Source organism: Cupressus sempervirens, chromosome 9, assembly GCF_028749045.1.
Source record: "Cupressus sempervirens isolate cs-2001-9-10 chromosome 9, ASM2874904v1, whole genome shotgun sequence".
NCBI lineage: Eukaryota > Viridiplantae > Streptophyta > Pinopsida > Cupressales > Cupressaceae > Cupressus > Cupressus sempervirens.
Window position 1 is genome coordinate 194,588,709 of NC_143126.1, and position 62,789 is coordinate 194,651,497.

The 62,789-nt window shown below is 34.0% G+C and overlaps 1 protein-coding gene and 1 long non-coding RNA gene across 2 annotated transcripts; both read right to left on the reverse strand.

The window, feature by feature from the left end:
• Window positions 1–28,112: 28,112 nt before the first annotated feature.
• On the reverse strand, window positions 28,113–33,393 carry LOC149538141 (uncharacterized). Its single transcript, XR_016355993.1, has 4 exons — window positions 33,186–33,393; window positions 32,914–33,006; window positions 28,671–28,785; window positions 28,113–28,523 (listed from the first exon to the last, which is right to left on the reverse strand). It is a non-coding gene; the product is annotated as an uncharacterized LOC149538141 (long non-coding RNA).
• A 17,222-nt stretch (window positions 33,394–50,615) lies between these two features.
• Window positions 50,616–54,563, reverse strand: LOC149538142 (profilin-like). The gene is made up of 3 exons (XM_089799529.1): window positions 54,273–54,563; window positions 51,858–51,995; window positions 50,616–51,017 (listed from the first exon to the last, which is right to left on the reverse strand). Exons 1-3 carry the CDS (start codon window positions 54,396–54,398, stop codon window positions 50,883–50,885), a joined length of 399 nt encoding a protein of 132 aa, XP_089655655.1. The 5' UTR covers window positions 54,399–54,563; the 3' UTR covers window positions 50,616–50,882.
• Window positions 54,564–62,789: the final 8,226 nt, after the last annotated feature.

Below are 62,789 nucleotides of genomic sequence, written 5' to 3' on the forward strand. Positions count from 1 at the left end.
AATGTCCTCATCGCCTCATGCATAAAATAAATCCAATATTAGAAAATACCCCCTAAGAAATAATATTTCAAGTGAAATAAACACATGAAAAATGAAAGAGAGAAAGAGGAATCTACTTACCAATAGGTGTTACCATTGCATCTATGGCCATGCTACCTATTGAGTGAGTTTTTTTTTTTTTTTTTTGTCAAGATCTCTATGTTTTTATATATACATACATACATATACACATATATATACATATACATATGTATATATATGTATATACAGACATATATACATATATAGAGATAACAAGGGCATGATAATGAGATGCAAAGATCACAAGGGCACGACAATGAAATGAAGTGATCACAAGGGCACATACATACATACATACATACATATATACAATCATACACACATGTATCTATGTATGTATATAGAGAGATAGATCTTTTTGAAGGTGCTAAGTGACTTACCTCAAGATCCTCCACAAAAATAATGTAGACAAGGAAAAATTGGCAAAGTTTGCAAGAAATTTTATAGAAACATATCATGGCAGATATTTTTAGAAAGAAAAAAGCCATAACCCAATAAAATGGGTCTAGTTGCTGATTAGTTGGGTTTATGTATACATATATTTAACTGGGTTATGTCTTCTACAAGGGAATGAGCCTCATGATTATGGCATTTACATAGAAGCAGAACTTGCTTCTTCAACTCCTTACACTCAACTCTTAATTGAAGTAATTCTTCTAGTAGTAAGAATAGCTACTAAAAATTCCTGGGAGCCAAGGGACCCTGAACCTATGCTTCATTTTATGGAGACATGGGATAAGTTACTACCGACTTTAGCACTTAATTACATTTTGGATCATATAGTGATGCCCAAATTAACAATGACATTAGATACTTGGGATCCTCATAGGGAGAGTGTGCCAATACATGCATGGTTACATCCTTGGCTTCCATTGTTAGGCCAATGTATGGAACCTTTATATCCAACTATTCATTATAAATTAGGGAATTTACTTCATGCTTGGCATTCAAGTGATGCATCTACATATGCAATTTTATCACCTTGGAAAACTGTATTTGATCCTGCTAACTGGGAACAACTAATTATTTGTTTTATTGTACCTAATATGATGACAGTTCTATAGGAATTTGTAATCAACCTAGCTAATTATCAACTAGACCAAATTAACAGCAATAGTAGATACTTGGGATCCTCATAGGGAGAGTGTGCCAATACAATTCAAAACCCACATAATTTAAATCAAGTTATTTATCTACAATTCTTTTAAACCTTTAATTAGATAGGCATAAAATACCAAGTCTGCTAGATTTAGAGATTCCAGTTAAATTTACTGGCAAGCATCGAACAAATAATAACATAGTCCACTAAGTTTCCCAACATGCTCTTATATTGTTAATACCTTGTCTTAGCTAACTTTCCTAAATCTAATTGAAGTCAAATTGAAATTTCAAAAAATCATATTTATTGAGCACATAGAAAACATAGTTATAATTAAGAGGTGTAGAAAAGTAAACATATTTCAAACCCCATTACAAAGGAAAGCAATCATTAAATACAAATACTCTTTAAAAAGCTGAACAAATTTGCTCTTAACAAAATTAGATATATTCTATGATTTCTATACAATATTTCAACTAGACTTTATTGTTAGAAATCATGGCATTTGGATAAAAAATATAGATTTTAAATTTAAAAAATTATTAGCCAAAACCAAATAAAAATAAACTCAATTACACATATTCTAGGATTTCTATTAAATAAAGAAATAGGTCTAATCACCTAACTAATTAGTTTGGAATTTTATTCTCACCAAAAATCATAAAATGTAAGAACAACTGTGTCAAAAAGAATGTAAAAAGATGATTATTGTGCACAATCATTTTTTTTATCTCTTTTGGCACAATCATTCTTACAATTTTTTGGCTCAATCTCCATCTAGTCAGTATGTGTTTTGAAAGATTATTCTTGGACTGTGAGTCAAGAAAAAGAGAAATATCAAACTTGGAAAAGATGAACATAGATGCAATTAATTTTTAAACTATGATTTTATAAAATTACAAAGAGAACCATAAAATTATAAGAAACTATTGTGGTTTGTACTATTTGAAAATTATAGTTACAAGTGATAAAGTTATATACCTTTGATTCAAAGAGTGCAAATAATGGAAATGAAGTATTGTCGAAGGTGCAAGCTCAATTGCACCTCACTCCCCCCCCCCCCCCCCCCCGGCCCCCCACATGTGGATGGCATTGTTTGGTAGAGAATAGTTACATACATACATATACATACGTACATGGTTAAGTGCTACCTAACTATGTCCAAGGTGTCTGCACACTAGAAACATACTCTACCTACCGAGCTACCTACATACCCATATCCACGGGATTAAGACCCTTGAGCTACTCACTCTATCAAATATGTAGTTATGGTTTCTAATTGTTTTGATGTAGTTGTATTCCTATAACCACTAGTGAGATTTACTTACCTAATACAGCTCTTCACCATCACACACCCACTCGGGTGAATCAGGCAGTTTTCTATAATTAAAATATTGTAATACTCTCGTACAACCTTTGTATTGTAGTTTACAATTAATGTAAGGTTAACCTATATACATCCTAACTCATTCCTTATATAGTTATGTTTAAAATCTTGTGAAAATACATGTGGCCATGCTACCTGTTGAGTGAGTTTTATTATTTTTTCTATTGTGCCAAAATCTCTTTGTTTATATACATACATACATATATAGACATACACATATGTATATTTATGTAAATATACATATGTATCTATGTAGATACATACATATATACCTAGATATATAGAGATCACAAGGGCATGACAACGAGATGCAAATATCACCAGGGCACAACAACAAAATGCAGTGATCACAAGGGCATGTCAATGAAATCCTAGAACTTTAGTAATCTCCACAATCCACAAGATCTCTTTATATATATATATATATATATATATATATATATATATATATATATATATATATATATATATATATATATGCAATTTTATCACCTTGAAAAACTATATTTGATCCTGCTAGCTAGGAACAACTAATTGTTCATTTTATTGTACCTAATCTAATGATAGTTTTACAAGAATTTGTAATCAACAACTAAACCAATTTAACTAGGTTATAGCTTGTTTCTTTCTAAAAATATCCACTATGATATGTTTTTCTAAAATTTCTTGCCCATTTTTCCTAGTCTTCATTATTTTTGTGTAGGATCTTGAGATAAGTTAGCTAGCACTAGTTGAGTGAGTTTTATTGTTTTATTATTTGAATTCTGGAATATGGGCTTTGTTTTATCATTGTCTTTGTTCAAGTCCTGATTTTAATGAAGTAACAAAGTGGTTTTTAGGGTGCAAAGGACTATATAATGAAGAGGAAACTTGAAAACTTGAAAGTTGAAATGTTGAAATGAAAGCTATCAAGGATCAAGCACCTACATTAGAGTTACAACACAATGTGAAGTTGATTTTAGATATAAACAAAAAAATATGACAGAAATCATTCCCCCTTTTTTTTTATTGTGGAGAGTTGCATGTGAAAGAGGGTGGAGAGCTCTGAACATTGGTGGAGATTTCATTTCAATGCCCCTGTGACCACTTCATTTTATTTTCGTACCCTTATGGTCTCTATGTTTCATTTTCGTGCCCTTGGTGGAGATAAGTGAAGATCTAAGATTTCGTTGTCGTGTCATTGTGATCTTTGCATTTCGTTGTCGTGTTCTTGTGATCTATGTGCCCCTTCTCTGTGATTTCATTTTTGTGTTGTACCCTTGTGATCTTTGAGCCCTTTGCAGCACTACAATATTTGGGGTCAAATTGCGATGACAATTTGTGATGGCGGTGTAATTTGTGGTGTTTGGACCCAAATGTAGTAGTGTTTGCTCTACAATTTTCTTCAAAGGGAGAGGAGGTACCTATGTAAATGTTATTGTCTTTTCCTTTTAAACATATATCTCTTTATATTTCCCCCAACAGGTGATTAGAGAAGCTTCTCTTTATGTATATTTATGTGTTTATATACATACATACACACATGTATGTATACACACACACACACACACATATATTCATATGTATGTATCTATATACACATACATACAAACATACATATATAGAGATAACAAAGGCATGACAACAAGATGCAAAGATACATACATACATACATATACACATTCATATATACATACATCATACATACATACATATATTCATACATATATCTACATATGCAATTTTATCACCTTGAAAATTTGTATTTGATCTTTACTCAATAACCAAGAGATGATATAATTTGTAAGTACAAATTTTTGCATATTTAGTTTGGTATGACTAGTTTCAATTGAATTTTTCTGAGAAGAGTGGGTCTATTCATGATGATAATGGCTCCATGTATAGGGTCTTTAGTGGAGAGAGACTTCGAGAAGATTGGATGTTGTTTATGGATATGGGATGATTCATTTGTGTGAATGGCTGATTGAGCAAGTTGTAGAAAATTAGGGTGTCAGTTGCAAGTAATTTCATTAATTAGATAAGGGAATTAGCTTTGAAAGTGAGATGATCAAAATTGACATGTCCATCCTTATGATAGATTTCTCTATCGCATAATAGAAAATTACCTCAAATGACAAGCGACAAATTATTAAATATATGAAAATTTTGAAGAACATTCACCTATAATATTTTTGAAGGACAAAAATATAGTAAAAATATAATTTGGTGGAAAAAGCAATAAGCTATATGTGACTCCACATTGTGGCTATTCCACTATCCAGTAGTGGAAACTCTTCACGTTAAATATGAAGATCTTGAAATTAAAAAAGATAACTATAAGAGATCTATATTTTTGTTTTAGTAATAACAAATATAGAGTCTAATTTTAAGAAAAATAATAGTCTTAAATGTATATGATTAAATAAAATAAACAAGAGTACTAGTTGTAGTTCTATAATTCTAATATTACTGATTATGTTAAACAAAATGTTCAATAAAACAAGTATGAAGTAACATAAATGGATCATCTACTCGATCTTATTATGACTTAATGTGAATGCATCCGATCATTAGCTAGACAATATTATGCACGAGATCTTTACTCAATCACCAAGAGATAATATAATATATAAGTATAGATTTCTACATACTTAATTTGGTATGAATAAATTCAATTGAATATAAGGATAATTGCTTGTGTGAATCCAAGACATGAATCAATAATTTAATTTAGCACAAGTATTATGCATTTGTGTATATATGCATGTAAAGCAGTTCATATGGTGAACTAATTTACATAGATACATGTACATATGCATACAATCATCATAATTAGTTATCCTTGAATCTAACCAAAGTTATTATATATGCGCAAGAGAAACATGTTTAAAAAGAAAAGAAAAGAACATTTACATAGGTACCTCTTCTCCCCTTGAAGAAAATCATAGAGCAAGGGCACAGAGATCACAAGGGAACAAAAACAAAATTCTAGATCTTCATTGATCTCTACCAACGTTCGAAGCTCTCCACCCTCGTTCAAATATTTCCATCCTCTTTTGTGCCCAGCTCTCCACAATCAATCAAAACAAATGGGAAATGATTAATGTCATGTTTTCTTTTCTTTTTTGTTTATAATCCATAATCCACAATCCACAAGATCTCTCTATATACATGCATACATACATACATACATGCATACATACATACATACATGCATACATATATATACATACATACATACATACATATATATATATATATATATATATATATATATATATATATACATACATACATACATACATACATACATACATACATACATGAAAACAACAATGCACTTTTTGAAGAGTTTACAATTGTTCAACATAATTAATATTTTACAAGAAAATGCATCTAAAGATCTATTAGCTCAGAAGCAAGAACATCGTATTGAAATAGTAAAAATGTGCTTTATATGAGAGGTCCACAAGTAAGGGTGTTGACCAATCTTGAAAAAATCAATGCTGAAATGAAAGCTATTGATGATCAAACACCTATCCCAGAGTTACAACACACTATGAAGTTGATTTTAGATAAGGTAGAGGAAAATATTCAGAAGTTTGATAGTCAAAATTTAAGGCATCAGAGAAAAGGAGAAGGAGTGGCTTTAGAAAGAGACTACATGGCAGAAACAACAGTAGAAAACATGGAAGATATTATAAGAGCCACTATATATAATCCAGGAAAGTGTTGCAGTAGGTACTATGACCTTGGAATCAATTGGAAGTATCTTTGATAATTTACAGTCCAAATATCAAATGCTTATAAGAGTGTTTCAAGTATTGGCACAATCTCCCTACATTGATCCCAATAATCAAATGCTTATAAGAGTGTTTTAAGGTTGGGGACCAATTCAACATCCTATGTAATGTTTAGAGGTAATGTCATTGTGGCAGAGGCTTCTACAAGGGAATGAACCTCATGATTATGGCATTTACACAAAAGCAGAACTTGCTTCTTAACCTCCTTACACTTAACTCTTCGCTGAAGTTATTCTTTAATTCCTTACATATGCAATTTTATCACCTTGAAAAATTGTATTTGATCCTGCTAGCTGGGAACAACTGATTGTTCATTTTATTGTACCTAATATGATGATAGTTCTAAAGGAATTTTTAAACAACGTAGCTAATCAACAACTAGATCCATTTCACTAGTTATGGCTAGGTTCTTTTTAAAAATATCTGCTATGATATTTTTTTGTAAAATTTCTTGTGAACCCTACCCATTTTTCCTAGTCTGCATTACTTTTGTGGAGGATCTTGAGGTATGTCACTTATCACAGGTTGAGTGAGTTTTATTTTTCTATTATTTGGATTCTAGAATATGTATGCAACTGGATCAATTTTTCTATTGTGTAGCTAATATGTAATAAGAACCTTAAAAATGATCTGTAAATATACATGTTCAAAAGGAGATATAAAGAGATACTTGTTTAGAAGGAAAAGAAACCAACATTTACATACCCTTGAAGAAAATCGCAAAGCTAGGAAATTGCAAAAAAATTGCAGAGCAAGGACACAACATGACAATGAAATTGCAAAACAAGGGCATGACATGGAAACAAAATCGTAGAGCAAGGGTACATCACCAAAATCATAGAGCAAGGGCACAAAAACAAAATAAAGATATCACAAGGGCATGGTGACCAAATCATAGAGCAAGGGCATGACAATGAAATGAAGAGATATATCATAGGAAAGAAATGCACCAAACACATGCATAATCACAAGGCTCATTCTCGTGCAGATGCCATAACCCAGTTAAATATATGTATATATCAACCTAGCTAATCAACAACTAGACCCATTCATATCACAAAGGCATGGAAACTAAATCATAGAGCAAGGGAATGACAATGAAATGAAGAGATATATCACAAGAAAGAAATGCACGAAACACATATGCATAATCACAAGGATCATTCCCTTGCAGATGTCATAACCTAATCAAATATATGTATATATCAATCCAGCTAATTAGAAAATTTACTTAAGTTTACTTAGGTCAATGCATTATCATATTAGTTGTCATGTAGACACCTAGGAGTATGCATAGTCATATGAGTTGTCTTGTTGGTAGCACAGGAGTCAACAACTTATTTGAGCACATGGTGTCTACAACATCTCTTTACGAGATACATCTATGTAAACTTATCCTCTCATCATCGCACAAAATCTTGTGCTCAATGGAGGATAATCCACTCTTGGTGGACATGTGCTTAGTTCTGTTGTTTATCTCTTTGCTGACTCCTACTCATTCTAGATGCCTTTATATATAAGCACTTCTAGTGTGTATTCATCTTATTTTCATTCTCATTAGTGTTATTATGATCATCCATTATTGATCCATATTGTGCTAGTGCTTCAGCTTCTTGATCTTGGCATCATTTTTCCCTAAGGAAAATTCTTACATGGTATTAGAGCGATAAGAGATCTCTTCATATAGCCATTGGAGACCATTTTTTTGTTTCACCTCTCGGAGGGCCATGATTTAGATCCAAAGTATCCACAGAAATTGGGAGCGTTTGAGCAAGATCTGACCTCACCATTGCATCTAGAGGATCAACTCATCAAATTTTGACTATAAATTTGCCTACCCTAAGCCATAGTCAAATCTAAGGCAAAATATTTTTTGCAAACCAAAATCCAAAGACCCGATTTGTGAAATTGGTATGATCATTATAAATCAGTTCAATTAATTTTTCAGATCTACATTTTTATTTTCTTCTCCACACTTGTTTTATTTGGATCTACATTTTTTCTTTTCAAATTTCCATTTTATTTCCAAAATTTTGAGAAAAAATTGGCCTTTTAGGCCAATAGGAGAGCATTTTTTACAGGAAGGCCAGGCAGTCAAACCCTAGCCACTTGTGATTAGACATAGTTCATAGATGTGATTCACTTCCAAACTACAATACCACAACTGGCATATAAACTTCCAAACATAACTAGCATTCAACATGGCTCGCAAGCCACCACACTTGTCGTTGACTGCCACTTTTTAACACCTTCAAACCCATCGTACCATGCATGTGGAATAAAACTCCCACAACACTGTGCCCCTCTTTCCACCACATGACCCACCCTCTTTCAGAACTTAACATCGCCACTCCCACCAACCACTCCTCTACCAACGCTCAACATTGATGCTCCCTCCACGTTAGCAACAGGTGACTTGGCACCACATCAGCCTCCAACCTGACAGTACCACGTCAGCAGTAGGTGAATCACATGCCATATGTCCTCCAAGCATAGTTAGTAATCTATATTACCATGTATTATGCCACATCAGTGTATAGACGTTTGTACAATATGGACTACCACGTCAGCCAGTCAGGCCAATTTTTTTGCTAACATCATCAATTGACGAGCCTAAATTTGACGACCATTTGACCATCATGAGTAGGCCAAATTGCACTACCATGTTTGGATGTCAAATTTAACATACTATTTTCCTGATGTCATTAGGGAAGAGTGCTCACCATATGCAGTTTATATTTGACAGTCTAACTTCAAAGAGCCATATCTCAGTCATCCAAACTCCAAATCAGGTGCAATTTTTTTTATTTGGGCTAGAATTTCTTGAACTTTTTAGTAGTGATGTTATTTCCTAGTTTGGGTGCATGAATTTGTTAGAAAATCAATTTTTAGTCACTATACCTATCCAATCCTACATTTTGCAACTTCAAATACTTTGTACAGGCTCATCTGGACACATATTTAAGCTCTATTTTATTGAAAGTGCATAATTATTTGTCTACTTTTCATATTTACAATTATATTATAGGCTTGTGTGGATAGAAATACTACTTTTTCTAATAGGTCCTTTTTTGCATTGTATTTCTTTAATCAAACTTTAAAATTGTTGTATATCTGATCAACATTGCTAAGTACCAGATTTGAACTCCAAGAGGAGGTTGTAAATAGCAAAATCAGAAGTCCACTTAGGCCCTAAATTGGCAAGTGGCTATTGTAATCGCACTAAGTATAAAGCACCTAAAGTATTCATTTGGGAGCCAAAATGAACACCAAATAATTATGCCACAGTCTTTTTAAAAATGGTGTAAATTAATGAATGAAGAAGTTTCTCAATATGTCGATGGATCTCTTCCCAAACCCATAGGTGATAATGTAACTCAAGGTGATATCTGTGCTTGGGAATTGATAGATAGAAAAGCCCTAGGAATCATTAGGTTAGGGGTTGATGACAAGACCCTTTATCAAATCATAAAATATGATACATCCAAGAAAACTTGGGATGCCCCTTAAAAGCTATATGGGAAAGTGATTGAGGAGGATGCCTACAAGATTGAAGATGAGCTTATCTCCCTAGATCCTAAGAACTTTGATTCCATCTAGGATTTTATCATTAAGGTGAATGAGTTAAGAACAAAACTTAATGATTGTGGTAGTCCCATTAAGGATGAAAGGTTGATTTATCTAATTCAGAATAAGTTTCCATCAGACTACCCCACATTTGTCTCTTCTTTCAACTCCTCAAAGGCTACCTTAGGGGCGTCTCATCAAAAACTCACTTTTGATGACTATGCCCAATTGTTAGAGGATGAACAAGCTAAGTTGATAACAATGGGGATTCTCAAGTCTACAAAGTCTAAGGCATTGGTGGCTAATAATGAGAGCTCCAAAAATCCAACTACTGAAAGTTCAAACAAAGGCAAGGGCAAAAAGAAGAAGTGGAAAGATAGCAAACAAGGGGACACAGAAAAGTCACCACCTAAATCAAATCAACAACAAGGCAAGTCTTCTCCTAATACCAACAAAAAGGGGGACAACAATCAGGAAAAGAAGTGTGCCTATTGTAAAAGAATTGGTCATGATGAACATCGGTGTTATAATAAGTAGATTGATGAATTGAAAAAATCATGAAGAAGCACAATGTTTCATTTCCTAATGCTTATAAGGAAATGGGGTCTTCATCTTCAGATTCTAAGAGCAAAGGGCAAGCTTTACTCACACACATTGCCAGCCAAAAGGAATGGATTATTGACTCAGGTGCCACACATCACATGGGAGCTTGAAGGAGAGATTTTTCTTCAATGACACCTTCAGAGGTACCTCACATCTTTGTAGGGGATGATACTAAAGTGGGAGTTAAAGGAAAAGGTGAAGTTGACATGGAAAGTGGCACATTCAAGGATGTTTTCTATGTTCCAAATCTTACCTCCAACCTTCTTTCAATCTACCAAATCACTCACTATGGAGGTGGAAACAAGGTTGGATTTCTTCCAGATTCAGTTGTTGTGAAAAGCAATAAAGATGATTCTATGGTTGCAATAGGTGAAGCTCAACATGATTCAAGGTTGTACACTTTCTCTTCCTTTGTGCCTAAATCTAATGCACAAGCCTTGTTAATTCATTCAAATACAGAAAGAAAACTATGGCATGAGAGGTTTGGACATCTCAACTACAGGTATCTTCAATACCTTAGCAACAAGAACATGGTTCATGGTCTACCTCAAGTCTAGTTCTCATGTGGTTTTTGTTCAGTTTGTACACTTGGGAAGCATCTAGAAAAAATGTTTGACAAGGGGAAGTCTTGGAGAGCACAAAGTGTTCTTGAACTAGTTCATAGTGATGTGGTGGGCCCATTTCTAGTCCCATCATTTGGAAAGTCTCACTATTCACTCATCTTCATTGATGACTATTCTTGCTATACTTAGGTATTCTTCATGGCTCATAAGAGTGAAGTGTTAATGATTTCTCACCTTCAAGGCTCAAGTAGAAAAGCAGCCAGAGAAAGCAATCAAAGTTCTTCGAAAGTATAATGGAAGGGAGTATGTGAACTCAAAACTTATAGAATTTTGTACTCAAGAGGGAATTGACCTTCAACATTTAGTACCATACACTCCACACCAAAATGGTGTTGTAGAAAGGAAGAACAAAACCCTCAAGGAGATGACCACTTGCATGCTATTACATAAGTCTCTTGATCAATTTTTTTGGGCTGAAGCAATGAATTGTGCAAACTACATCCAGAATAGGAGTCCTCATAAAGCTTTGGATGGTTTAACTCCTTTTGAAGCTTGGAATGGAAGGAAGCCTACTGTAAATAACTTATAGTCTTTGGTTGTCCAACATGGGCATGTATACCTCCACAGAAACACAAGGCATTGGAACCTCAAAGTAAACCTTGCATCTTTGTTGGTTATATGAACCCTCATAAAGCCTACAAATTAATGGATCTAGAGGCACGTGAAATTTTCTATGAGAGGAGTGTACACTTTGAAGAAATTTGTCCAAGCTTTACTTCTTCAACTCCTCCTTCTTCCTCCTTCATTGAAGAGAGTGACAGTGATGATAGTGACTTGGAAGATGTTTGTTCATGACCCAAATAGTGGCATCAGACAAATGAGGTTAAGGAAATCCCTTCTACTTCTACATCTTCTTCCACTAGACCTAAATGGGCTTAGCAAACATTGGATGTAGCTAGACCATTGGTAGGGAATCCTTTAGATACTAGGAGCACAAGATCACAACACAACTCACTCCCTCATGCTTATATTGCAGTTGCTTCCGATCCTCAATCATTCAAAGAAGCTTCAAGAATTCTAGAATAGAATAAAGCAATGGAGGAAGAATACAATTCTATTATGAGAAACAACACATGGGATTTAGTCTCTCTTTCTAAGGGAAGAAAATTGGTTTAGTGTAAGTGGATCTATCAGACCAAGTTTGCAATGGATGGAAGTGTGGATAAGTATAAGGTAAGACTTGTTGCAAAAGGTTTCCCTCGAGTGCCTAGTATTGACTACACTGGGACATTTGCCCCAGTTGCCAAAATGAACTCAATTCATTTGAATCTAGCTATAGTTACAGCTCAGAGATGGGTTATTCATCAGATGGATGTGAAGAGTGTATTCTTGAATGGTGATCTTTATGAGGAGAATTATATGGAGCAACCACAAGGTTTCATTTAGGATTCTACTTTGGTTTGCAAGTTGAAAAATTCTATCTATGGTCTAAAACAAGCTCCAAGAGCTTGGTATGCCAAGATGGATTCTTTCATTCTCTCAGTAAGGTTCACCAGATGTCATTTAGATTTGAATGTATACATTATTGAGTGAGATAATTCTCACTTGATACTTGTGCTTTATGTTGATGACTTAATCATTACAAGGAGTACAACATCCATCATTGATAGTCTCAAGTCTACTTTGTAGGACATATTTATCATGACAAACTTGGGTCTACTTCATTATTTCCTTGGCATTGAGATACAACAGTCTTCATTAGGGATCACATTATCACAACCCAAGTATGCTCTTGATTTACTTGCTCAATTTCACATGAGTGACTGCAAGGTTGCATCTACTCCATTTCTTTTAGGTGTTAAGTTAGAAGCAAAGTGTTCCACTCCACTTGTTGGTGCTACTTTGTATAGATAATTGGTTGGAAGTCTCGTCTACTTGACACATACAAGCCCTGACATATCCTTTATAGTTGGCATGATTTCTCAGTTTATACAAGAGGCACATGAACTTCACTGGAAGGAAACCAAACACATCTTACACTATATCCATGGTACACATACATATCAGATATGCTATGTAGCTAATATTAGACTACAATTAGTAGGTTACATAGACTCAGACTATGCATGGGATCTTGATTCTCGCAAATGCACTTCAGGATACATGTTTCATCTTGGTGTTGGCCCCATTTGTTGGCATAGTAAAAATCAGAACATTATTGCTTTTTCATCTACTGAGGCTAAGTATCGAGGAGCTACCATTATGGCTACAGAAGCTATTTGGTTACAGCATATTATGAAGGAGTTTGGTTTTGACATACCTAGACCCACAGTCATATATTGTGATAATCAGAGTGCCATTGAAATCTCAAAATATCTAGTGCACCATCAACGCACAAAACACATTGAAGTTCATGTGCACTACAATAGAGAAGCAATTCATGAGTAGGTCATTGCATTTTAGTATTGTCCTACAAAATAGTAGATTGCAGATATCTTCACCAAGCCCTTCACTGAGGTCAAGTATCTTCATTTGTGAGATCTCTTGGGGGTGCGAGATTTTTCACCAGCGAGGTCACATGACTATTCTCTTCTTTATTGTTCTTATCTCTCTTTTTGGGGGAGGGTTTTCCCATGAGGTTTTCCCTCTTTCTCCATTTTTAGAGAAATTGCATTGCATCACATTGTATGTAGAGCATTGCCTTTGTACATGGGTACCTAACATGGCCTAGTAGCTGGGACCCACATTGCATTTTGCATTTAGTTTTGTGAGCTTAAGTGCATTCCTCTAAGTTGCACTTAAGGGGGGGTGTTAGTGTAAATAATTAATTATTATTACACTACACTTAAGTTTACTTAAGTCAATGCATTATCATATTAGTTGTCATGTAGACACCTAAGAGTATGCATAGTCATATGAGTTGTCTTGTTGACAACATAGGAGTTAGCAACTTATTTGAGCACATGGTTTCTACAACATCTCTTTACAAGATACACCTATGTAAACTTATCCTCTTATCATTGCACAAACTCTTGTGCTCAATGGATGATAATCCACTCTTGGTGAACATGTGCTTAGTTGTGATGTTTATCTCTTTGTTGACTCCTAATCAGTCTAGATGCCTTTATATACAGGCACTTCTAGTGTGTATTCATCTAATTTTCATTCTCATTATTGTTATTATGATCATCCATTATTGATCCATATTGTGCTAGTGCTTGAGCTTCTTGATCTTGGCATCATTTTTCCCTAAAGAAAATTCTTACAATTATGGCTTGTTTCTTTCTAAATATATCTGCTATGATATGTTTTTGTAGAATTTCTTGTGAACTCAACCCATTTTTCATGGTCCGCGTTATTTTTGTGCAGGATCTTGAGGTAAGTCACTTAGCATGGCTTGAGTGAGTTTTATTATTTTATGATTTGGATTTTTGGAATATGTATGTAGCTAGATCATATATGTAATAAGCACCTTGAAAAATATCTCTCTAAAAATATAAAGAGATACATGTTTAGAAGGAAATATAAAGACATACGTGTTTACAAGGAAAAGAAAAAAACATTTACATATGTACCCCTTCTCGCCCTTGAAGAAAATCGCAGAGCTAGGGCACGTAGATCACAAGGACATGACACGACAATGAAATCACAGAGCAAGGGCATGACATGATAATGAAATAGCAAAGCAAGGGCACGACATGACAATGAAATTGCAGAGAAAGGGCATGGTAACAAAATATAGAGATCATGAGGGCACATCAATCAAATGCACAGATCACAAGGGCCACAACAACATTCATAGCTCTCAACCTCTTTCGCATACAACTCTCTCCAAAATTAAAAAAATGGAAAATGATTATCATATTTCTTTTTTTATGCTCAAAAGAGTGTTACAATTACAATGTCAATGTCGGCATTGTGACGATGTTGGGGACAATTGCAAAAAAAAAAATGAAAATGACCAAAAATTACACCGCTTTCACAATTTGCCATCGCAGTTTGACCCCAAATATTGTAGTGATTGTATTGATGTGTTCCAAATACAAGTTTGAATCTCATATAAATATGAGAGCATATTGTCTCTATGGTTTAATCATCATTTAATTAATAATAATCTATTAAAAAATATTAATATGTATAACAATACATATAGATAACATATATACATAATATATATATATATATATATATATATATATATATATATATATATATATATATATATATATATATATATATATATATATATATATATATATATATATATATAAGAAATGGAGATTTACCAATAGCAATAATGTATCCCAGATCGAATCAATCTGATTGAAGCTACAACCTTAACAAATTTTACTTTTTGTGGAAGATATCTCCTACTTATCAATTGATGAGCTTAAGGGGATTCCTAGTGAATGGTTGATAAGGCACAATGCTTGGTGAAGGTTTTACAAAAGGGGTTGCAAGAAAAGTGAGTTTAGCCATGGAGGAAACTCTATAGTTAAGATTGCTACACAATTGAATCCTGAGAGAAATATCACAATTTGACTCGTTGTGGAAGATATCTCCTACTTATCAATTGACGAGCTTAAGGGGATTCCTAATGAATGGTTCATTAGGCACAACACTTGGTGAAGGTTGCAAGTAGACTAGGTTTAGCCATGGAGGAAACTCTATAGGTAAGCACACTCGAGATGGAGTAGTATTGGGATGGGTGACCTCCGAGAAGTCTTGGTGCTTCATCTTTGTAATCATCACCTAGATCCAATGCGTGTTAATGGTTCCATTCATTATCACAAGAGATGGGTTTGTGTAAACCACTATTCATGAAATTTGGGTCTATGTGTTTTACTCAAAAACTAAACAATCAAATCTTGATAGCAATATCACAATTTGACTTGTTGTGGAAGATATCTCCTACTTATCAATATTTCAATTACCATATCAAGTTTATAGGCAATAAAATCCAAATGTTAAAAATATTTAGTATTGACAATGAATGATTTTCAAACAATATTAGAAGTGATTAAATATATATGATATTGATGGTACTTTAATCCTAATAGAATCACATATATCTGCACTAGCATCAATAATAACCCTACTTGTATTGTACCAATTTGGGACTCTACTAGATTTACCCCAAAATTTCCAATTTGGATTTGGTTGTGCTTGGGAATAGATCTTAACTTAATTTTATCATGTTCCCACCTAGAAGACTACCGATTTCTCCATAATAGACACACCACATTATATATTGTAATGAAAAAGCCAGATCATTAAACTAGAGAGCAATTAGTGTTCATAATGCATTTGAAATTTAACATATGTAAGCCCAATCCCTCATTTCTCTCCTAGACATGTAAACACTAAGGATGACAACAAATTAGTTTGTTGCCACTTATCTATAAATCAATACTAATCTACATAATGTTATATTTTTTCTTTTTCTTTTGTATTTCTCTTATTAATTCTTCATAATAGGATTTTTTATTCAATTTTTTTTAATGATTTTTTTTCACATTTGATAAATTACATTTAAATAAATAATATTTATTAATCTATTTAAAAGATTTTAGTAAATATCATGTTATTTAAATTGAAAATTATTAATAATCTATTTTTTCACATAAGATTATATTTGTAAAAGTAATTTTAAAATATAATCTACAAACATGGAAGAAGAATATGATTTTTTCCCATTTTTTGGCTCCTCCATTACGTTCGATTTGAAAATATGTTACTATTAGAGTTAGATACTCCAGATTTTGTTACCGTTAGGGTTTGATACTTTAAATTTGAGTTTTAACATTTCAAAATTCTACCATATTTTGTTTCAAAGACCCTCCTGAGATTCAACATTTGATTAAAGAAAAAATATGTGATTGGTCAAAGAAAAAATATTATTGATGTGAATCAGAGAGTTAGAGTAGGAGAGTTAATATTATTAATATTTTAATTTTTAATTTTTAATTTGACAATTATCATATGATTTTCTCTCTATTTTGTCTAAGGATATTCTATTCTATAATAATTTTAAGTTTAAGCGTGTCCTATTCTATTCTATAAATATTTTGTATAAGGATTTTTTTATTTAACCGATAGGCAAATTGAATTTTTGACTTGGCTAGAAGTTTTGCTGTAAAACTTTTGGCCAAGTCAAAAATTAAATTTGCCTATCGACTAAATAAAAAAATACTTATACAAAATATTTATAGAATACAATAGGACGCGCTTAAACGTAAAATTATTACAGAATAGAATATCCTTAGACAAAATAGGGAGAAAATCATATGATTAACTTCAAATTAAAAATTAAAATATAAAGTATTAATAATAATAACTCTGCTACTCTAACTCTCTAATTCCCATCAATAATATTTTTTCTTTAACCAACCAAATATTTTTGCTTTAATCAGACACTGAATCTCGAGAGGCTCTCTGAAACAAAATATGGTAAAATTTTGAAATGTTATGACTCAAATTTGGAGTATCAAACTCTAACTATAACAAAATGTGGAGTATCTAACCCTAACGATAACAGAATTTCAAACCGAACGTAATGAGGGAGCCAAAAAATTGGGAAAATTTTCCACTCAAGAACTGTCGAAGTCTCTTATAGACCTTATTGAAAGCTTCGTATTCTTCTTCCATGTTTGTAGATTGTATTTTAAAATTATTTTTAAAAATATAATCTAATGTGAACAAATTAGATTATTAATAATTTTCAATTTAAATAACATAATATTTACTAAAATCTTTTAAATGGATTAATAAATTTAATTTATCAAATATGAAAAAAAAAATTAAAAAGCTCAATCAAAAAATATATTATGAAAAATTAATAGAGAAATACAAAATAATAATATGAAAAAACATAATAAATATTCTATTGACTAAATGAGGTAAAAACCTAACTAGTAAAACTGCTCTACTCTGCAAAATGGTGAAAAAGACAAAATCACAAGGGAACTTTAAATCTTTCGCTCCCTCCAACCATTCATACCAATAGTAGAAGAAGGAATATGGACCTCTGATTACCACCAACAAATTTGAAGCCCTTTCCTCTCAAAACGGTGATCGATTGTGCAAAACCAAAATAGGAACAAATTAGTTTGAAACCCTAATACAACAGCATGAAAAATGAAATGCAGATACTATTGAGAGCCAAAACTATAGAAGTGAGGAAGGATGGTAGATCGCGAAGAATAGGAAAAAATGAAACTGAAGATGGCAAAAACTAGACAAAGACAATGTAACAGCAAGGTTGCAAACCCAAAAGGAGTTTTTTAGAAGAACAAAGTATGTGACTATGGCTAATCAAAATCCTAGCCCAAGGAAGCAAGTTCAGACAAGGCATCCAAATCGGCCTAAAGCAATTTCAGATGCCAAAAAAATACCTTTATGCCCTACTCTGAAATATTTATGGAAGACATCATAAATGCATGTAACACAAAAAAGCAGCCCGTGAAAGGCAACATTCCACCCAACAAAGGAGGCTTACATCTCGCCGCATCAAAAGAAACACCAAGTAGCAATCAATCAAAGAGAGGCAAGAAACCCTAATCTAAGGTCTTTGATTAAGAACAAAAACAATGACAAAATAATCATCAGCAATTCACATAATAAAGGTGTAGTGCCTACCCCTAGTTCGCATTTTGATGTCATTGCCAAATGCTTTTAAGCCAGTTTTATGTTTGATGATTAGTAGTATTATTTTGAGATTATCAGATATTGTTTTAGATTCAGCTTATTATATGATGAAATTACTTGGTACTTTATATTTCATGTATGCATGATGATCATTATAGTGTTTGCAGTTATTAATGATGATTAGTTAGATGATTTATTATCATATGTGTTTTCTTATGAATACTTACCCCATACTTGCATGTGTATGGTGTGCATGTTTGTTTTCTTTCTGTATGGCGTTTCTGATGTGATTAAGGAAAGGAGTCGTAGTCACCTACTAGTCGGGATCTACACGATGCACCACTTCTTGTCATTGCATGTTTAGTTTAGTACATATATTGTGCTTATACATGCGTGAGTTTTATGCAAGTTGCAAGTACCGAGTATCAACTTCCCTGAATTGCCAAGATGAGCATGCCCTATCGCATTATCTCAATGGTAAGAGAGGAGAGATAAAATTCTCAAGTCCAAATCCCAATCCTTTAAGCTATTTGTCCTAATTGAAAATTAAGACAAGTATCTAAGTCAAAAACCCTATGAATGCATCGACTGACGTAATTCATGATATTAACCCTTTTGGTTTAATTTTGTATATGTTTTGCTATGATGGGTTTTTCATATTTTATTTTATGAGTCTTTAGTGTATTTTCTATTAATTAAGCCTAATTAAAAAAATTAATTAATGGTTTAATTTAATGGAAAATTAATATGATATTTATTTTATTTAATTAATTGAAAAATTAATTAAATAAAATAATTAAATTTGAAGATAAAAGTTATAAGTTTAAATTTAGAACGTGATAATATTTATTAATTTAATAATAATATGTTTAGAGCTCATTTTTGTTAAATTTCAAAAATAAATTTAAAAGTGGAAAAGATATTAAAATTATTAAAAGATTCTAGATCACATGATACGTGCATGTGATTAAAATATATTAAGATAAAACAAGTGGATTTAATAAAGTGAATGCATGAGATTTAAAATTAATAAATTAATTTAAAAAGGAGTCAAATGAATATTAAATTAAAAAATTTAATAAATTGAAGTGTATTATTTTAATATTTATTCACATAAGAGTATGCTAACTCTTGTAAGTTGTCATGTTGACAACACAGGAGTTTGCACTCTAATTATGCACGTGTTGTCTACACTTAGGAGTTAGCATATTATTTGAGCACATGGTGTCTACAACATTCTAGATACCTCATCATGTTTTTCTTTTTATCATGGAAGTTATTTGCTTAGTGGTCATGCTTATCTCCTAGTTCCTTCTAAACACATTCTAGATGCATCTTAGAGGCCTTTATATACAAGCTCTCCTAGTGTGTATGGACATCCTCATATGCTCCTACAAGCACTTCTAGTCATTTGAGGGTTTCGGTTCTTGGAGGAATTTCGAATGTTGGAGACGGTTCCAAGAGGAGGAGCTTCTCTACAATTTTCTGAGGCGTGGCGAATTAGCATCAGTGTCTAGGTAAGTACTCCTGATTATTTTGCATATTTTATTACGCTTTTTCTCTTCCTGTCTTCGTCGTGTTTGCTAGATGACTGCTTGGATAATTCTTGTGATGAATATTCTATATTGTGAAAATTTGGGTATGCATGTTGTTTCATCTGAATTGAAGAATTAAAATATTATTGCAATCTTCCCTTAGTAGAATCAAGATTTGGAAATTGATTCGAGTTTGGGTTCAAATAAAAGTAGAATCTTATTATTATGCATTAGTTTTATATGATTTATTAACTAGTCTAATTGAATTAAATTAAGATTAGTTAATAATTGAAGGAGGGTAATTATTTATTAGTCAATTTAGGTAAAAGGATTTTAAATGAGGGCAAACCAAAAGAAAAGAGGTATTAAAATAAGTGTTTATTAGTTAAAAAATTAGTTTGATTAAATTTAATTAATGCTGAATTTGATTGTAGACTTAATAGTTATATATCTGTTAATTAACTTAAATCAAACATAATCAAACATACAGTTGATTATTATAAATGTCTATGGGCCCACTCAAACATCAGAGAAATCAATTGTCTAGAATAAAATCACGACATTTATCAACACAAAACCAAATGAAACTATTATCATAGGAGGAGATTTCAATGTTGTTTTATAAAAAGAGGAGAAACATGGAGGAAATTGTCTAGTATCTAGAGCCATGGAAGACTTCAAGAACTGGAGCTAAAAGGACTCCCTTATTGACATAATCACCAAGAATGGCTTATACACATGGAATAATAGAATGAAAGGCTTTTGTTATATCATAGAACATTTACATAGATTTCTCCTGAAAGGTGAGCTTAGCAAACTGGATAAAGTAGTAAATGCAAAAATACTACCAATGGCAAGTTCAAATCACTTCCCTGTAAAGCTGAAAATCAAAGAGTAGAATAAACCAAGCAAGAATCCATTCAAATGTGAAAAGATGTGGTTCATGGACAAATCTTTCATGGACCAGATAAAAGGATGGTGGCAGGAAGAATAGTTTCAAGGATCAAAAATGTTTTGCTTAGTTTCAAAATTAAAAAGCATCAAAGAAAAATTAAAATGGAATAAAACACAATTTAAAAATATCTTCAAAAAAAAACTAGATATAGAAGAAAAAATAAGTAAATTAAACAAAGAAATAATAATCAAGGGGATGAATAATGAATCTTATCAACTAGAGAAAGAGTACCTATTAAAACAAGACAAAATATTAGCAAAAGAAGAAATATTTTGGAACCAAAAATCTAGAGAAAAATGGCTGTTAAAAGGAGATTACAACACAAAATTCTTCCATAATAGCACTATTTACAATAGAAACTGTAATAACATAACAAAGATCAAGAGTCTGCAAGGTGAGCAAACTGAAAATCCAGAAGAAATAGCTGAAATCTTTATCAACTATTTTAAAGATACCCTTAATGATTTTGACTCTTGTAATAGAATAGATCAAGAGGAAATGTTAAAAGCTATTCCCAAGCTCACTTTATGAATGTACTTATTTTACATTACCTGTAAGTGCTATCTTTTCATATTCTATTTTAAAGCTACTACATTATTGTTTTTATTAAGGAAAACAGGATTTGAAAGGGCACTGAAACCCCATTACATAGTAACAACAGACCAAAGGAGAGACAAGTCACCAACCAAAAAGGTGACCGAGGTGGCTAAAAAGATAACACAATACAACTTAGCCACTACACCAAGTTTTGACCGCGCACCTAAAACCCCATGGTTAAAAAAATTAGCATTAAGTCCCTAACCATGAACCAAAACAACAAAAAGCGAGGCAGGGACTCAAGATTTCCCTTTCGGTCCCTTCTTTTGAGAACGTAAAGCCATGTCAAAAGCTGAGTTGGAGAACTTGACCTTTTTCTTCTTAGCTGTCAATGCTTGTACTCCATAAACGAAAGGGTAGACTTGTGCTGAAGGTGATATTGGATCATCCATTTTATTTCAAATGAAAGCCACGACTCCTCCTTCCTTTGTCGTGAACTCCTGGGAAATCTAGAGTCTAATACTGCCATCGAGATTTTGTGAAAGACAAAGATTATGGGTTGGCACCGAACTTCTGAGCCGAGCCGTGATCTTCCTTGACCTGCACCGAGTCGTGATCTTGCTCCTGTGCCAAACTTCTAAGTTGTGTTCCTGAGTCTTCGGTCGTATGCTCCTGTTGGTGGGTTAGATAGAGAGATATTTTTATTGTTGTTTGTTCCCTATGCTATTCATGACCCGGAGGATGGTGATCCCTATTTTGACCTTCAGGAGAGTATTTCATAGTTTGAGGCTTTAGGAGATTGTTATTCTTGGTGATTTCAATGCTCGCACCAAGGATCGTCAAATCCCTTTACATGATCGTGGCTCTGATTCGAACTGCATTTCTGAGTTAGATCCGACTACTATGGGCCTACAGCGCACTTTGGAGGATGTTCTTGGGTCATTCTCTGTTTATGGTTGCCACCTCCTCCAACTTTGTGAGTCTTCTAGGTTGTTGATCTTGAATGGTTTATCCTTCTTGGATCAAACCTCGTTACCTGTTGGCCGCATTGTGGTGGTGCAAGTGTTGTTGACTATGTCATTTCCTCTCCTTTCATTTCTTCCATTCAAAGTTTCACCATTTCACATCTTCCACTAGCCGATCATGCTCTTCTTAGCATTTCTATTTACGTTCACCCCATCCTTCCCCGCCCTTGCTATGCCTGACTAGTACCATCTCCATTCCTACTCGCTTCCATTACCTTGAGAGTGATGGTGAGCTCTTTACTTATCACCTTAGGCGTCTTTTGTCACCCGCTAATTTATATGACTCGTTGGCTACCTCAAACATGTTTGATTCGCTTGCCTCTGCCATTTGGGATTTTGCTCTCCTTTCACCATTCACCTCTCTCTCTCTCACACAGCTAACCGTTGGAATACCCGTCCTATGAATAAAATGGTTTGATGCTGACTACAAAGCTTTCCATCACTCTGTTCATGTTGCCTTTGAGGCTCAGTCTCCTGCCTTTACCCATCTGCACATTTCTTATCTACGTTTTCTTCGTCATAAGAAACATTCCTTTGCCTCTTTTCAGTGCAGAACCCTTTGCTCCACGCTTATCCAGAATCCCCAAATCTTTTGGCATACCCTTTTCCCTCATAGCTCCCCCCCATCCTCCACTCTCGACTATCGTTCTCTAACCTCCCATATCATGATGCTTTATGACATTCCTAGGTAGCCTCCTCTCTACTCCACTCCACCTGCCCACTGCCATTTGTTCACCTATTCTAGCATTATGGAGGCCATTAGATCTTTGAGATGCAGCAAAGCAGCTGATGAAGAGGGTTTTCAGGCATAACTTTTCAAACTTGGTGCTTCAGTTCTTGGATCTTACCTTCCTGCACTCTTTAATAGAGTGGTTTGCACTAGGTTTCCTGATTCCTAGTCTCGACATGTTGTTTACCCTATTCACAAGTCTAGGTCTATTTCTGATCCAGGAAATTATAGAACTATTATGATTGGTCATACTTTTGCCAAACTTTATGCCACTGCTCTGAACACCATGTTATCCAGTGAGCTTGATAGACGGGGATGTAGGGCAAAAGGTCAGGCTAGCTTTCAAGCAAACTACCAAACTATGAATCATGTTTTTACATTGTGGGCTATCATTGAGGAGGCTAGACACCACTCTCAGAAGGTCTATTGTTTTTTTGTGGACTTCTGTAAGGCTTTTGATTCTATTCCTAGGTTGGCTTTATTTCAGCAGCTTCAAGAGATTGGGATTTCAAACTGCTATTTTGAGACTTTATGAGAAGGTTACTAGTAGACTCAGAACTCCAGAGGGCTTTTTGATCCGATTCAGAGCACCTTGGCATGAAGCAAGGTTGTCCTCTTTCCCCTACTCTGTTTGGCTTGTATATTGATGAGTAGGAGGATATCCTTATCAAATCCTCTCAACCAAGAGATGGATATTATTTACATCAGGTTTTGATCTCTATTCTCCTCTTTGTTGATGATGTCATTCTCTTGGCCTCTTCTCCCGATAGCTTACAAAGACTTCTTGATAGTCTTGCTTCTTTATGTACTCAGCGACAGCTTGTGGTCAATTTCTCTAAGACACGGGTTATGGTCTTTAACTGTTTAAAGACCTCTCATCTCCATTTCTTCTTCCAGGGGAAGGAAGTTGAGATTACTCCCTCTTACATGTATCTTGGTGTGAAGTTCTCAGGACCACGTTTCAATTTGAGACCTGCTATTCAGTCCAGAGTCAATAAGGGTATGGGCTCCTTGGCTTTCCTGGAGAGACAATGCTTCAAGCATCATTTTCATGATATTTTGTTCAAGTTGTCCCTTTTTGACTCATTGGTTCGTCCAACAGTGCTCTATGGTTATATGGTTTGGGGACCTTCTCTTATTGCTTCTGATCGGGCTTCTATTGAGCAGGTCCAGACACTGTTGTTGTGTTGTATCATTAGGTGTCACAGATTCACCCCTCACAGCATTGTTTTAGCGGAGTTTGGTGCTCATCCTCTCAAACTTGTCGTTATTTTTGACTTGATTTGGTTTCTTCATTGGCTTCATGGTTTTATAGAGACAGGTGCTGACCGACATAGATACTCTTTTTTGGCATATTGTTCTTTGGTGGAGATTATGAGATCTAACACTTCTACTAGATCAAGATGTTGGTACACTCAGGGCACCTATTTGTTGGGTTCGATCGGGATTGAGATTGATAGTCTTCCTCCCTATCAATTTTCGCTAGATGCCCCAGCTCATCTTCTTCCCTCTCATTAGGAGTTGAATGAGCATGTCAAACAGGATATCTATAGGCAATACATTACCCCTACTTGGTGTCATCCCCTAGGTGGTTTGCGACCTAAGATGGCCTTCTATGCTGAGCATTTTCTTGTTATTCAGGATGGTATTGTTGTTTGCCTTGCCTATCTTTGTCGACGTTGGAATCATGCATTATGATTCTCTTTGGGCTCTTTTAGGGTTGGTTCTCATCATCTCTGGGCTTGGACTAATCACCATATAGATCAAGATAATCTATTATGCCAGTTATGTACTCTGATGGAAGTTGAGACTGAGACTCACTTCATAATTCGTTGTCCTCATTACTACGAGATCAGAGGGAGATTCTATTGCCTTTTTAGAGACTGTTCTCTCTCGATGTTCTTCAATTATATTGATCAACAGTGTTTAGCACTTTATCTTCAGGAGGCCACCCATCTTCGAGAGAATACCCTGCAGTCCTTTCATCAAAGACGAACTTCTGATCAGCTCATTACCACCTTTTTCTCTCTCGTCTCCTCCGCGAGGTTTGAAAAGGACTTTCACTACTTCACATTCCAGATCTGTTAGACATTGTACCAGTCTCCACAAGCAGCATCAGTCCTGTAAGGGTTCTTCACGGCATCCGAAGACTATGGATTGTCCACAAATGTACCTCTCTATTACAGATTTCTTTGTAACAATGAAAGACCCTTGTCTTTCTTTCTTCTTGTTGCTTTGTTCCTTTTCAATCACCGTTTGGTGCCTTTGCTTGGTTGGCTCTTCTGTTTGTATGCTCAGTCCCATAAACCGTTTTGGTTTTTCATGGACATTAATAATTTTATCTCATCTTGATAGTAGTCCATCCATCCTCCACCAAACCGACAGCCTTCTGCCAAGTAAAGTCATCATCTACGCAACCATCCCCCACAACCCTTGCAGCCCAAGGACACTGGAATGAGGCAAGAACATCCACAACAAAAGGCACCGCAAGAGAGGAGCCCACAACCGAGGCAGGAACCGAAGGAGGGGACTCCAGTGCTAGAGGATGGGGAATAAAAGATGGCACCACCAAAGGGGCATCAGCAATACCAAACGAGAATGCAACTAGGGCAACAACATCACCAGTTGAGTCAACCATCAAAGAAACCGAAGGCGAGCTAACATCCCCAACAGGTGAGGCCTTTTGAACCATGTAGTGATCGTCTAAAACCCCTTTCCACCAAGAGGGAGACTTCTTCAGTCTAGAAATATCAAAACAACAGCGAGCAGCAAGGTGTCCAATTTTGTGGCATTTCCAACATCGGAAGGGGATGCCCTCATAGTCAAGCATTTGAATCCAAGATCCAGAAGAGGAAACCAACTTAATATTTGTGTGGAGTCCCTTGGAGACATCAATCTCCACAAAAATGCGAGCATACGTCGTCCGAAACACATTGGATGACATTGTATCAACCCGTAAGAATTCCCCAAGGGCCATCCCCACAGCCTCAAGGACAAAATCCAACCAAAGGTGAAGGGGGAGATTCAGTAGCCTAACCCACAAGAAGATTTTATTGAAGGATTCAATCAATGGGTCGAAATCCTAAAACCAGGGTTTGGCCATCAAGGGGAACTTCTCCCCCCATGAGAAACCCCGATGCAAAATGGCAGAGGCGAACTTCACAATGAAAAAATCCCGAGCCACAAGGAAGATCTAGGCCTCATCCATAATGACAAGTTCCCATTCACGAGAGACCCAGGCATGCAGGGCCGACAAAGAGGGCCAAAAGCCCTTAAACCGGAAGATAGCAGCCATGGATGAGTAATCATCCACGAACAAGGCTATCTCATCAAAAATTTCATCCTCAAGATCCAAGCAGATAGGGATGCCAACAACTATTACATTATTGTTATGTTGTAATGATGGTCCCAAAAAATAGTTTTTAAGCATATCTTTATCCATATACTTTATTGTGTCAAAAAAAACAAATTGGTTGTTTGCATCATGTTTATATGACAGCGTTGAAAATATGTATTTAACAATTGTGCAAACAAATTTATAACATGAATTGCATTCATAAGTAAAAATCTCACCATGTCACGTAAAATGACTCAAATTATTAAATAGCCCAATCACAATAAACAACTTAAATTATAAAATATTATTTAATATAACAAAATAACATATAAAACATTATAAACAAGGTTACTTAGTACCTAATTCAGTAACTATTTAGTTATAAAAGAAGTTCACCTTAGTGATCATGTTTTTTATTTTTCAAACTTCACTCAAATTAAATAGTTTAAATTTAAAAATGTTATTATTAAATGACACAAAATATGATAAGCAAGCTTCCCTTAGCTTCAAGAATATGTGTTCTCATATTCTCTACTAACAAGGTCAACCACGTGAAGGTTTCCCTGAGAGACCTAAGACACCACAACACAACACAACACAACACAACATCAAACAAAAAAACCACCTCCCATGACACAAAACAACCCAACAATTTATTTTATTATTTAATTGTTTACATTAATTAATGTATTAATTTTGCATTACATGTAAGTGTTAGTTTTTCGTATTTTATTTTGAAGTTATTAAGGCCATTGATATGTTGTAATGATGGTTAAAAAAATAGTTTTTAAGAATATTCTTATCCACTTATTTTAGTGCCAAAAAAATTAGTCATTTGTATCATGTTTACATGTCACCTTTAAAAATTTATATTTAACAATTGTGCAAACAGAATTGTGTCATGAATTGCATTCATTATGATTTTACATGTCAATGTTAGTTTGACAATGATTATTTAAGATTTATTTATTATTTTATGAATTGGTGTATTAAATAACTGTGCAAACAAATTATGCCATGAATTGCATTCATAAAGTGAGCTCATGTTGTGTATAGAAACGTAATTTCTTATTTTATGAACAAAGCTCAAAAAATATGTATTTAACAATTGTGCAAACAAATTATGTCATGAATTGCATTCATAAAGTGTGTTTATGATGTGTTTAGAGGGGTAATTTATGATTTTATGAACAATGATAATATCTCGTGCTAGTTTGATAATGACTATTTACATTGGACTACTATTTTATGAATTGGCTAGTGATTCATTAATGAATAATTTATCATTATTAAGATCAAAATTAGTAAACTTGGAAAAAAAACATTTCAACAAAACAGTGCAAGGGAACACAGGCGACATACCTTAAAGAATGGCCTTGGCCTATAAACCATTCTTTAAGCTGTCAAAAAAACAAGACTTTAAGGGATGACCATGGCCAATGGGCATTCCCCTTTAGTCTTTGAAGGGGCTTTTAACCCCTTCCAATAACCTTTTTTATTGAGCATTGTATATTTACATGTTACAAAACTGCTAGATCAATGTTTGATCAAAATATTACAAAGCAAATGATCAAAATATATTTACCAGCAACTTCACTCCTATGATTGTGCCTTCAATGTGGTGGAAGTTGATGAGCTGAAGAAGTCTGTTGCCTGGAAGGATCCTTGTATATGTCTATCATTATCAATCAATCTCAGTTGCAATATCATTTATGTTTAGAAGAGCAATGTAATGAAATTATTGTGCAAAAACATATTGAAAACAAGGGCACTGTTAAAAAATGGTCAACTGAAAAATTAAACATCAAGAGCACATACATACCAAATCTCCTTTTTCTGTTCTTTTTAACAGTCAATCGTGCCTCAACTTGAATGATGTATCAACTCCCCAATAGTTACAAATTGTCTTAATTGTCAGCCAACATTTCACAACTTGACTAGTAGTTCAAATAAAAGAATTCATTAAAACATAATGATCTAAACATGCTTTTGATTAAATAATAGAATTAGAACACAGAAATTTAAAAATGAAAAAGGAAACTTCAAGCTTAAATTTACACCCTGTAGCATTTTCATCAGAATCTTATCTGCAACCAACATATACATATAAGTATCCAGAACTTTGTAGGAACTATAAAAATCTAATAATTTAACTACATGCAATAAAGTGTTCTGACTATAAAGCTAACGAAATTCAATTTCCTATATTCTAGCTTTATAATTAATAAATAAACCTGAAAAAGGAACAACTTTGCAGTGATGTTTTTGCTGTTCTGGATGAGTCTGAAAAGGAGATAGCTCCAGATGATTCTTGGCTTGGAAGGATTTTGGATGGCCTAAATCTCCAAAATGCAATGGATTGTCAGAGAGAAACAGAACTACTGGAGTAAGCGATGAGATGGACGGCCAAATCAGAGAGAAGCTTGTGAGCACAAATCTGACTCCAAATTAAATCGTGCACTTCGAAGCCTCATTGTTCAGTCGGACAGAAACAAGAAACAAGAAAATCTAAGAAAATCTCATTTAAAAAGTCGGACAGAAACAAGAAAAGTTCTTTCTTGGAAGGCATCCCAAGACTAAGGCAGCAATCCAAGCTGCTAAAATGATGGCAGTATTTCAACGGGGTCATTTGAAGTGAAAAAGCAGGATGCTTATTAACTCAGACTAAATTGGGGACCTTGTCTGTGTAAAAGCAATGCTTCACAAGCCAGAGGGCAAAGATGACAGATACAAGCCTTCACTTGACCAATTAATTTTATCAATTCACATGACAGATACTCAAGAAAGAATCATCATCATCAATTTCATAGCAAGCCATTAATGCACCTTAAAATGCTTCAGGCAGAGGACATGAATGAACAGATCCTGTAAACTAGTGGAATGTGTTGAATTATGTCCACAAACCCTCAATCAACCAATCAGAATCATCAATTCATACAACCAGGTGTTGCTAGAGATAGTCTGAAAGATGGTGATGCCATTGGAATATGGAAGAAATGTGTGATGTAAAAAATCATCTTTGGGTTGAGTGGATGTGGGGGAAGTGGCAGCTAACCTAAATATATTTCAATATATGTCCTCTTGGCACCAGTTTTAATCATCTTCTCTGTGCGTAGGCAAAAAGGGTTGTAAGAGGAGTATCTAAATCAACACAGTTTATGCAGATACCGACTGAAGAAACTAGTTCGTCTTAGACTACCAACAATGTTGTATCCCATTCTTGCTAAATATATTGTTTGATTTCCTACTTTCTTGCTTTTCTATTTTGATACAATACTTCCTTTGGCTTTTGGAAGCTATTTCTCCCATCTTGGTTTGTTATTGCCTTGGAGCTATGGGATAATTTCTGAAAAAGTGACCATGAGAAAAACGACATCAAAAGACAATAAATTCATTTGATTTGCAGGACCCTTCAAACATTCTATTAATTAATGGTTTTTGACAGAGGTTGATTTGGCTCTAAGACAACACAAATGGTGCCATATGTAGTAAATCCCTTTCCCAAGGTAATTTTGGATAGACAAAGACATTGACTCTTGAAGTTGTCAATTTCAATGACACTCATTCTAAAATTTATCGGGAAGTAATGAATTCAAATCGTACTGGAGCTGAGGGCAACTCCTCCATTGACTCAAACGGTCCTGGATTTTCCTAGAACCAAGGCCCAGCTGATAAAATTTGAATCATAATTCAGCTTCATTTACAAAAAGCTCTGCTAAAATAACCTCTTGGCCATAAATTTATTTTGCACCCATGCTGTCTCTTTAAAATTGAAAGGCTCGTTCATATGGATTCTTCAACAAAAGTTCTACACCTAGAAAGCTGCAAATCAATTCCCTTATACCCAATTCCAAAATTCCGACATTAAGTATGATTGATCCACTGCAAATCAATTCCCTAGTACCCAATTCCAAAATTCCAACATTAAGTATGATTGATCCAATCTAAGGACTGTGACCTTCTCTAACACTTCTAGAGATGTATTTTTTGGTCTCTTATTTTGTCAGCCCTTGTGCTTTTGAGATTCTCAGCTTGCAGCTTCTACCAACCTTACAGAAGGTTGTTGATCTGGTCACAGTTTATCTTAAAGAATGGCCTGTAGGGAGCTCTACACTACCAAAACTCAAAACATGCTAAATTTGTATCAATTTTTTCATAAGAGATTGCAATCCTAATGTTTCAATCTCTAAGAATTTCAAAGCAATTAAGAGAGCATAACAAAAAACCCTAGAGGAGTTCCTGATTGTTTTCCTCTATTTCCCTTGTGTACTGGCAATTTATGATATTTATAGCTAGTTAGTTATGTGTCTATCCCATTTCTTGTTTCAGATGAAACATATTTGCTTTTATTAGTTTGAAAAAATGTTTGATGAAACCATGTGTGGCTGGTAACAGTACCTAAAGTCATTCTGTTTGTTAGTTTTTTTAATCACAATATGTGTAGTTATGTTTATCAATTATTTGAAATGCTAAATTATACTAGAGTATTTGAGTTTTAACAATTCTATGTTTATAGCTGCTTATTAGTTTTATGAAGTGTGGCTAAAGAAGTACACTGTAACACAGAAAATGTAGCTGCTTATTAGCTGCTTATTAGTTTATTCTAAGCTTACTAAGGATTATTCTAAGCATCCCAATAAACGAGAAACTAGTTACTATGCAACCATCTTGGGAAGAAATAATATTGTCCAACTGCAATAGGTGCAAGTGGTTTGAGGCTTTCCTATGCATAATGTCTGACAAAAAAGACTTTGGACAGGTGGAGACTTCATGATCCAGAGGCAAGATAAATTATCCCTATGGATCTCCATAATCATCTTATTTACGTTAGCCAGGTTTAGAAAGTTTACGTAGAGTTTTTCTTAATGGAATTGTCCATCCCAAGATAACGATGGCAATTGATGATGAAATAAGAGTTTTCCCTTGAAATTGTTTGATCTCATCATAAGAACTTGTAAATTTGAAAACTGTGCAATCCAAGCTGGAGTGCCTCCTGTCAAATTGTTCTGTCCAACGTCAAGCACCTGCAGCCCTGTAATTTGTTCTTCTCAAATTACAGCTCAACCAAAGCAGACGAATTTCCTAAAGGAGGAGGAATGGTACCTGTCAGTCTATTTTTTGGCAATGCTAAATCAGTCATTTTGAAGAGATTTCCTACAGTGCTGGGAATGTTGCCTGACAAACCATTTCCCCAAAGGTAAAGAAGTTGCAGGTGAGAGGCCATGCCCAATTCAGACGGAATGGTGCCAGTCAGAACATTTGCTGACAAGTCCAAATCAACCAATGCGGAGAGATTTCCCAAAGAACGGGGAGTTGTTGGATCCTAAGTAAAGATGCAGGTGGAAGTTTGGCTGTGGAGAGAGATAGGGAAGTTTTCCTGTGAGATCGAGGGATTGAAGGGAGGAGAGATTGCTGACGATCTGCAATTTGACAGGGGAATAAACCCTCGCACATTGTTCTTCTCAAGATGGGCTTTGCATACGCCTCCAATGTCACAATGTATTGAGTCAAAGTGATCGTCAGAACACAGAGAGAGAAAAACGTATGCTGATGTGGCAGAAGAAAATTGCAAATAAAGTCGGAGGAGGAAGCAAGCGAGCATTCAGATTTGCAGTCCAAGAAGACACATCTATTTGAGGCATTCTGTCAAACAGTTCACGAGTCTTGTCTATCTTATATATGTTTTGCTTAAAGTACGGGAACAGCTTAATTTTCTGGTTTGTTTTCTTTGTTAAGCCTCATGATTGCCTTCAAAATTCCCTTTCAAAACCCTAAATAGACAAATAAAAAACCCAACCAAAATCAAATCACTTCAAATCATACAATACTGGTAGAAAAAAATGTCAAACTTTCAGACTGCTATTAAAGATTGAAAATCTATATAAATTTCAGATGCCTATGATTTTCAATAAGTACCGAAAAAATGAGTACCATGTGAATCCAGACATAATACATATTTTTTTTATCATAATTTGAATCCAGACATAATACATGTGCTAGCAATAACATTTCTAGCTAACCATTCCCAATTTCATTGCATAAGTACAAAGTCAGGAGGTGCATACCCAGAAGAAAATTCTGAAAGAAGGATTAATTTGATTCCATCAGCTGCTGCCCCTTCCTCCTTCCTCCGTCATGCCATAAAAAAAATAGAAAACCTAGAAGACAGAGACCTTAAAAAAATAAATCAAAGACTAACAAAGACAAACCCCAGATGAAAATAAACACAAGACAAAAACACAAAGAAAAACAAAAACAAAGTTTTCAGACAAAGAAAGAAATGACAAATCACAAAAAATTGTGTGATTTTCTACGAAGGTTCAAATATATATCTTACCCTGATTTTTCGATTCCCCCATGACGTTCGATTTGAAATTTTGTTATCGTCAGGATTAGATACTCCAAATTTCTTGTTACCGTTAGGGTTTGATACTCCAAATTTGAGTCTGGACGTTTCAAAATTCTGCCATATTTTGTTTCAGACAGACCCTCTCGAGAGTCAACGGCGGCCAAAAAAACTATGGACAAGATTCGGATAAATTTTATCCACACGTTAGACTAGGAGAGTTTTTTATTATTATTATTTTAATGTTTTATTTTTAATTTGAAGTTATTCATATGATTTTCTCCCTATTTTGTTTAAGGATATTCTATTCTGTAATGATTTTAAGTTTAAGCATATTCTATTCTATTCTTGAAAATATTTTGTTTTAGGATTTTTTTCTTTATTGATATTTTGAAATATTATTTGGATTATATGATTGTACAAATTCAAGATTACAATTCACATCAAATGTAATTTTTTAAGTAGGGATGAAAGCAACAAATCAAATTAAAGTAACTTCGCTTTAAATTGAGAAAAGGGTGAATAAAATTATATAAAATAGAATATATTTAGAAATTAATTTATTTTAGAAAATTAAATTGTTATTATTATTTTTGTATTAAATATAATATACGTATAGTATATCTCTAAAATTTCAATAAGGCTTGCTATTATTTTATTATAGTATCAAGAGTCTCTAAATTATATCATATCCAAGTTATTTTCACAAAATAATCACAACAACATACAAATGTTTCAAGTTTGGATACAAAGTTTCCATCAATTATGTATGCAATATGTGGTTCTCTCATCTATGTATTTTCATCATTTTTCTAGTCCTACACATATAACTCATATGGTTTTAAGGCGATTCTTTAATTGTTTTATTTAGTCAAATGAAGTTACAACATGATTAGTTCGGTCCACCAAACTATTGCTACTTGCAACAAATCAACTAGAAGAGTGTGATTATTGGCTTTTTCTCATTTTTTTATATAATGTCGGTTAGGTAACATCTTTGTAGGCACTATAAATAAGAATTTAAAAACAAAAGGGATGTAGAGCTTGACAATTTCTAGAGTTTTTTTTACTGACTTGGTTGACTCTTTTTTACACCCTTCCTACAATAGAAAAAATATATGTATAAAATTTATTAATGATTTTTCCAAGTATACTTGGGTTTACTTTCATTGACATAAATTTACTTGGTCTTTGATTTATGTTAGGGATTCAAATATTTCACAAATATATAGTTAAAAAAAGACATCAAGGCTTTGCATACATACAATGTCGGTGACTATGTTAAGTAGTTTTCCATTGAATAGGAGATTAATTTACATCTCATAGATCCTTATAGTTCTTAATAGATAGTATCGCTTAATACAAGGATATATCTTTAAGAGATGAAAATTTGCATTATAAAATCCAAATGTATTTATTGTACCTTAATGAATGAAGTTCATTAAATATTCTTTCTATATTACTTTTTGGGCTTGTCTTTACAAACACAAACTTCGAAGGCATCCCAATTATTTCATTGATCACATGAATGGTAGTACACATGTGGCTACCCTTTCGTGAAGGGAAGAATTTTAATTACCATGCTTTGTTATGTTTTGGTTAATATTTTTACTTATTTCATTAGCTACATCATTGAGCCATCTTTGAGCAATTTTTTTCTAAGGCAGAAAGGGACGAGTAACGGTATTCCAAAAGTTATCAATATTCAAGTTGTTAAAGAACTCTGGCTAGAAATCAGAGAAGTGTGGGGAAATGATGAGAATTGAACCACCCATGATTGAGTGTTATGTTAGGAAGCCTTGCATATGGATGACTCTGTATGAGGGGGGCTTGGTTTCGTTCATGGAAGCCATGGCAGGCCATGATGATAATGATTCATTTCAATTTGTCAATTCTTGGATGGATAGAAATCTTAAGAAATCTTAACAAAGGTAAGAAAGGCTACAAAGACGAAAAGGATAAAGGTAAGAAATCTTGCTACATTGCTGAAGAAGATGGTTCTAACAATAATTTTTATGATCATGATGAAGAAGTTGTTTATGTTGCAATGAAAGATTATTCTAATAAAGAAGAGAGAATTGCATTGATTCCACATGTGAGTAAGAATGATAGATGGATAATTAATAGTGGTTGCTCACATCGTATGTTAGCTGATAGAAGTAAGTTTGAAATGGTATAACATTATAATGGAAGTAGTGTTAAGTTTAGTAACTATGCACCATGTTATATGAAAGGTAAATGATCAATAAAATTAAATGATAAGATCAAATGTGACAATGCACATTGGGTTGATGGTTTGAAATATAACTCATTGAGTGTGGCATATTTGATAAGCTCAGGCTACAAAGTTGATTTCAAAAACAACAAGGCAAAGATTTGTGATTCAACTAGTGAATTAGTTGGAATGAGAGAGAATATAAGAGGTAACTTACATTCTATCTAGACCTATCTAAAGATACTTGTCAATTTGCACAATGTGAAGATGTTTGGTTATGACATAAGAGGTTATGTCATGTGAACTTTGATAACTCGGTAAGTATTAGTATGATGAAAAGAGTTAGAGGATTACCAAGACTAAGAAAAGCTAATAAAGTTGTGTGCAAACAATATCAAATAGGGAAAATGACACAATCTAATTTCAAGAGCAAGACCTATTCTTCTGATGATATTTTGGAGTTAGTTCATACTAACTTATATGGTCCTATTAGAGTGCAAAGCTATTATGGTGACAAATATTTTGTTTTTGTTTTGATGACTACTCTAGAATGATGATTGTGATGTTTCTTAAGAAAAACATGATGCAATTCTAATGTAATGACAAGTCTTGCTCCTTAACCCTAACTTCTCCCAGGGTCTCCTCTAGGCTGCTTCTCTAGACTATTAGGGTTCTTACACTAACCCTAACTTAGAAGGGTTACACTCCCAATCCTCTCTTCTTTCAACTTGTCCACACCAATGTATAACTCAACTCCATCACTAGTACATTTTGACTCATTTTTCAATGAAAATTGGTCAAAAATTTGACTCATATTGGTTGAATTTCAAAAAATTGTTTCGTCACTATTTTTGTCATCAAAATTTTGACCAATTTTTTCTTTGGTAAAAATTTTGACCAAATTGTTGATGATTGATATATGTTATAGCGATAAGCCTCCTTTTCACTCACTAAAAAAACTCATCACCATGACTTATAGTGATAGCTCCTCCTTTTTTATAGAAGAAATCACTATATGTTATAGCAATATCTCCTCCATTTCGATCACCGAAAACACTCATCGCCATGACTTATAGTGATATTTCCTCCTTTCTCCATAGAAGAGATCACTATATGTTATAGTGATATCTCCTCCTTTTCGATCATTGAAAACACTCATCAGTGTGACTTATAGGAATATCTCCTCCTTTTTGATAGAAGAGATTGCTATATGTTATAGCAATATCACCTCCTTTTTTATCACCAAAAAAACTCATCGCCATGACTTATAGTGATATTTCCTCCTTTTTGATAGAAGAGATCGCTATATGTTATAGTGTTATCTCCTCCTTTCTGTAATGCCCCACCATGTGACCCAAAAGAAATTAACCTAAAGTTTCACTAAGTTTTCCAAACATTTTTTTTTAAGATAAAGATAAAACGATAGTAATAGAATAGCAGAAGCAATTAACATACACTCATACATCAACAACACATAAACAGGTTACGACTCTTAAGGGTCCTATGACGATGAATCACATTTAATTTTAATTAATACTAAATCCAATAAATAACACATCCACATCAATGATTAAATACAAGTTCAAATCTAATTAAATAATATACATTTTTTTCTAAATGCCACTTGGCAATAATCAGGAATGCACAATCATCCACTATACATGTCACAAGGTATGAAAGGCTAAAAGAATATACATCATAAAAATAGATTACATCATCTTGTAATATTTATGAAATCAAATACAATACACTAAGTATAACCATCCATCATAGAAATACAAGAATAGATAGAAAGGAACATCTGCACAAACACATCCAATGGTTGAATCTCAATGGTATAAGAAGAAGCACTACCACTCGACCTCGTGAACCCAAAAAGGTCCACACTGAGGAGATAGTCTCAAGTCCTATAGAGGATAACAAACTCAACAATAAAAAGCCAACATCTAGGCTCAAGGAATCACCTAAAAGTAAACTATCTCAAAGGGTACCAAGACACAAGTATCAACTAATCCCAAAGGCAACATAGACATGTAGGAAGTCTACTATGCAAGTGGGCAAGTGTCATTGCACAAACAACTCTAGGGTTATCCAGCTAGTCTTTTAATCCTCTGACCCCCTAGTGACTCTATGCAGCACTAGTATCCTTTCGTACTAACAAGGCATACTAATGAGTCAACTCTAAGGTTACCCAGCTAGTCTTTTAATCCTCTGGCCCCTTAGTGACTTTTTGTGGTACCAATATCTTATTAATTCATTTTAAACCCATTTAATAAAATGTTATCACTTATTAAATAGCCTACAATGGGTTACCATGGCAGCCGCTTTGGGCCCCAACCTCCATTGCAAGCCATTTCCCAACTTAACATACAAATAACCTACCCTAAGCTCAGTAAAATCAAAAGATCACAAAAGACTACATACCATACATCAGTTTTTAAACAAGCAACTGATAAGTATTAAAAAACACTGATCATAATCACAGATTCCACCAATACAATCATCCTAACAGGACTGGTCCCAAAATCAAGTATACATAAACCATTCCATGTCATAACATGATATCACCAAGAACAAATCATACAAACACCTCAGTCCTATAAAAGCAACTGGAAAGCAATCCAAATACAACTGATCAAAGATTCAAAGGTTATATCAGATAGGTCACACCATTCACCTCAGTCTCACAAAAGAACACTGGAAAGCTATAAAAATCAATAGATCAACACACATCATAGAGCATACCAAACACATTACCATGGTTGAGTTTAAAAGATCAAGATCGAATCATCAAAATATCACAAATGCAGAACTCCCAAGCCTCTGGTAGACGTCTTAAAACTAGTCAATCCAAACCCAAAACATAGACAACATACAAGTAACAGTGTAGTTTCATAGTTTGGTCTGATTTTGAAAAAACACATAGTTGAGTTAATAATAAGGTTACAGTTTGTAATGGGCACCTATCGGTTATAACTTCGTGATTTCACACTTTGCAAGCAAGCTCTGATACCACTGTAATGGGCACCCCGAAAATGCCCAAGAACTAAACCAATTGCTGAAAGTAATTTAAATGTCTTTGCATAAGTTTCAATCCACACAACATGAGCAAGAAGGAATTTATGCAAATTGAAGACTGAACAACTACTGAAATAATATTAGTTCTCACAATGATAAAATCAAGTACATAGCAATGTATTCCAAAGGCCAAACCCCAAGGGAATGACATCTAGAATGTTACAAGAGAGGATGAACATCCTCTTTAATGCCAAGAAAGATATGTGACTCACACATCCAAGCTCTTATCAAATGCAATTCACAATCATCTGATGCTAAACAATGAGACTCTCACCCCTATTTATCCTTTTCCTTCACCCTTCTAGAAGGAACTAAAATATTAATTAATTGCATTTACTGGAGGCTTCCCCCTTCCAATAATTAATGCATTCTCTAGAAACTCCTCCCTGGCAATACAATAATTAATTGTGCTTCTAGAAAATTAAATTACTAGAGTTTTCCCCCTTTCCAATTAACACACACTCTAGAAGCTTCTCCCTTGTAATATAATAATTAATTTAATTAATTAAATATAAAGTCACCTTTTAATTTTTAATTTATTTATGACTATAAATCCAATCGCCTCAAGGGTGTAGATCGCTCATGGTCCCAATCATGATACCTTCTCAAAGAGAGATCAACAAGGTTGCATCCATTAGGATGACTTACAAAAATCAAATGGGAGAGGCACTACAAAATATCTCTCCATCATGAGAAGTGAAAAAATGTGACAATCAAACATCAAGTCAATCCAATTAAGGATCAATAAGGTTGTTGACAAAGTCCTTTATTTTAGTCCATTATTGATTTATCTTTCATGAGTATGTTCCTATGTTCCTCAAGTATATCACTGAGTGGTGAGAGAGTCTATGATGGTTAATCATCTTTTTTTCTTTTTTTTCTATTTGTGGAGTGTTTTAATAAAATTTTGGGGCAAGCATGATGTAGGATGAATGTGATAAGAACTGTCACGCATCTAGCAATTGCACATACCCATGATCTAAGACAACCTAGACTAATATTGAAACATTCCTTCTTCTTTTTTTTATAGTAATGTTATCCAAATGGTCAATATTTGGGTTCACTTATATCTCTTTCTTTTCAATAAAGCACAAAGATGAAAACTTGTGAAAAATATCTAGCAACAACTTAATACATCATCTAACTTGATAGCACAACATCAATTCTTCTAAGTCATATCTCCTAAATCATTCTTCTAGCTCATCCATGCTCCTCACTAACATTTCTTCTATCAATCAAATCAAGCAATCCATCAATTTGTCAAGATTTTCATATCTAGCTATCAATCAATCAATTATCATATCTCTTATACAAGACATATCTTTCTTGAAACTAGATGTTTTCTCTTGTCTTATATAGGGTGTATCTTCCTTGAAACTAGAAACTATCGCTAGTCTTATACAGAATGAGTCCTTCCTAAAACCAAACGTGATTCTTATCAAGAAATCTCTATCAATCAAACAATCATCATTGTCTACCTAAATCTTCACTTTCATCATTTCATCTAACATTTCTCATCTTTTATTCTGAGATCATCCATGCATTTCTTGCACAAATAATCTCTCAAGTGGGCATGGTCCACTTGCTATAATTAGAGCAAGTTGGGGCAAAACCTAATTTGAAACTCTTTGATTCAACACTCATAATCACATTATATCAAAGAGGGGCAAATGTAGACATCCAAAAATGGACTAACTTACGAGTTTACATTTAACACACTAATTATTCTTCTATTAATTGAAGGTTCAAACATTAATTAATCATCTTTATTCCTCTATTATTAAATCTTGGTGTCATTTAATCTTCCCTAATATTAATTGAATAATTAAAATTATTTAACTGACAAACCTTTAATTAATTGATTATTATCACTTAATTAAACTCAATTTCTAATTTCCCATAGTTTTAATAATTTATTGATTATTTAAATTAACTAATTTATTTATCTTTATTAAATTAAATTCTAAATTTAATTTAATTTCATCTTTATTTCTTTTAGTTTCAATTTTGATCAGTTGCTATTTAATTTTCATTTAATTTCATCTTTCAAATTTAATTGAACTTTTTATTCAATTATATCTTCTAAAACCTAAAAATCAATTTTATGAAGAATTAGAAAATTAGAAAATTAGAAAATCTTCACAAATTGAAAAAATAGTTTTTCTATAAACCCAAAATCAAAATGCATTTTAATGTTTTCATTTTCTGTTATGACCCTAGTAAGCGGCCTTCACTAGCACCTCAGGGTTTTGGTGCAATGGTTCACACCATGTGGTATCAAAGCCTCCACCCAGGTTTGCGTCTCTGAGTAGGTGGCAACACCAACATTGTAGTGTCTTTCTGGGGCTCATACAGCCAAGGGAGGGCCCACTATATAGGCACACATCAAGCCTAGAGTCTAGAATGCAGAGTGTGGTGGGATGTTATGATCCTAGTGGGCGGCCTTCACTAGCATCTTGGGGCTTTGGTGCAATGATTTGTATTGTTTTCAATTTTTGGAAACTTTATTTCTCCAAAATTTGAAAATATCTCATATTTTATCCTCTATCTTTTTCGGTTTAAAATGGAAACTTTCCAATTATTCCTCTAGTCTCTTTCATCCTTGTCCATTGATCATGATTTTCCCAAATTGATTTCAACTGTTATGAATTTCTACAAAATCTATATAAACAACCTTCGTATCTCTTAGTTTGAGGGGATGTCTAACTTTCATATCGAACCTCTGTCAATTTTCTATCATCTTTCTATCATTTGAATCATATAATTTTATCATATTTCTCAGAGCTTGGAGCCTAAGTGCTGCCAAAATCATAGTTGAGTGCACACTTCATACAATCAAAGAGAAGCAACAAAAGCTTGAAGCAATCTCTTGGTTTGCATGTTTGATGACTTGCTAAATTTCCAATTGATTATGCTTCTTAATTTGTTTGTTGTATAGTTGAATGAGTTTGTTAGTTTAGCATTTTAAATAAATTAGTGCTACTAATTAGTTTCTTTGAGTCTTGCAGATTTCCCCTATGACAATCTCCTCATACGCTTCCTTGTCTATGCCTTTTTTGCTTCTCATTTTTCAATCATTCCTCTCTTGTTCTTTCCCATTATAGATCCAAATTTTCCTACAAACAATAACATGAACAAAATACACAACCAAATAGAAAAACAAGCAAATTTGCATTATTATTTTATAGTTTGAAGTAAAACAACAAAGTGAAAAGGAAGATAAATTTATGATGAATGACAAGATACAAACAAAAAATTGTATGGACACAAGAAAAAATACCAAATCAATCATTTCCAAGAAAAAAAGACTAAACATATGCAAATATGTTGTAGGAAATATGTGATATAGCAGTGGGACCTCATAGGACATAATTAAACAGTATATTAGTGATTGACAAGTTTATATATTAAATTTTTCAATAACCAGTTCAAGTTCTGCATAACTTGATCAAGTTATTAACTCCTAAGTACAATGTCCATATTATCTCATAACCAAATCAGGTTTTATAAAACTCGATCAAGTTATGTAGAACTATGACAAAAAGAGAGATGGAGGGGTTAGTAGGAGGGAGAGGGAGGGAGGGAGGGGGTTAGAGAGAGGTTATAGGGGAATGAGTGAGTGTGTGTGAGAGAGAGAAGGGATAAAGGTTAGGAGTTAAATGGAGGAGTTAGGGATTTGAGGGGGGCGAGAGAGAGGGGGGGGGGGGGGGCGGTTTAGGGTCTAAGAGGAGGGGGAAGGGAGTGAGAGGGGGTTTTAGGGGCTAGGATTCAAATGGAGGGGTTAGGGATTAGGGGTCAAAGAGAGAGGGGTAAGGGGTTACAGAAAGATTTGAGAAGAGAGGTTAGGAGTTAGGGGTTAGGGATGAGGGGTCAGAGAAAGGGGTTATAGAAAGGTTTGAGAAGATAGAGGTTTGAAAGAGGAGAGGTAGGTTAGGGATTTGAGAGGAGAGGGGGAGAGAGGGAGGGGGCTTAGAGGTCATAGGGAGGGGTTAGGGATTAGGTGTTAGAGAGAGAGGGGTAAGGGGTTAGAGAAATATTTGAGAAGAGGTGTGTGTGTGTGTGTGTGTGTGTGAGAGAGAGAGAGAGAGAGAGAGAGGTTTGAGGAATGTTTGAGAAGAGAGAGAGAGAGAGAGAGGGAAGGAGGGAGATTAGGATTCATTGAGTTAGTGAGTGAGCGAGCGAGTGTGTGTGTGTGTGTGTGTGTGTGTGTGAGAGAGAGAGAGAGAGAGAGAGGTTATGAATATATCTAATTACATATACAAAAATGCAATGAAAATATTTAATTATATATGAATTTAGTTATATATACATATAAATATTTAATATATATGTATACAAATAAAATATAGCATTAACTTAAGATTATACATAACTCGATCAAGTTATTGCTATGATTATAATCAGATCAGGGTATGTGGATGCAATATTTTTAATTCAATCAATCATAACTCGATCGGATCTTGTCTAGTAGAACAACCTGATCAAGTTATCTAGGCATAGCAATGCAAATCTATGCCTTAAGAACTTAGTTGGGTTATTTGAAAAGCTAAAAATTGATCAATTTATGTATTGGTAATAGCCTTCGGAGTTGACCCAGAGGCTTGGGAGCTCATTTTCACTCCAATTATATTCCTTCATAACATTTTCTCATCTTCTAAAATGAATTCTCATATTTTCCTTCATCAAGTTTCCAAATGGTAAAGTGGGTATCTCTGAAATCACTAGCATAATCTCATATGTATTCTTATCTTTCTAATTATATAAATTTCTCCTTTTTTCAACTACATTAACATTGTGAACTTTAATGTCCCTATCCAAAAAAATGGGGCCTGCTCCCATTCTCGCTCTGGCCTTGGCTTCTTCTGTGGCTTCCACTCTTATGTCTATATTTCCCACCTCGTCTATTCTTTTGGTCATGGATAGTGTTGTTCGTCGGGCTTCTCCTTCCCTTTCTCAAGAGGTTTTGGAGGGAGGGTTTCGCCCTTGGCCCAAGGTGAGGGACGGTCCTCTGCTACTTCTCAAACTAGGGCTTCTCTTGTTCCTAGTGGAAAGATTAGTTCACTTGGAGCTGTGGGTGGGTTGTCCATTTCCTATGTTGATGTGGCCACCTACGAGACTAGTCTAGGTGGTCAGACTATGCATCTAGGGCCCCATGTTGCTGAGCCTGTTGCAATAAGTAACCCCATTTTGATAAATCTTGCATCTGATCTTGTCGATGAGATTTCTACTTATGCAGAGGATTTCTCCTTTACTGTTTCCATCTTTCATTTTAGGGGTTTTTGGCCCTCTCTATCAGATCTACATGCCTAGATTTCCAAATTTTGGGAGCCTATCATGTCAAATTTACTCCATATTTTTCCTATGGCAAGGGGCTTTTTTATTGTGAAATTTTCTTCTACTGATGATCAAAATGCCATCCTTTGGTGTGGTTTCTCTTGGGAGGAGAGGTATCCTTTGATGGCCAAACCTTGGTTTGTGGAATTTGATCCATCGATTGAATCCTTGAACAAGATTCCTTTGTGGATAAGGTTGCCTAATCTTCCATTTTACTTATGCTTGAGTTCAATCCTGGAGGCTGTTGGGGAGGCCCTAGGGGACTTTTTGATGGTTGATTCCACGTCTTCCAATGTGTTTCGGACAACATATGCTCACATTCTTGTGGAGATAGATGTCTCTAAGGGGCTCCCAGAAATGATTAAGTTGGCCTCTCGCAATGGCTCTTGGATTCAACTTATTGATTATGAGGGCATTCCTTTCAGATGTCAAAAATGTCATAAGACTAGCCACCTCGCAGCATGTTGCTCCTTTGGAAAGGTTTGATCGAAGAGTCTCCTTCTTGGTGGATATGGGTATCAGATAATCACTATACTGTTCAGAAAGCTCCCTCTATTGCGGGTAGGTTGGTTGATTCTCCTTGATATTCATTATTGGTGGACTTCGTTGTTGCTCCTCATGATTTAAATATTTCCTCTTCGGAGGTGCTCAATATTGTTGTCCCTCTTTCAGATGTTGCTAATGTTGTTTCGATTGTTTCTCCTCATGTGGCTTTGGCTTTGGGGGGAACTGTTGCCCCTCTTTCGTGTGGTGGTGGTTCTTCTTCCCTAGCTGAGCAGGATTTGGGGGTTGTTTGTGGTGTGGATGACTTTGCATGGCTAAAGGCTACTGCAATGGTGGAGGATGGATGGACAACAGTTAAGGGAAAAAAGTTGAAGCCCTCCATTCCATCATTTGATATGTCTTTACATTCTCAAAAGATAGGATCTAAAGGTAAATCTTGAGGCTTGGTTTTCTTTTCCTACTACCCGCTTGGTCTCTTTGAGGTTGTTCCTTTTTTGTTTTGGTTCTCCTGGTCTCTTTGGCCTTTTGTTTTGTACTATGACATGGTCCCGATTTTAATATCTTATCTTGTACCAAGGGGTTTCAAGATCCTGTTTAAAACCTATTTAGGTGGTAGTAGAGAATTGTGTTATCTATGAGGCCACCTTGGTTACCTTGTTTTCCGGGTGACCTATTTCAACTAAGGTTTGTTGTTATAATGTTTGGGCTTCATTGAATATTATTTGATCTGTAAAGGGTTTTAGGCAAAGTTCAAAACCGGTTTTCCTTAATCAAAAACATTATCAACTTTAATTAGTTTTACCATTGGATAAGTGCACAAAGTTGTGGTACCAAAAAGATGCCACTTTCTTTTTTTCTCCAATCTAAGGCATAGTGTGATTGCACTATGGGTTGGATGCTCGAGCCACAAGCTCAAGAAATTAAAAACATAGCGTGATCGCACTATAGCGTGTGCACGCTATGAAAATTTCCTATATAAATACATTTCCTTCTAGATTTCCAATTAAAATCCAACAGGCCTTGCCATGTCAATTTCAGCGCAGGGATCATATACATAAAATTTAACATTTAAGTATAAGTTGCATCTCTTCCTTTCTTAACTATACTTAAGTTATATTTTATGTTTATACTTCCATTATGTTTGAAAGTGGTGTCAACTTCATAGGAGTTACGATAAAGATTCTAGATTTTGAGGATTTTTAAGAAATTTCAGACTTAGTTAAATTTTAGGAATTCGCACATTATTGTGAAAATGATTCCCGATGGACTATTGATTGTAACCATAATTCCTTAACTTTTTCAAGATCATTGAAGGATCATTGCTTATTGTATTGATTGTATTATATTGTTAGTTTGGTAATTGACATGTATGTTTAACCATGTTAAGGGAGCGAGAGAGAGGGTGGGGGGAGGGAGTGATGTGGATTCTTGGGATGACACACAATATTAAGCCTTGTAGGAAACTAATGTTTTCTAATGTGTCCAAATATATTTAATGTTTCCTAAGGGGTTTTCATGGGTCTTAAGTAGTAATAAGAACCTTAGGAGTCATTGTAAGCCCTTAGAACCCATTTATACCGATTAACACATTAAAATCTCCTAGGATCCATTACAACCTATTACAATAGATGAGGACTCCTCAAAGCATGTATTAATCATTATAGGACACAATTGTTGGGGTCTCATGCGCCCTAATGGTTCCTAATGTATCATAAGGGATCATTAGTGAACATTGGGGAACCTTTAGGATCCATTATGAAACATTAAGCCCCATTAGGATCCATTATGACATAGCAAAACCCATTATGATCCCTTCCAACACATTGAACATCATAGAACACACTAATGTGTCTCAATGTCTCTAAAGGGGTCATAAATGGTCCTAAGTAATCTGATAACTCATTAGTGCCTATTAATACCCCTTAAGATGCATTAGGACCAATTAGAACAAAGAAAAACTTATTGATGCAACTAGGGCTTCCTTAAGGGGCTTAAGACGCACTAATGGGTTATAATGTATCCTAATAGGTCCTAATGTGTCCTAAAGGGTTCTAATGTTAACTAAGTGATCCTATTACCCCTTATGGCCCGTTAGAACCCCTTATGATCCATTAGGAATCATTGTGACACATAAGAATCAATTACAACCCTTTAGAACACATGAACCATCATAAGACACACTAATTTACCCTAAGACGTCATAATCATTCCTAATGTTGCCTATTTGGTTTTATTGGTTAGTAATGTATCACAAGGGATCATAATGGGTCATAAATGGTTAGGTAAGACCCCTTATAACATGTTAACCATTGTAGGACACAAAGAGGATGTGAGTGATTCCAATGTATCATAAGGGGTCATAATGGTTCCTAAGTAGCCCTAGGACCTATTATGCTCCATTATAACCACTTAGGACACATTAGGACCAATTAAGACATGTTAGAACCCATTAATGCCCTATAGAAAACATTATAGGGCACATGACACACTACTCTACATTTGTGTTTGCTAGTAAATGGTAATGGGTCCAAAGGAGTTGTAAAAGGTCCTAGAATACATTAATATGTTTTAATACCCCTACTAATCCCTTGGGACACCTTACCATACATATTATAGTTCCGAAGGGTCTAAAGGGATCCTAGGAACCATTAAGATAGACTAATGTATCCACTAAGGATTCATAAGGTTTCCTAGAACACATTAATGCATCCTATAACCCCTTAATACCATTAAAAACCCTTTAGTGGATAGTAAGGGTTCCTAAGGGATCTTTAGTGGTCCTACAATACAATAATGTGTTCAGAGACCCCTTGTGACCCTTGAGGACCATATGTCATACACTACAACATGGTAGGGTGTAAAGAGATTGTAGGAATTATTAATGTGTTCTAAGACCCATTAAGTCCCCTTGAAACCTCTTATTATACATGTTAAGGGGGGAACTTAGGACACATCAATGTGTCTTGGGACCCCTTAGGATGCCTTACCATGTACGAAATGTATGGTAAGGGGTCCTACAACATCATAAGGGGATCTAGGACAAATTAATGTGTTCTAAGACACCTTATAGCTTGTTAGAATTACTTTATCTAAATCATAGGATTCTTATAAGTTGTTAAGGATCTATAGGACCCATTGCCACTCTTAAGACCTGTTACCTTACACTAATATGTCAAAATGGGTCCTCAAGGTATTGTAAGGGTTCTTAAGAGCTCCTAAGATTCAATATTATGTTATAGTACCCCTTAAAATCTATTATGATACACTAATGCATGGTAAGGTGTCATTAGAGGTCCTACAACACATTAATGTGTCCTAGTACACCTTAAGACCACTTACCATTTATTCGTTTTTAAGGGGTCCTAAGAGGTCTTAAGGGGTCATACAACACATCAATAGTTCTAGGAACACTTAAGACATATTACCATACATCAGTGTATGATAAGTTGTCTTAAGATCCCTTATGACCCCTTTAGACCCATTAGGAATCATAAGATATATATTGAGGTTTCCTAAGGTGGGTAGGGAGAGAGTGAGCGGCAAGGAGACAAATACACACACACACACACACACACACACACACACACACACACACACACACACACACACACAAGATAAAGCTCCTTTTTAAAGTGACTTATTTTTCAGGTCATTTTTAACTTTTAACTTTCACATTTTTTGGTGCACTAAAATTGTGGTTCAATTTCCTAGTTATCCAAATTCCCTATGAGACATAGAGTTCATCTTGAACATTTTTCATGGCATTTCTTACCAATCTTTGCATTCACAATTTACCATGGTATACATGATAACATGTTTCACCTTCCTAATAGCAAGTTGAAATAGGGGGAGCATAAATCTCATCATTCCCTTAGTAAACCCTATGTGATTTATTGTTTAATCTAACATGTGGCCTTCCATATTGTGGTTCCTAAACTTTCCTTGCAAGAATTGCAAGCAAGAGACTCTCAAAGATCATTTTCATTTATTAACTGTGTACTATATTTGGCATATGCATGTAGTGTCATATACCACTAGAGTAGGAGCTAAATGAATCATAGTAAATTGTAAGCACCTAAGTGGTGTACAATTTCACAACTGTTCAACATCTACCTTAGCATGTTCTCATTATAAGTTGTATGATAAGAATTCATAATTAAACTTAACAAATGCCAAATTTGGATATATAGTCTATTCTTTCAATCTTTTTTTATAGGTAAAAGGTCAAACAAGGTTTGTTATTATTATTTGTTATCCTCGAGTAGACCTAAACCCAATATCTTAGATAAGAGGCTCACAATTTATCATTGTGTTGTAGGCTTTCGACCAACTTTCAATCTTACTCAAAATCAAGAGAAAGTCCTTAATTCTAAGCGTGCTTTATTTTTCTTCCAATCAAATAATTCATGTCATCTCCTAGATTGTACTTGAGCATTTGTGGTCTTGATATACTCACATTCTCAAAATTAGTTGTTATTACTATCAACATTTAGCTTTGATTCAGCTTTCAAGTCAAACTCATTGACCCATGTTTCATGAGTAATAGTTGACAAGAACCCATCTCTCATTAGAATGAATAGAACACTTATTGCATCTAATTGATGCTCAAGATAGGGAAGCACTATAACTCCACAAGATATCATACATCCCAATACTAATCTAGGTTTAAACCCACTTTGCCCATTCAAAGTTAGGTCATGTGTAATAAGGAACAACAAAAATAAATAAATTGAAGTTAATCCAATTGCCCATTTGTGATGGAAGCTTAAGCTTTTTATTCAAAGTTGAGTAAATTCTTATAATGGCTCCAAAATAAGGATCAAGGGATATTCAAAGAATATAACAACATAAAAATGAGCATCGATAAAATATTACGAGACGATCACAAATATTACGAAGAAGCTAGAGATGCCATCATAATAGTCAAAATCTCATGAGCTTAGCTATGAAATCATTAAAATTTTAAAAGACAATTAGAATTGAGAAGGAGAAAGGGAAATCATATCGACTTTAACAGACAAATCGACTTGAGCTGAAAAAAGGGGGGAGAGGAAAGGAAGGGGACAGGAATTGCAATTTCATGGCTACACATTTATTCGAAGGAAAAAACTACATTCATGTAATCAACATTCAGTTGTTTGAGATAGCAATTTCGTTGGCAAATATGGACTTAAAGACAATTAGAACTTTCCCATGCAACACAATAAATCATAACAATTTTAAGTGATAACTGATTTGAGGGATAAATATTGCAATTTAACTTTCTAAAATTGATATTCAGTTGTTTGAAATAGTAAGGACTTCAGAACAAATAGAAGTTTCCTATGCAATCTAAGTTTAGTGCGGATAGCAGCTGATTAGATACCACTCAAATATTCGAACTGTCCAATTGTTTTTACCTGAATTTCGCCAAAACAAAAGTCACAATGTTAAAAATATTGTCTTGCTTTGTAAAAATAACCATTGCACTAGGAAATTTTGCTTTAGAGTAATCTAAGCCTGTACTACCATTGAGAGCACACTATGTCAACATGACCATTTATAAATCATGGGTGCTAGATAAACTCGATAAGGAATGCATTTGAAGACCCGAAAATTTTTATATTCAAGAAAAAACACTGTTTTCAATTTTCTTTAGATTTACTTTATTTTTTTAATTTCCTACAAAAATAACAGATCATGAAGAACAAATTGATTAAAAATTCAAAAAAAATCCACTATATTTTTTCATTTTCATTTTTTCAAATTGGCAACGTCCCAAATTATACCCACCAAACAATCAAAAGAATCAAAGCAAATCAAATCAGATAAATCGTTCCAGAAAACCAACATTCAACCCCAACTAAGCAAATTATAGTCCAAATACCACCCTGCTTTGACTACTTCCAAAGGCCTTTCATTCGAAGATGTCATTAATTGGAATAAAACAAAAGCTACAACGCATACAGAATTATACATGGAAACTTGGCATTTATATCCATCACCACAAGATAGATCCCGATTTCCATCTAAAACAAAAATCCAAAAGGGACAACGTCTAACGTTTTGAGGAAAAACTTTAACCCAGAATTTTTTTGCCATTTTACTGACCAGTGAACTGCCACTACAGCATAGCAGTTGTATTTTTAAGCATAATTGATTAACGAAAACTAAAACCTTATAAACTGCAATTATAAGTTGCCAGAATTTATGCCACAGCAAATAAGTAGCAAGACCATGCAATTAACAATCAATGAACGCAACAAAGTTGCATTACCAAAAAAGAAAACAATGAAATTACACAGCAGACGAATGGCAAATTTAAATATCTTTCGCTTAGATATCAGAATCCCCAAAGAGAGGAAAGAACATGGATCAAGGAAAGTGGATGCAACATCTCGACAATGTTTTGCACACCAAACATTTCTCTACATTAAATATTTACTTACCAGTACTCACTAACTTGGCTTCGGAACAATTACAAATACTTATAGAAACATGGATTTTCTCAATTGACAGAGTCTTAATACATAGAGCAGTAAAATCCCCATCTCACACCATAGCTGAGTAAATGGCAATTAGATGCCCTGGTCGATAAGATAGTCACCCAGCCTCTCGACAATCATATTACATTCACCAGCAGTAACAGGTTCATCATACATGCCAAAAATAAGGGCACAGGTTGTCTTCTTAATAGTAACACCTGCAGATCCCTGGAGACAGTGAAAAGAGATAAATCAACAAGGTAATAACTAACAATCCATGGTTTGATATAGAACATTTAATAAAAAGGGCATGAGATGCAATATATTGATAATTGTAAAGCCTCCATGCATTGCAGCTCAAGAGAGAAATGGATGCCTGGACCTTTATGAAAATATTACAATCATTTTGCAATATAGTGAAACACAAGCAATTTATGTACCAAACCCAAAAACTAAGTCCATGTGTAAAATAGAAATTGCTTTCCGTATCAGGTAAGCTGTGATATTGAAAATGCCCACGTTATTACTTAAAGGACCAAATTCAAGTTAAGGCAAGGCAATTCACTTCGCAGCAATAGGAATCCGAATCAGAACTGGCAATTACAATTGTAACTCAACTTTTAATAAGCAAATGCCACAAAGTTATCTGATTCACTAATGATATCTACTGCAGAGAATCTTTTACTCAAAACTACCAGAATTTCCACTGGACTTGAATTTACAATATTTCTCATAATTTATCTACTAAGAAAACCTGTTATCAGAGCACACAATTGGGTCTAGAAGAGTAGGAAGAGCAACCCAAACGAAACGATAGTTTTAGTCAACATAATATAGAACACTAATATATCAATTCTATAGATCTCTAAAAACTATAGCTGTGCCCGCCATTTGTAATGCCTTAAGAGTCACCGTCGATGCAATTCTCTATCCATGTTACTTGATTCAACAATACTGAATAGTAAACTGAGATGCCATACAAATCCCATAGAGACTTTATCTCAGCCAAAATCTGAATAAACACCAGCCACAAACTAAAAATATATTTCAGACAAACAATTTTCTTACTTTCTTTCCTCTGATGACGGCTCCAGGCTCGCCTTGGATAACCATATACTTTGTTCCACCAATGTAAAGTCCTGTTGGTGCCAGGGACCCAGGTTCAGCGAAGTCAGTCATAATCCCACTCACCTCCTCGGGTTTGATCTGCACAAACATGATTAAACGAAACAAAGATCAATCTTATGTTTCATATAGATTCCCTTTTCAATACTAACAGATATAGTCCAAAAACTTCATCATTGTCACCAAATATTGATAGAAGTGCCAACCTATTCCCCCACAGAATCCACAAATCCAAATCAAATTGAAAGCCCTGATGGAAGAAGAAACACTTAAGAAATATAGTTGTAACACAGAGAAAAAAGCAATTTTATTTCTGCTTTCTGATCTGCCTCCTGCTCCAATAGATAAGAACTTTCTTTAAAATTATTCCTTCCAATTCTGAACAGCATGTGACAGAATCATACCCCATTAGAATTCAACCATGACCATTCTATTCTAACTATATTACAAGGAACTTGTACAGCCTCTCACCCATCCAAATACACTATTCAAGGCAGCATTGGGGTGGACTGCATTAAACCCACTAAATTCACCAGTAACTTAATACCTATAATAGTAGAGATACATCGTTGCCTCAATCTGACAAACCTCAAGAGTACATCTGATACTCAAGGTTCCAGTTTCTACATTTGCACACAGCAATTATTTGTGAAATTGTCAGATTATGAGCACAAAAGCAATGAAATTAGCCAGTTCATTTTTTCTAACCTTAACGCACTCCCACTTTCAGCATCCATGTGCATTTGCTAATGTCAATAAACGCTGTCTTACACAGAACTACCATCCCACTATAGTTGAATGCAATTCTCCATGCAAATATGGCATTAGGCAAGATTAAACAATATGCTTCCCAATACTACTAATTTTGCCATTAAGAAAAGACAACCCAATGAAAATAGCCTAAGTTAAAAAGGGGATTAAATATACATTAAAATCTGTAGAGAAACCTCCTCTATCAGAAAAACAAAAAAGGAACTGTTAAATCTTTTCAGGAAAACAGATTGGCCAATTACCATGAGATCCAAGAGGGCAAGTTTTTATTAGGAAACAAGGTAAAGTAGCATCCTGAAACAAGTATAAGCTGATAAAATCAATAATCAAATTCCTTAACTAAAAACTGATATAATCAATAATGAAATTCCATAACTCTAAATGAGTTCACATTGTTTAGTCTAGATTGCACAAAGGTTTCATGGTGCAGACAACTTCAGTCCAGTTCAAGTCAAAACTATCATGAGACAAAACCATTAAATAAGTAACGATTTGAGATAACTTAATCTAGATTGCACATAAAGGTTTCATGACGCACGAAAACTCAATCCAGTTTATGCTGAAACTATCAAGAAACAAACTCAATTTAATTCAACAAAGGGTATAATAAAAGGATTTCAATCCAAACGGAGAATAAGGTTATGACATAAATCAAATGCGGTGTAAAAAACAGTAACATTTCTTTCATTCCAAATTTAATACTGAGGTTTAATGACTCAAAATGTGTCCACAACCAATATGAAGTTTTGCGTAAGAAAATAACAATAATGTTTCTCAGTAACCCAATTAAATGAAATATGGTTCCAAAATCAATTCACTCAACAAATCAAAACATAATGTAAACGCTGATAAGGAGTAAATCCAGTCAAAGATAGAGATAAGGTTCATATGTTGAAAAACTCCAATCAATGTACACAGATATATCTGGTGTAAAGTAAATCCAATCAGAATAAAAGTTAGAAGTTCATCGTCATAAAATCCAACCAAAATGAAGGACAGGAAAGGGTTTCGTGGAAGTGAAATTGAGAACAAAATGGAAATGTCCAACTAGGCTAACAGTTATATAGAGCATATAAAAGAATTAACGGAGGAATTATCCAATCGAAGGCTAAAGATTACGCGCACTTGAGAGAGCATATCAAGTCAACAAACAGCCAAATCAATAGAAACTACAAGCAAGGGTTAATGTCGAACCAATCCACTCAAATAAAAGCACTCCAATCAGAATGCTAGATTGTGTTATACACTAAAAATATATAAAAATTTCATAAAAACCAAGGGTATGTAATAGAGTCAAGGCATTCATAGTAAGAGAAATTCAATCTAAGGCGACAGGCAGCAAATCCAGATAAGTTTGCAAAGAAGGGCTTCAATGAATTCGGTCCAAACACAATAATCAAGATCCAGATGCAACTGGGGGATTTGACTGGGGCATAGAAAAACCCTAAAGTGATGAATAAGAGGGAGCGGACACAGTAAACGGCAAATTGAAATCAACCCAGAGGGCACGAGAGCACACGGATAAAAACCCAAAAATGGATCTACAACCAGAACAAATTTCAAAAGGGACAAAAAATAACGTCTAACCGCTGGAAATGTGTCGCTCTGAGCCCAAACACTCCCATCATGGCCGATGATCGCAGCTGCAGACAGGCGATTACCCCGCCCCAGATCGCACATCAAGTGGTCATCTACATACGCCTGCCACGACATTCTCACGGATCGAAATGAACAAGAGATTCAAAGCAGCGGGTTCTTTCAGCAAATTACAGGAAAATATGAGTGTAAAACACTTGAGGCCGATCGTGTAATCGAATCCGACTGAGAAAAAACAAAATATATCTCTGTTAGCGTTAAAAAAAAGCCCGAAAACCGCGTGAGCCGAGAAGGTGCAATTTGGGGTAAGATTTAAGGTGTCGTGTTATTTAATTAATTTGAATCAGAGTTTGAGTTCCGTGATTGCTTAAACGGAGCTTAGGATAATGTCGGCCAAGAGTCATATTCTTTTAATTTTTTATTTTTATTAATTTTTTGGGGTTGCATAAGGATTTTTATATGATATATTTGGGAGGGATATGCCCAAAGAATATATTATTGCTTATAATTGGTGTTTCTTTGTGGTCTAAGATGGTGTTTTGTGTACCACACCATATATTACTAGTATTACTAGTAGAGCTCTCTCTTAACTTGGATTCCATGATTGAAAGTATCCTATAAAGTTGAGGTGAATATTGCTTTTGATTTCTTTTTTAAAAATGGTATTTATTGGAGGGGAGATTAAGTTGTTCTTGTCTATTTAAGAACATAGAGAAATGGCACAACATTTATTGATCACTTGATAAAGGATGGAATAGTAATTGAAAGAGAAAATGAAAAAATATAGATCATGTTTTTTCACAATTAGAATTAATATCATTTTTAAATTTTTTTGATTGGTAAGAGGTCGAAGCTAAGGCCAAGGTTAATAATTATTATTTGTCGTGGTTATTTTTTTCTATTATTAGTTAAGCTTGAGTAGATTTGAACCCAAGAACTCCCAATTAAGAGGTTCACAATTTACCATTTTGTTGTAGGCTCTTGCCTAGAATTACTATCATTTTACTTTTTAGTTCATGTTCTATTAATTTCTTTAATAAAATATTGAAGTTCAAAAGTTTAGAGACAAATTTATAATATATATATTTTTAAATTAATTTTTAATGGTTGATTTCTTTTTTCTAAATGACTACTTCTAATTTTGCTAGGGATTTCATTGATATTTCAATTTTTAAAAAAGAATAATAAAAATAAAAGAATAAGGATTAATTAATTACATTTATAAATAATGTCAATATTTGAATTTGTTCTCATTGGTATGCTATGTGTTAACATATGAAAAAATGGTAGGGTTTGAATGATGGGTGTTTGCCATGAAGCTTGGTATTCGTGTGTACACTCAGCCCTAACATTGTTTATTCGTTCTCAATTTTCTAAACCTTATTTTCATTGGAATAAATGGCATAAGTTTTTCTCATATTCGAATTATTGTTGGGTAGATATTTTGAGGGTTTCCTCATCAAATTCTAGGTATTTGTAAATGGAAGACATGATTGCATTACCTACTAAAACAATGACAAGTTTGTCTAAAAAAATTAAGACTTTATATTGAACCCCATATTGTGGCCAAGATCTTGTGTTTAATTCCAAAGTAATTAGAAAAAAGGTTAAACTCTACTACCATGTTTGAAGCTCTTCTTATGTATGTCATAATTTCTTGCCATATGACTGCTTTTACGTAATTTTTTTATTGTTGTAGTTGTTTTCAACAAAAATTTCAAGTAGTAAAAACCCTTTTGATGAGTTCCTATTGATCTAGTAGGTTGTGTTCCCTTACTCGTTGGGTATCCTTTATATCTGAAGTTTGAAGCTCTTATGTAGGTTGAAAAGTGTTAGGAATGCTTTAGAATAACTAAGAGGGGGGGGGGAGGTTTGAATCAGTTATTCAAGGTCCAAATGTCCTAATAAATTTTTGTCTCTAATTGTAGTGAGCCCATTTAACTAATCATGCATCCAAGCTAAACATTCATCCTAGCAAGTTACTAAAAAATCAACATGCAAGAATAAGACATGAAAGATCAACATATAACACAATGATTTACGTGGAAACCCAATTTGGGAAAAACCACCAGCAACATGCTACTCAATTCTCACTTTTTTGAAGTGATGCCCTGTGAAAGGCCTGCCTTGTTAAAGGCTACAACACACTGTTAAATGTGACTTGGTTAAAGGATTTCAACTACCCTGTTAAAAGTGGCCCTGGTTAAAGGACTTTAGAACATTCACTTGGAATGCCCCCCTGTTAAAGGATTTACAAATGGTTGTCAAACCAACCTAAGTCCATAGGATTTTACCCTAGTTGATACAATTGTTAGAGAGTAACAATAACGGCTTTTGATTTGATACAACTCACAACATAACTTGCAAATTTTAGATCTCAATTCAGCTCTCAAATTTGCATGGCTTTCAGTCTCTATAGCTCTAACAGCTTGTCCTCCTTTCAAGCTTCGTCTCCTTGAGTCTCCATGCTCGATGTACCAGTGCAATCTCCTATGTGGCCACTTATCAAAGTAGAGTCTTTGTACTGTGTTCTTCCTTCTCAATGCCTTCACCCTAACATCCAACCAACCACTCAGCAACTCTTGCTTCTTGACTTGTAACTCCTTAAATAGAAGTCTGGAATACTTTTCCTGCTCTAATCTTTTCGCTCTTAATTTTGGTTCGAATGGATTAGGTAAGATTCAATGAATCGACCCTTAATCTTGTTTCCTTCTAGAAACATCATGAAGAATCCTCATGTATTCACCCAAAAATGGTTTATCTAAAATTTTGTGCCACCGACTCATCATTTTTATCCTCCATCTAGTTCACAAAATTCAAGGTAACAAACTTGTCAGCTTAGATCCAGCGAATCTTTGACTTTTCAAATAATGCAGCAGCTCGGTACTATTGAATTTCTAATGCTCAGCACATACTGTGTTACTTGGCACCAACTATGTTTTACTGATACTCAACACCTACTATGGATTCACTGAGCTTCAACTAAATTTTATTGATGCTTGGCACTTATTACTCGCTTGACACCTAAACTTGCTTGGCTCCTTCTGTTTCACTCGGCACACACTAAATTTTACATTTGCTCGACACTTACTGATAATCTGCTCAGCATGAACTAGCTTGCTCGACACCCACTAATGAACTTAGTCAAGTTTTGCAAACAACTTTGTTACAACTTATTCTTCTAGAGTTTCTAAGTGGAGCCAACCTCTATATCTTCAAATGTATTATCAATGCATCATTTTACCATTGTCTTAACTAATCCTTGTACTTCATTACAAAATCATAACTCAACCTTCCCCTTTGATGCTTTTGTTACATCTTATTGATTAAATCCTTTTCATCAATCAACTAAGTGATAGTACTTGTATCTTATAAGCAATTGTCATTCCAGCAAGTTTGACATCAATGACAAAATAATGATTGAAAACATTCTTTATCAACAATCTCCCTCTTTGCAAACAATCTCTCTTCTTCAATAGTGATCTTTTTAATCAGATGTCAACAAAAAAGCACCTCTATTGGAGTTTGACTATATTCATGTGTATTTCCCATTGCCATTTTATTTCAAGATTGTATATCTAAAAATGTATGAAATAAATGCTTTACTTTTTTCCTAAATTTTAGGTATTTGAAAACTGAAGGAAAGTAGATTTGGGTTTATCCCTCATTGAGAATTTCAACAAAAATTGTAACTTTCTACCTTGTTATTTCTTTGACTGAGGTTTTGACCTTGAAAAGTTTGAAGAAAATAGTGACTGCATATATATCTATCGAAACTTACATCTTTTGGTGTGGTATTTAAGGAACTCAATCATGCTTATATACTATGCAATGAAGAATTTATTGTTTGTGTTTAGATACTCACTTGTGCTTATTTCAATCATTCAAATTAAATAAATGATTGGTTTAACATCTAAAAGATTATCCTTCGTTGAGTGTCTTTAAGTATATAATTTTTAATTCATTGTAGCTATTGTTATTTATGGTAATCATTGCATTTTTTGTTACATAGATAATTAACACTTTCTACACAAACATATGATACATTATTTAATTTCTCTTCTTCCCATTCTAGGTATGCAACCAAAAAATCAACATAAATATGTAATCTAAATTTGCATTAGGCATCTTACCCTCTATTAGGTGCTTGTACTTTATTTGGTTTTAGAATTCAAGTATTAGAAGTATAATTTGTGAAAATCTGTATAGTTTCAGATAATAGATATAATAATATTTTTTTCCCTTTGGTCTCTAGTTTGTTTATAAACATTTCAGTTGCTTTTCTAAATTTCGTGAATCTCCATATCTTTTTACAAAAATTCTTAATGTTTGATTTCATCTTGAATTGAAGATACAAGACAATTAATGCAAATGTTGACCTAGGCTTGTTCTTTGATGATATTATTGCTACAAGTTGTTAGGATTATTTAGACAAAAAAAATAGAAGTTACATGTAAATATAACCAATAACACAAAGGAATAAATCACACACAAATAGCTAACTTAAAACACAATATTTGTAACCTAATGGACTACAAGAAAGGTTATTTCCCTTGTAAGTATCTAGGTACTCTATTAGATAAAGGGCTTAGGGGAGAAAAAACGTGGAAACCAATAATAGAAAAACTATATAGGAAAGTAGAAAGCTGGAAAGGTAAGTGGCTTAACAAGGCAGGAAGAAGTATTATGATAAAATCAATATTATCAGCAATTCCCACATACCAAATGTATTGCCTCCCTCTTCTAGTAGGTACCAAAAAATATTAGACAAAAAGGTAAGAAATTTCTTTTGGCAAGGGATGGAAGAAAAAAAGAAATAAGAACTTATTAAAATGGGAAAACATTCACAAACCTAAGGGATATGGAGGTCTCAAAATTTTTATTTTTAATTGGAAAAGTGAAGTGCATTAGGAGCTAAATTGGTTGTGGAGAATGTACCAAGAGCAAGGAAGTAAATAGGCAAAAATATTATACTCTAAATATTTAAACCCTTATGAACCTCTATCTATTTTTAGGACTATTAACCCCACTAAAGGATCTAGTGTTTGGAATTTCATGATGAACTCTCGATTCTTAATAACTAACCATCTTACTTGGGATATAGGAAAGGGAGAGGATACCCTATTTTTGAAAGATTTGTGGTATGGACTCCCTCCCTTGATCTATTTGAACCTTCCCATTAATATTTGTGAAAATCTCACTAACCAACGGGGAACTAAAGTAAGTGATTATAAAACCAAAGTAAATGGTAACCTCTATAAGGGTTGGCAATGGAAATCACTTGAGGAAACTCTATTAACTCAAGAGAAAAAACTCTTTGAAGAAACTATAAATAAATGAAAAAAAATTCATAAAGAAATGAGTGACATGTTAATATAGGGGGCATCAAAAGATGGTAACTACAATGTAAAGAAAGGTTATGACAAGATCATTAACTCTCAACAATGGCAAGAAATTGAGATACCATTAAATTTATGATGGGATAAGATATGTCTCCCTAAAGTAGGCATCTTCCTATGGGCTTACCTTCATAAAAGAATATTAACTATAGATTGTTTCATGAAAATGGGGTATGAAGGTCCATCCAAGTGCCCCTTATGCCAACATGCATCATAATCAACAAAACACTTATTATTTTATTGTCCTTTCACAAAAGAATGTTGGTCATTGCTATGCCAAAAACTAATTTGGCATTCAACACTTCCAAACACATTATTGGACCACTTTAAAAGTTGGCCTAAAAATTCTATGCTAAGAGTCTGCAATAGTATTTAACTCTTATCCCCCTCAATATTACTATGGGAAATATGGAAAGAATGAAATAGAAGAATATTATGTAATGCAACCATGGAGATCATGCCTCTTCTCAATAAAGTGGAGGGAAGCATTATAGGTGTAGAAAACAACAATTTAAGGAATTATAACATAGAAGAAGGATCATTCACAGACTAGGATGTAGAGATGAGAAATAATTGGACAAACCACATCAATCCTCAATTACTTTGCTCTAAAGCAAATAAAATGGCCAAAGCAGAATGCAAATGAGTCACTCCACCACTAGGATGGGTAAAATTGAACTTTGATGGTGCCTCAAGAGTAAACTTGGGTACATTAGTGTTAGGGTGTACTCTATATTTGGACAAAGTTACTTGTCTTGCAACTCAAGCTAAATCTTTAAGGAATATCTCTAATAACCTAGCAGAGATGGAAGCACCAATCAAAGGACTCAACATTAGCAAGGATCGAAGGATAGAAAATGTAATGATAGAGGGAGATTCACAAATCATCCTAAACACCATTAGAAAGGAAAGCACTTGTAATTGGCAATTGTAGTCTAAACTAGAATACACACTTACAATACTCAACTCATTTGAAGAAATTATGATAAAACACTTTTTTAGAGAAGGCTAAAGAAGCAGATAAATTGGAAAATTTAGGAGCAAATGGAGAGGACATATTAATTATAACCTAAGTAGTAGTGATAATGAATCATAAATAATTTTTAGAAAGAAGAAATATAAATACCACTATTCAAAAAGTAACTTAAAACATAAAAAAGTAACAAGTCAGCATATAAGTTAAGGTTATGGATTACTAATTTAGACATTTATTTTACTATCATTAATGATATAATTCATTTCTAACATTGATCTTGGCCAAGATGAGTCATTCTTTTTGTAGATACCTTTTATCTAGGAAATGAAAGGACTTGCAAGCTACAATTCTATAAAGGACAACAACAAAAATTAGCGCTATAGAAACAAGACAATAATGAATCATAATGGAATTTCCTTCAAATATTTAAAGGCCTCAATTAGGATATAGGGCACTCGAAAATAAAACAAAATTATTCATAATGCATGTGAAGAGCATGCCACAAAAAAGTTTATAAACTCGAGTATACCCCTTTTAACTTTGTATCAATGTATAGGACTAATGTCAAGGGAAAGACTAGAGGTTTTCTTCTCCATTCTTTCCTACCAGTACTTGTTTGAATGAAGTTTCTATAATTATTTTAATATTAATACAATTTATAAGGGCATTAGAATTTTATCGATAAAAAAAAGCACACACAAATAGAACAGAAGACACAAAGATTTAACATGGTTCACCCAGTCCTAGGCTACATCTGTAGTGCCTGCCCCTAGTTCGCATTTTTGCTATCATTGTTGAGCTCTTTTGGAGCTAGTTTTATGTTGTTGGTTAGCAGCATTCTTTTGAGATTATCAGATATTGTGTTATGGATTCAGTTTATTATGTCATGAGATTACTTAGACTCTACATTTCATGATTATTTTTAGTGTTCACAATTATCGATGGTGATTATTACATTGCTTTCAGTTATTAATGATGATTAGTTAGATATTTTATTATCATATGTGTTTTATTATGGATACTTACCCCATACTTGCATGTGTATGGTGTGCGTGTTTGCTTTGCGTGTTTGCTTTTGTATGGCGTGTTTGATGTGGTTAAGGGAGTCGTAGTCACCTGCTAGTCGGGATCTACACGATGCACCACTTCCTGCCATTGCCTGTTTAGCTTAGTATATATTGTGCTTGTACATGCATGGTTTTTATGCAGGTTGCAGGTACCGGGTATCGACTTCCTTGAATTGCCAAGATGAGCGTACCCTATCATATTATCTCAATGATAAGAGAGGGGAGATAAATTCTCAAGTCCAAATCCCAACCCTTTAAGCCATTTGTTCTAATTGGAAAATTAGGACAAGTATCCGAGTTGAGTACCCTCCGAATACATTGGATAACATAATTCGTGATATAAACCCTTGGTTTGATTTTGTATGTATTTTGGCTATGATGGATTTTCATATTTTTACCTTATGAGTATTTGAAGTATTTTCTATTAATTAAGCCTAATTAAAAGATTTAATTAATAGTTTAATTAAATAGAAAATTAATATGATATTTTAATATTTATTTTATTTAATTAATTGGGAAATTAATTAAATAAAATAATTAAATTTGAAGATAAAAGTTTAAAGTTTAAATTTGGAATGTGACAACATTTATTTTAATAATAATATATTGGAGCTCATTTTTAAATAAATGACTAAATAATATTCTTATTAAAGCTAATAAATATTTTAGCAATTAAGTTTTGGAAAAATGAAATTTAAAAGTGGAAGATATATTTAAATTATTAAAAGATTCTAAATCTCATGTGATTAAAATATAAATATAATAAGATTGAAAAGTGGAATTATTAAAGTTAGTGCATGAGATTTACTAAATAAATTAATTAAATTGGAAAGAGTAAAAATAAATATTAAATTAATAATTGTGCATTATTTTAAATATTTGCTAACATAGGAGTTGGCAAATTCTTGAGAGTTGTCATATAGACAACACTGGAGTTTGCACTCTAAGTTTGCACTAGTTGTCTACACTTAGGAGTTAGCATTTTATTTGAGCACATGGTGTCTACAACCTTAAGACTTATCTAGAAGGTTGGAGAAGACCCATGCTTGGTTGTCATGCTTATCTT

Coding starts and splice junctions, on each gene's coding strand:
- LOC149538142 (XM_089799529.1), bottom strand. CDS start 54,398: ATGTCGTGGCAGGCGTATGTAGATGACCACTTGATGTGCGATCTGGGG. Junction 51,996..54,272: donor AGAGCGACACATTTCCAGCG/GTTAGACGTTAT, acceptor ATGTTTGTGCAG/ATCAAACCCGAGGAGGTGAG. Junction 51,018..51,857: donor CCGTCATCAGAGGAAAGAAA/GTAAGAAAATTG, acceptor CACTGTCTCCAG/GGATCTGCAGGTGTTACTAT.